Genomic DNA, 72089 nt, shown 5'->3' with positions numbered 1-72089 from the left:
TTCGCAAAATTCGAGTTTTCATCGGATTGCCATCAAGTTATCAGGGATTGAAAAATAACCATTAAACTTCATATTGCCATTTTACTCGTATTTTATTTACAGTCCATACGCAAATGTCCGCACCTTGGCTTTAACCAAGGTCATAAGATTCTGCACAACATGTGAACCAACCGATGTAGGAACCCATACTTTCTTCAGTTCCTCCACTATCTTTACAGGGCTAGAAGCGACCGTGAGGCAAAAAAGTAGGGGAAAATAGTAACTTTGAAATAAAATTAGGGTAGAAATAGTGACCAAATCTTATGTTCACATGTAAATTAACTGTTATTTAAAAATGATAAAAATCGATATAAAGATCAACTTTTGTTTATTGGTCAACAGTTAATGTTTAAATTTCTTAGCAAAGGCAGTCAAAACAGAATTCTCTTGCTTATCAACATTTTGTTGCATATCATCAGCAGTCCTTTTAGTAGCTGCTTGCTGTTTACGAAGTTTCGCAGCACCTTCAAGCATAATCTGCGCCAGGCCTACTTCTTCCATATCCTTTTTCGCGATGCCTTGTTTAAGCCGATCGTTGGCTTCGTTGTACAGTCTGGAAATTAAACGAAATTTAATGAAAGTAATGTATACGTTTTTAATAACTTACTTTTCAGCTGTACGACGTTTTTCATCCTCTTGTCGGCGAAGCTCCTTAAGCTTTTCTTCTTCTTCCTCTAATTGCTTTTTGCTGTCGATGAGTTTTTGTTTCAAATGTTCCTCTTCAACTTTCTTTTGTTTCATTTCGTCATCAAGTTTCTTTTTCTCATCTTCTTCCTGTCTTTTTTCTGCTAGGTAGGTTTTGTAGCTTTGATGTGCTTGCTGGCCCATTCTAATCAACGTAGCATCAATAGGAACTTGATGCGGTTGATTATCATATGATCTCAAAGCATCTTTCACAATCAATGAAGCATTAAGAGTTCGTTCTGTCATTGAGGCTCGACCATCTGTCAAGATATTCCCACTGTCTGAAAAATTTCTTTCGACATCCGCGTTTCCATGGGATATAGTTAGAGCGGCCTTTACCACTTTTGAGATGGTCGGATATTTTACATTTCCTTGGTTTGTTTTTTTTGTTAAGGTGTTGATTCCAAAAAATGTCGATTCTCTGGTCTAGAATCTCCGAATTGTTTTCTTCAAGGTTAAGAAGATTCCACTCATCGAGTAAAACGTCCACCGGGATCTTCATAGGCATGACATTAGCAAGCTTTGTGATGTATTTAGCGCTTTCACTTTTCTTACGCTCATTAGGATGTAAACAACGACAATATTTAAAAATATTATTGTTTATACCTGACTTTTTTAAAACATGCTTGCATGCTGCTATATAGTGCTTCCGGGCTTGATAGCAAAAGGTTGTACGGTCTATTTCACTAATTTCAGAAAGCGCTGATGATGTTTCTTGAGACAAGATTACGTCATTCGAGGAGCGCAGATCGGCAACGTTGTCGAACATGTCTTCAGAGAAAGATAATTTACCTGAAATCTTGTCAGGTTTGCACACCCGTACAACAAGAGTGCGAATGAGCTCCTCAAGCTCCATATGTAACATATGCACCAAGGGTTCTTCTTTCTGAAATAGTCCTAAAAACTAATTTTAGTATTCATTTTTATAATTGATGTTCATCCATTACTTACCAGTAAATTTGGTGAACACGCGTGCACTACAAACAATGAAATGTAGTTCTGCTAACATTGTCGGTTTCTTTAAAAGCTTCATTATCTTGGAATACGAGTAAGTCTTTTCCAGGGTCTTTCGTTTCTTTGGAATGAATTCCTCAAAGTATTTTTTTGACGCAGTCCATTGTTCAACCAATCTCATTGCTGCCGGTTCGAGCGTTAGCCATCTTGATGAGACGTGCTTTATGAAAAAATGGGTTGGTGTATTTGTTTCCTGTTGTATGAGTTGGAAATCTTCTCTTCTTGAAGGCCAATCTTCAAAAAATATGTGGACCAGTGAGACGAGTTCAGACGCATCATGCCCTACTTCATCTAGTCCTTTGAGGAACGCATTATGCAATATATGAATATTGCATGATCCCACATTTAATAATGGTGTCCCACGATGTTTCAACATATCCTCATTCATCAACCGTTCTACCTTTTTGTTGACATTCGGTCCATCACTTCCTGAAAGTTAATCATTATTTAGTAGTCATGTTTTAATTGTTTATCTATATATATAAAAATGAATGTTTGTCTGTCTGTCTGTTCCCTATAGACTCGGAAACAACTGAACCGATCATCGTCAAAATTGGCATCTGAGGATTTTTAAGGCCGGGGATGGTTTCTGTAATAGTCAAAACTCCATCCGACTTAAGGGAGGGGGGGCTTCCATACTAAATATGTAGTTTTTCGGAACAAATTAAAGTCATGACATCCATTTTCTCGAGATTTTTTCTTCCTTTGGGTGGTTTGTTTTTCGTTTCCAAGGTCGAGGCGTCGCGAGCTAACGTCGCAAAAGGATAGTAACCGTGGCATAGCATACTGATCTGTGGGAATATTTTGGCGCGTATTTCTCAACCAAGAATATTTTCAATGCAAAGGGTGGCGATATGAAGCCTTGATGTGATTTTTTTTATACTTGATTCCTAAATAGCTCATTTGTACAGCACATGGTAATGAATGACGCCTAGATGAGACGCAGATTGACATTTTGTCGATCGAATAAAACATACACCTACCTTCTGTCGAGACCGACCCATTTATTTTCCGATCCACTCGTTTCCCTCTCTTCATCTTACCCTACACTTTAAGACAGCTTCCCTTCTTTCAGGAATCAATCCTTTCGGTACGCTCAAAAGTCCGTCCTTCCTTCAAGAAACTAGTCTGTAAACTGGTCGCTTTCCTCCTTTTCGTTAATGTCTGACTTTTTCTTCTCTATTCCCCGTTAAACGATTCATAGTGTCAGTTGCAGGTTTGCTGCATGGGCTTTTTAAACATTATTGTATAAGTGCTGCCATTTTTATAGATTCATTCAAAGTATGTTTCATTTAAAATATTTACAATCCTACTATTCTGCATATTTTCAATTTGCTTTATTGTTTATTTCATTTTGATTATTTCCACTCATATTACTCTCTACATACGCCTCCACCCCTATACTACTTACCAACTTATATTAAATATACATTTTCCTCTGCTAAGCATCTCAAACTATTTAATGTCTCAGACGTACCCAATGAATATATATCAAATTTGAAATTAAACTCCATGGGATTTTTAAGAAAATTTACTTCATTGAAAATTTCTTACTCCTAACTTTTTTGTACATTCATTGTTTTTCACTTTGTTTGAGCCTAACACACGCAAGCATTTTTAACAATTTGATCAGGACCAATTGAACTTTAAATAGACTTTAAAATCATTTAGGGCTGTATAATCCATAATTCTTTATTAACACAAGGTATTGTTATCATTCGTTATGGTTCAAACTGACCCATAAATTCAGCTGATCCTAATCGACCATATTGATTCTCCTGTGTCTTTCCTCTTTTTTTTTTTTTGGCTATATTCATTTTTCATATTTTTATCTGTGCGCTGGATACCGATATATGTACCCAAAACTTTACCTTCAAACCAACAATTTAACTCAAATTTAATTTGCAATTACTCTGCACGATAACAATTGATAAATTGAGTAATTTTAAATAACAGTGCACGATTATTTTTTTCTCTGATGACAGAGTAACGTTGTGTAACATATCTAACGCCTTTCAAAATTCGACGTCTAAACAAACGACACGGGGGGACACATCGGGGTGGCAGAAAAAGCGTTCGTAAAATTCCAACCTTATTTTCTTTGGTTCATTGAAAAAAAAAACTCGTCAATTCTACCGGACTAGACTCCCACCACTAAGATTGTGCAGAGGACCGGCTATCCATACCTTGATGGTTTCGATAGGAGTCTTCACATCCCTGATCCTTTTATTAAACAATGGTATCATATACGGCTATTCCGGTGTTTTCAACTCGTAAGTAGAATACCCTGCATTCACGCTCCTTTTTTCGTTTTAGATCCCGTGAACTTTACTTATAAAACCCCGTCTTTCCCCCTGGGGGACATCCATCAGTTCGCTTCTGGTAATGAAAACATCACAAACCAATCGAAGACCGCTTAAGATCCCCGAGAGGCCGTTTCCGGACAAGGAACCATCGAAAAACGCCCATCTCTTCATTTCTTATATCTTCTGTTTCCAACTCCCATTTATTCCTTTAATCAGTTCGTCCTTCCCGTCTCAATTCACATCCCTTCATCTTTTCCTCCAGTTCTCTTTCCAGCCTCTCATCCTTCAACTACCAAACCTTTCTTTCACCTATGTCCTATTCACTCTTTTCATTTTGAAATACGGCTATTTTACTTCGTCTAAATACCTAGCTTCCCATTGTTGTGCTCCTTTCATTTATTTTCCCATTACTATTATCTTTTTTTTAATACACTCTTATTACACTATTTCCTTTAATTTTCTGACTTTTGAACCTTTGTCTTCTCTTTGTCGCCTCAGCTCTCCCTCTTTTTTACAATTCTCTAATTTTCATCGTTCCATATCTCCCGTCTCAATTTACATCTTTTCTGCTTATTATCATTTTTACCTTTCTCTCTCCAGCCTCTCATCCTCCAATTGTCAAAAATTCTAATTTCACTAATTTTGTGTTCTTATGATCCTCTTTCAATTTTTTCATTTTCTCCTTTTGAAATACCGTTTTTTTGTCGTGGACCCTCTATTTATTTCTTTTTATTCCTCTCATGTTACCTTTTTTTTCCATTCATTCGTTCATATGCTTGGCAAAGTTAATGAATAGTACTATTTATACTGTCTCAACATCTCATCTTATCCTCCTTTTGATACTCTCCAGCTTCATAGCAATTTTTTTTTCAATTTCTCGTCGTTCTATTTTTTTTTCATCACATTTCTAATCCTGACTTCTCTTTTTATCATATTTTCTTCCACTTTTCTCTCCAGCTTCCCTTCTTAAAATTTTTTATCTTTAGAAGTTCGGACTTAATTTTTTTTCTTTCGTCACCTCAGTACCCAGATTTGTTCTTTATTAGCTAAACTTTTTCTTTTCTTTTTATTTCTTCTACAACCTCTACTTTTTTTAATTTTTATTTTTTCATCATTTTGTCTTTCCAGTCTCAATCATCATCTTTTCATCTTATCTTATTTCTTCCAGTTTTCTTTCCAGCTTCTCATTTTCCAGTTACCCATTTTTCTTTCACTTATTTTTAGTTTTTATATTGACTTTTTTCTTCCCTCCCTTTTTTCTACTTTGAAATCCGGTGGTTTTTCATCGTTTCAATACCCAGATTCTTATTCTTTTGAAATTCCCATTTTTTTTTTTCGTTTCAATACCCAGCTTCTTACTGTCGTGGTCTTTTTTTTGTATTCCTATCATGTTATTTTTTTCCTAAATCAATTTATTTACTCATGCACTTAGCAAACTTAACAAATAGTACCATTTTTAGTGTTTCCCTTGTTATATTATTTCTAATCTTCTATTCCTCTCGAATTCCTATCATCTTCTCTTTCACTCCTCTCTCTAACCTCTCATCCTATAACTTTTATCTTTCAATGCTCTGATTTTCAAATCATGTCATCCTAGTTGCCACCCTTGATGTTTATTGGCTAATCTTTTTTTTTCTCTTTCTTCTGTTCCAACCTCTCATTTTTTTTCGTTTCGGTGTTCTAGTCTCAATTCACATTCTCTGATCTTATCAATTTTCTTCCAGTTTTCTTTCCAGCCTCTCATTTTCCAGTTACCAAATTTTTGTTTCACTTATTTTTAGTTCTCGCATTGTCCTTTTTTAAATCCCTCCCATTTTTAATTTTTAAATCCGGTTATTTTTCGTCTTTTTTTTTCACCCAGATTTTAATTCATTTGAAATCCCGTTATTTTTCGTCGTCTCAATATCCAGCTTCTTATAGTTGTGGGCGATTTTTTTTTTTACTGTTCCTATAATGTTATTTTTCTAAATCAATTTATTTGCTCATGCGCCATGCGAAGTTAATGAATAGTACTTTTTATACTGTCACAATATCTCATCTTATCCTCTTTACATTACTCTCCAGCTTCTTAGAAGCGTTTTTTTTTTGTATTGTTTCAACTTCTCGTCGTTCCATCTTAGCCATCACATTTCTAATCCTCTATCCCTGACTTCTCATCTTTTCGTCTTTTCTTCCACTTTTCTCTCCAGCCTCTCATCTCACAATTTTTAACCACTCCATGTTCTGACTTACAAATCCTGGCATCTTTTCGTCATCTCAATACCCAGCTTTGATTTACATTGGCTAATGTTTCTTATCTTATTTTTTATTTCCTCTGCCTCAACCCTCTATTTATCATTACTTTTCTTTCCTCATTTCGCCTTTCCGGTCTTAATTCAAATCCTTTCGTCTTATCAATCCTCTTCCAGTCTTCCATCCAGCCTTTCTTTTTTTTTCTACTTTGAAATCCGGTGGTCCTTCGTCGTTCCAATACCCAGATTCTCATTCTTTTGAAACCCCTATTTTTCTTCGTTTCAATACCCAGCCTCTCACTGTCGTGGTCTTTTTTTTCTCTGTCATGTTATTTTTTCCTAAATTAATTTACCTCCTCATGCGCTTGGCAACTTAATAGATAGTACTATTTATACTGTCTCAACATCTTGCATCTTATCCTCTTTTCACTACCCTCCAGCTTCTTAGAAACGTTTTTATTTATTTTTTTTTTCGTACTCTTTCAATTTCTCGTCGTTTTATCTTTATCATTTCTAATCTTCTATTCCTCTTTACTTCCTATCATCTTTTCTTCCTCTTTTCTCTCCAGCCTCTCACCTTATAATTTTCATCTTTCCATGTTCTGACTTTCAAATCCTGTCATCTCTTCGTTATCTCAGTTACCACTTTCGATCTTTATTGGCTTATCCTCTTTTTTTTTACATCCTTTTATTTCTTCTGTTCCAACCTCTCATTTTTTTTCATCGTTTCGTCGTTCTAGTCTCAATTCACATCCTTTGATCTTATCAATTTCCTTCCACTTTGCTTTCCAGCCTCTCATTTTCAAGTTACCAAATTTTTCTTTCACTTATTTTAGTTCTCGTATTGTCCTCTTTAAATCCCTCCCATTTTTGATTTTTAAATCCGGTTATTTTTCGTCGTTTCTTCACCCAGATTCTAATTCATTTAAAATCCCGCAATTTTTCGTCGTCTCAATATCAAGCTTCTTACAGTTGTCTGTTTTTTTTAAATTATTATTATTCCTGTCATGTTATTTTTCTAAATCAATTTGTTTTCTCATGCGCCTGGCAAAGTTAATGAATGTACTTTTTATACTGTCACATCATCTAATCTTTTTCTCTTTTCGTCACTCTCCTGTTTCTTAGAAACGTTTTTTTTGTATTGTTTCAACTTCTCGTCGTTTTATCTTTCCCCTCCCATTTCTAATCCTCTACTCCTGACTTCTCATCTTTTCCTCACCTTTTCTCTCCAGCTCCTCATCTCATAATTTTTAATCATTCCATGTTCTGACTTACAAATCCTGGCATCTTTTCGTCATCTCAATACCCAGCTTTGATTTTTATTGCACAATGGGTTTTTTTATCTCTTAATATCTCTTCTGCTTCAACGCTTTTTTTATTATTTGTTTCATCATCTCGTCTTTCCAGTCCCAATCTACATCCTCTCATCTTATCAATTTTCTCCCAGTTTTCCTCCCAGCCTCTCATTTTCCAGTTACCAATTTTTCTTTCACTTATTATCAGTCCTCATATTGTCTTTTTTAAACATCTCTCTTTTTAAATAAAAAAAACGGTTATTTTTCGTCGTTTCAATACCCAGATTCTTATTGATGTGGTCTTTTCATTATTTATTTTTTTTATTTTTATTACCATTATCTTTTTTTTTTCTTTTGCAATCCATTTTTTTTTTGCTTAAATTTGCAAGACCTTAACAAAGTCAATGAATTATGCTATGTATACTGTCTCAATGTATCTTCTTATTATTTTCTTTTTGTCTCAACCCTCCAGTCTCTCAACTCCCCTCTTAAGTCGTTTCAGCCTCTCATCGTTTTATTCCTCCCATCACAATTCTCATGTTCTATTCTTCCACTACTCTCTCCAGCCTCTCATCTTATTATCCTCTTTTCTTCATCTCTTTAGCTTCTTAGCTATGTTGTTTTTTTCTTTTAGGATTGTTTCAATTTCTCGTCGTATTATCTTTTCCATTACATTTCTAATCTTCTACTCTTTCACTTGTTGAAAAAAAATCACATTGTTTATTTTATCTTATAATCTTTTCTTCCATTTTTCTCTCCAGCCTCTCATTTTCTAATTGCTTATTTTTTCTTTCTCTAATTGACTGTAATTTTATTGTTATATTCTTATATGCCTTTCAAGTCATTTCTATTTCACATAGTTTCATCTTTCTGATCTCATTCCTCATTTTCTACTCTTATTATTCTCTCATCTAATCATCCTTTCATCCATTTAACTCTTCAGCCTCTCACTTTTATCTTTCCATTTTACCATTTTTGAATTCTGTCATCCGTTTGTTACTTCATCACCGAGCTCTTTATTATCGTGGCTGACTGATAATTCTCGAAACGTCCTAAAATTCATCTTTTAAGCAACTCATTGGTCTACTTACTTATGCTTCTTTTTTAAAAGCATCAATTTAACACTAAATTTAAACTGTTTTCAGCTACAAACCACCAACTCCCAGTATCAAATTAGGAACTTAGTTTGAGAATTTAGTTTTGACTCCAGAATCAGATCCCAGACACAAACAACCGACGTAGATGTCTTGATCAAATTCGGACCTCAAGCTCACATTATAGACTTGGAGCTCATCTGCCTTTCAGAATTTCGTCTCCAATTGAGCATCAAAATCGAAAACCAATATCATATAACAATCAATTTCTGGTTCAGACAGATACAAACTTCCGGTTCAAATCTTCAACTGAGACCTCTGTTATAATGATCTATGTTGTAATGCCACAACTCTGACATCAGACTCCTATCAAAGCCCTGTGCTAGACAGGTTTGCACCATGTGTAAAGCTGCACACTATCCATGTATCCAAGATTGAAAGTCTGTCATCAGGCTCACAGCCGAAGTGCTTCACACGTATGCTGCCGCTATTCGCAAGACTGTCCCATATGCATTTTCGTCATTTTTCAGTTTATCTCAAAAATTGTTCAAATATAGTTAGTTCTTCAATTTAGACTAAAAACTTTCAGAACTTTGTTCTCCACATATATGATAAAAATACCAAGTCATGTCTGTACCTCCATTTAAGGCACTGCCCCACTCGGGGGTTTGTACTTCCACTCAATATACCGCCCTGTACCAGTCTGTACTTCCCTTCACGTTCGCCCCTCTCAGGGGTTTGTACTTACAATCGAGTATCGCCCCTCTTAGGGGTTTTTACCTCCATTCAAGTAGTGCCCCTCTCAAAGGTTTGAACTTTTCTTCAAGTTTTGCCCCTCTCAGGGGTTTGTACTTACAAACATGTACTGCCCCTCTCAGGGGTCTGTACCTCCATTCAAAAACTGCCCCTTTCAGGGGTTTGTACTTCTCTTCAAGTACTGCTCCTCTCAGGGGTCTGTGTCTCCATTCAAGGACTGCCCCTCTCAGGGGTTTGTATTACTCATCCAGTACTGCCCCTCTCAGGGGTGCGTACCACCATCCAAGTACTGCCCCTCTCAGGAGTCTGTACTTCCATTCAAGTACTGCCCCTCTCAGGGGCCTGTACCTACAAACAAGTACTGCCCCTCTCAGGGGTTTGTACTTCAAGTACTGCCCCTCTCAGGGGTTTGTACTTTACTTCCAGTACTGCCCCTCTCAGGGGTTTGTACTTTACTTCCAATACTGCCCCTCTCAGGGGTTTGTACTTTACTTCAAGTACTGCCCCTCTCAGGGGTTTGTACTTTACTTCCAGTACTGCCCCTCTCAGGGGTTTGTACTTTACTTCAAGTACTGCCCCTCTCAGGGGTTTGTACTTTACTTCAAGTACTGCCCCTCTCAGGGGTTTGTACTTACAATCAAGTACTGCCCCTCTCAGGGGTCTGTACCTCCATTCAAGTACTGCCCCTCTCAGGGGTTTGTACTTCTCTTCAAGTACTGCCCCTCTCAGGGGCCTGTACCTACAAACAAGTACTGCCCCTCTCAGGGGTTTGTACTTTACTTCAAGTACTGCCCCTCTCAGGGGTTTGTATTTTACTTCCAATACTGCCCCTCTCAGGGGTTTGTACTTTACTTCAAATACTGCCCCTCTCAGGGGTTTGTACTTTACTTCAAGTACTGCCCCTCTCAGGGGTTTGTACTTTACTTCAAGTACTGCCCCTCTCAGGGGTTTGTACTTTACTTCAAGTACTGCCCCTCTCAGGGGTTTGTACTTACAATCAAGTACTGCCCCTCTCAGGGGTCTGTACCTCCATTCAAGTACTGCCCCTCTCAGGGGTTTGTACTTACAAACAAGTACCGCCCCTCTCAGGGGTCCGTATTAACATCCAAAAACTGCCCCTCTCAGGGGCCTGCACTCTACTTCAAGTATTGCCCCTCTCAGGGGCTTGTACTTACAATCAAGTACTGCCCCTCTCAGAGGTCTGTACCTCCATTCAAGTACTGACCCTCTCAGGGGTTTGTACTTACCATCGAGTACTGGCCCTCTCAGGGGTCTGTACTGGCATTCAAAGGCATTTCCTTTTCTCATTATTCCATCCTCCTCATCTCACATCTCATCTTGCACTCTTCCTGCCTTCTCATCTCCCCTCTCCAGCCTCCCACTTTAAAATTTTTATCTTTCAATTCTCTCATTTACAAACTCCGTCTATTCGTCGTCTTATTACCCACCTTCCTTATTATCGTGGCTCAACCGTGTGTCCGTAATTCATATTTTTAGCAGCTCATCGATTTACTGAACTTTGAACAAAAACATTTTTTTTTTCCTCAATCCATCAATCCAACACTGAATTTGAACTGTTACCAGCTCCAGTCCACTCAACTTTCAGTATGAGACTTTGAATCCAGAACAAGAACCCAGCCTGGACTACAGAACTAGATCACAGACACAAGCAACCGACGTAGATATCATGTTCAGGAGTTCGTTCTTCAAACATTAATACTTTTCCAGATCCCGCTTTTTTTTTACTTCAATCCCATCACACACCACTATCTTAAAAAAAAAGTGAATTTAAAAAAAAATCACAAATGTAGGAATAAACAATCCATCACACAATCAACAAAAAAATTAACCAAGCCATCCTATGTCCACAAAAAAATCTTTACTCACCGGTTAGTCGAACCGACCGCGCCATTGTCGAGACCGACCCATTTATTTTCCGATCCACTCGTTTCCCTCTCTTCATCTTACCCTACACTTTAAGACAGCTTCCCTTCTTTCAGGAATCAATCCTTTCGGTACGCTCAAAAGTCCGTCCTTCCTTCAAGAAACTAGTCTGTAAACTGGTCGCTTTCCTCCTTTTCGTTAATGTCTGACTTTTTCTTCTCTATTCCCCGTTAAACGATTCATAGTGTCAGTTGCAGGTTTGCTGCATGGGCTTTTTAAACATTATTGTATAAGTGCTGCCATTTTTATAGATTCATTCAAAGTATGTTTCATTTAAAATATTTACAATCCTACTATTCTGCATATTTTCAATTTGCTTTATTGTTTATTTCATTTTGATTATTTCCACTCATATTACTCTCTACACCTTCCTTTTGTTTTTTTGCCAAAATCTGAAATTGAAAAGTCATGGCATCTATTTTTAGAGATTTTCTTTTATTTGAGGGGTTTGTTTTTCGTCTCTATGGTCAAGCAAACGTCGTCGCAAGTGGATAGTAACTAAAGCATACTGTTCATTGATTGCTGGAAAAAATTAACAATCAGGCGCCTGTTTCTCAACCAAGTACCTATGTTTCTTATGCACGTGGGAGCGATATGCAACCTAGATGTGTTGCGGATTGGTATTTTATCAATCGAATCAAAACCAATTGAAAGATTTGCAAAAATACTTCCATATTTAGTTCGTGTTAATGTAGGTAGCATTCGCCTTTTGATTCAAGGAACATTAGAACATGTTCAAACGGTCAACTTTTTATGTTAAAAAAAATTAAAAATTATGTTTTATTCTAAAAATTGTTACTTCGGCCCAAAAACACAACTGAAACGAATTTAGAAATGAAACTGGGAGCTTTTTATTTTAAAAAATTCTGAAAAAACTATCGTACTTTTTGATTACATACCAATTCAAGTACGTACTCAACATGAAAAATGTTTTTGTGTTACATGGCTGCATAAAAGAGACATTTGGTCCGCTTCGTTTTTGAAAAGCGAGACTTTAGAACTGATATTCAACTGGACGCAAAACTATTATGAGAAATTTTTAGTATACCCTTATAGTGTTAAAAACAACATTCCCTCCTGTCAACTTACACGGTGGGGCAAGGGCAAACGTCGAACTTTTAAGAAATTCATCTTCAAAATGATTCAATATGTTGGAAAGACCAGAAGGGGTATTCGGAATGTTGAAACTGAAGCAGATATTGAAAGTCTTAAATGTCTTTGTAAATGAAGGTCATTCCCTTTGAACGGCATTCGTTAAAAGTGGAATAAAAACATAAATTTATACTGCAGGAATACTGCAGATATATCACTGAAACTTCATAGAATAAAAAACAGGAATACGTATTATATTCATTTTAAAGCCATTACTCTGACGCATCTGTAAATAAGCTTTGCATTGACACTTGCCCTAATACACCGGACAAATGTAAACTTAAAAGTTTGTTTTTGCCAACATTTTTAAATGTTTGACTTTCTGCAACTGATATTTTTTTGAATATTTATATTTTTTGCCGTAGTAAATTTATTTAAAAAAAAAAGAAATTTGCACTGTATTTAATACATAACTAATTTAATATATTTTTCATTACTTTTTTTTTTTTTTGTTTCGATTATAGTCGTTTTACCATCTTTATGGCATTCGGGACTTTATTAACGTTACAGTTGGCGGATCGTTATTGAAAAACTATCCGGTACAACCGTGTTCGATGTTTACTCTTGGGCTCGAACTCACGGACATCGGCTCAGGAGACAACAGACTTGCCGACTGAGCTATATCACAAGCCCGTATATTTTTCATTACCATGATAAGTGCTGTTTGGGAAAACTTCAAGCTATAATGTCTCATGTCCACGAGTTTGGAATATGGCAAAACATTTTTTTAACATAATTTTGGTGCAAAAAGGATAGATATTCAAACTGCTTCGTAGGCGAGAATGGTGAAAAAAGCTGTTTGAAAATGGTTATTAAAAATCCTTTTCATCGTTTTTTTTCAAATTTCTTTAGCTTATTTTTTCAACTCCAAAAAATACCCCATCTAAAGCTTATCAGGAGCTGGAAGTGCTAATAATACAGACTATTGGGAATATACTCAAAAACTGTCTCGATTCACGCTATTCATCGATTTAAAAAATTCTCTCTCCATAAAGTACAATTTGCAATAAATCCCAATATGCAAATATTTTTCTTTCAATTGGTATTATGTAAACTCGAGCCTGTTAAATTTGCTTACCTTCTTCAGGCAGTGTGGGACAAAATTTGAAAAGATGGGAGAGCTCCCATGTAAATTTGAGATAAAGAGCTTTTCAAAGAAGGGACCATATTTAAAAAGGGTTTTTTGGGTACAAAGAACAAATTTCATATCTTGGAAAACGAGTTTAGAGATCAAGTTTCAGTAAATAATATATACCATCTTTGAATTGCAATTCAGAACTGCAGCTGCAGCTCTCATTTCAAAGTTGTTTGTTCTGAAGTATGATTGGTTGGAATGTTTGATTAAAAGAAATGCTCTTTAAAATCAAAATTTGAATAAATTTTTACAAAATACATTTATTTTCGGAAGGTGTAGCAAAGCTCAACGGGTCAGCTAGTTTGTTTATATTTACCAAGCATCAAAAGATTATCCTTCGATAGAGCAGCACTATCCAAAGCCAAATCTAATCTACTCTTTATATCTTCTGATTTAGCAGATCCGATAAAATAGGTAACAAGATGACGTACGACAACTTTATCGTCATTCCAGAATCTTACAGCGATTTGGAGCTCTTTCCTACCAGCGGAATTTGTTGTTTCATCGTAACAAATGGTGTAATATGATTGTTGAGCTTCTCTAGATGTTTTCTGCCGGAAATATGGAGCTAAGGCGTCCGTCAACAAATAACGAGCTTTGGTACTCGAAAGTGAAAACTCAGGAGGAACATTTAAAAACATTTTCCGGAATGTCGCAGCTCTCCCATCACAAGACACAAATGAAAATCCCGATGCAAGCATTTTTAACACCCAAAGAAGTTCCGCTTTGGTAGCATTATCGCTTGCACTGTAAAGTTTCAGGTTTCCTGATCCCTCACTGGTACTTGGGGATGGTTGCAGAATTCCAAACCTCATTTGGTTGGGATTTTTTGCAGCCATGATCCCCGCGCGATGTTTTGCGCCGCTCGAGTGCTGTTCTACTGCTTGATATCCTTTCACAATACTAAAGTTTTTTTACATACCGAGCAATGCGCATCTGACTCGCCACGCTTCTTCAGCCAGTCACCAACAACGGAACCAGTTCCGTCTGGTTTTCTCAGCCAATCATCTTTAAAAGAGCACTTTCCCATATTGAACTTTTTCCAAAAACTTTTGTCCGACAGTACGCGCTGTGAATTTAAGAACACACAAACAAACGTCAGCTCAAATCACACTTTGAAAAGAAATTCATCAAATTTAGAAATAATAAAACCCAATAAATACACACTACGTCTCTCATAATCAAAAGAGTATAAAATGAAAGCTTAAATACACGGACAAAAAAAAAAATAAATTGTAAAATGTGAAAACTTATTGATCAATTATCAAAATTAGTGACTTTAGTGACCAAATTTCAAAAATAGTAACTTTTGAGTGACCAGCTTGAAAAAAGTGACTAAGTTACTAAAAAGTGACCAACTTCTAGCCCTGTCTTTACTACCTTAGGTCGTTTAAGAAGGTGCTGCTTCAAAATCGCCCAGTACTTCTCGATGGAGCGGTGCTACGGAGTGTTGAACATTTTCGGCACGAAATTGATCTTATTGTCCGCATACCACTTCAGCACGTCTTTAGAGTAGTGGCATGAGGCCAAATCCGGCCAGAAGATTGTTGGGACGTTGTGGGCCTTCAGAAGAGGAAGCAGCCGCTTCTGGAGACACTCTTTCATGTACAACACCTGTCCGTTCATCGTGCCCTGGGTCACGAAAGGTGCACTCAGCTTTCCGCACATGCAGATGGTTTGCCGTGAAAAACAGATTGTAGGGGATCTGTTTGAAGTCGGCCTTCACTTATGTTTCGTCGTCCATGATGCAGCATTCAACTTTCTTCAGCATGTTGAGATACAACATCCTGGCACGGGTTTTGACGGACTTGTTCTGCTTCTTGTCGCGATTTGTACCTTGAACGTTCGAAGTCCAGTCTTAGTTTTGGTCTTCTGGAAAAAACTTCGACTTAGGTGCAGCTTCTTAGCCACATCCCGAATGGAGGCGTTCGGGTTTCGGTTAAAGGGCCCAACTACGCGGTTGTGATTTCCCAAGCAACCAAAAGTTCGGATAACATTCCTCTATCAGGTTTGATCAGCTTAATCGAGTATGCTAATATAACTTCTTTTCAGCTCAATTTTTAAGTAGTTTAACGAACTTTGAAGTTGACAAAAAGTTCGCATAAATCGTCAAACAACTTCTAGCCAGCTTCAAAATCCACTTTAAAGCAGCATAAAAAATCGAAAAAATTACTCTTCCGCTCCTTCAATTGCCTTCTCAAGTCTGCTATTTTGATTCATATTAATCACTATATTTGCTACTAACTCACATTACATTTAAAAAACATGTTCTTACCAAGCCTCGAACCCGAGCTCACCGCTTGAAAGTTGAGATCCATACTTGTTTCCCTATATGAACATCATGAGTAGGCAACGATTTTACTCGATGTGATGATTTTCTTTAAAACGACTTTCATGTTCTTTATTTCTACTTAATTCCCACTTTCAAGCTGTTAAAAAGTTCTTGCGGAACTTAATGTGTACTTCATATAGTTGTTTCCCAAGTAACGATGTGTTTATTTATGCAAACCCGTGTTGAAGTTCGAAAAAAGTAGATTTTAGCCTTAAAATCTACTTCAAAGTTTCTATAATACGAAGTTGCTTTTGAACGCCCGTTGGAACTAATTAAAAACTTTCAAGTTTACAAAATAGTACAACAGAGATTTTTTACGAACTATTGAGCTGTACAAAAAGACTTGCAACCCTTTGATAGCTACTTGAATTTGAAAAAATGAGAAGTACGTAACAAGTAGATTGTTTTTCTTCATACATACTTTAAAGTTCCCAAAAAGTAGAAACAGAAACCAAAACAGTACTTTAAAGCTTTTTTTTGAGTATTGGCTGAACTTGATAAAGAATGAAGTTCCATGGACCTCGAAAAAGCATTTTGAACAGCAAAAAAGTTCCACAGAACTTTTGTACAGCTATATATGAACTTATTAGTTCGTTCCTTAAGTGATATTCGAACTTTTGGTTGCTTGGGTTCTGCTGTTATACGGAATACTTTTTCCGTCACTTGGCTAGTGAACGGTAGACAATGTGCAACTCGAGACCCCATACACCCAACCTTCGGGTAGTGGTCATATCACCTCTTGTCTGCAACTCCGATTCTCTACCTCCCCGTGGTGCTAGCTGGGGTGCGAGCAACCTTAGCGGAGATCGGGTACCCAACCCCGGTGGATGCTTTGGTCGCATGCAGACTGAGTCAGGGGGCTTCGTACGCGTCTGTTCTCCATGTCAGGGGCGGCGTGCGGAGTGCAACAACGTCCTGGTGGTGTTCGGGACCTGAAACAGCAACATCACGACGGTCCTCCTGCGAGATAGTGGGGTTAGCTGCGGGCCTTGCGGGCCCGTGACTGCAAAAAAACATAAGCAACGAACAACGAACAACAAATTTCGGATGGAAATCGGCAAAGATCCACGCGGCGAAAAGGGACTAGCGATTGGAAACTTGGAACACGGAACTGCCGATCTCTAAATTTTGTGGGCAGTACCACGTGCTCTCCAACGAATTGAAGAGCCGTAAATTCGACATCGTAGCGCTGCAGGAGGTATGCTGGAAGGGCACCACGGTACGAACGTACCCGAATGGTCGTGCCATCTACCAGAGCTGCGGCAACACACACGAGCTTGGAACAGCTTTTATAGTGATGGGAAAGATGCAAAAGCGCGTGATCGGGTGGTGGCCGATCAACTCACGAATGTGCCGAGTGAGAATCAAGAGCCGGTTCTTCAACATCAGCATCATCAACGTGCACAGCCCTCAGCTCGGAAGTACCGGTGATGACAAAGACGAATTTTACGCGCAGCTGGAGCGTGAATACGACCGTTGCCCAAAACATGATATCAAGATCGTCATCGGGGATTTTAATGCTCAGGTCGGCCAGGAGGAGGAATTCAAACCGACAATTGGAAGATTCAGTGCGCACCAGCTGACCGACGAAAACGGCCTCAGACTTATTGATTTCGCCGCCTCCAAACGAATGGACGTACGTAGATCACCGTACCAAACGCAATCACAGATCCACCACGTTTTGATTGACAGCCGGCACTTCTCGGACATCATCGATGTCGGATCCCGTCGAGGCGCCAACATCGAGTCGGATCACTATCTGGTGATGGTGAAGATGCGCCCAAAACTCTCCGTAGTGAACAACACACGAAACCGGCGTCCGCCTCGGTTAAATATTGCACGACTGAAGCAACCTGAGGTCGCTGCAGACTACGCGTTGCCGGCAGAGGGCGAGCTTGATGAAGCCCCTCTCGAGGACTGAGTGTTGGGATACCATCAAGACAGCCATCAACAGTGCTGCGGAGAACGTCATCGGTTATGTGGAGCGAACTCGACGGAACGACTGGTTCGACGAGGAGTGTAGGAGGGTGATGGACGAAGGGAAGGCCGCGCGGGCGGCAGTAGTGCAAAGAGGCACCCGTCGAAATGTGGAAAATCACCGACAGCGGAAGAGGCAACGAGTCCAAATTTTCCAGGAGAAAAAGCGCGGTCTGGAGGAGGAGGAGCTCAAGGAGCTGGAGCAGCTGCATCGTTCCCAAGAAACACGAAAGTTCTATCAGAAACTCAACGCATCCCGCAAAGGCTTCGTGCCGCAAGCCGAAATGTGCCGGGATAAGGATGGACAATCGTGAGGTGATCAAAAGGTGGAAGCAGCACTTCGATGAACACCTGAACGGCGCAAATGCAGGAGATCAAGACTGTGGGGGAAGGTACATCGCCGGCATAGCCAACGACGTAGAAGAGCCACTCCCAACGATGAGTGAAGTTAAGGAAGCCATTCGCCAACTGAATAGAAACAAGTCGGTTGGGAAGGATGGCATCGCAGCTGAACTCATCAAAATGGGCCCGGACAAGTTGGCCGATTGCCTACACCGGATGATATTCCGGATTTGAGACATAGAACAGCTACCGGAGGAGTGGAATGAGGGGGTAATATGCACCATTTACAAGAAGGGCGACAAATTGGACTGTGAGAACTACCGAGCGATCACTGTCCTCAATGCCGCCTACAAAGTGTTGTCCCGAATCTTACTCCGCCGCCTAACGCCACAAGCAAACAGATTCGTGGGAAGTCATCAGGCCGGCTTCATGGAGGGACGGTCAACGACGGACCAGATATTCACATTACGGCAAATCCTCCAAAAATGCCGGGAACACCAAGTCCCTACGCGCCATCTATTCATCGACTTCAAAGCCGCATACGACACGATCGACTGCTTCAAGATCTCGGAATCTATCACTGACGATAACAGGTATTTTCGATGCTCCATTATAAGGCGATCCGCTCACCCTAAGGTTCTCGATTACGCTAATGGAAATTTTTGGCCATTCCATTATGTTGTTTTTCACCCACGATGAAGGCACACTCAGAACTTGGAATTTTGAGTTCTCAATGAATTGGACCACGCAGAACATTTTCAAATTTCTTTCGAAATGTTTTGATTTCACAATTAAAAAATGATCTATCAATGAAAAATATAAATTGATACTTATAGTTATCACTCGAAGCAATGGTCAAAGGAAAATGTGGACAATTTTGTGGATTTGAGGCCAAACTTTTAACACTTTGAAGTAGTTTATTTCAATCATTTTTTAATCAAGTCTAATTCAAAGTTAGAATTTTTTGGTTTTGATTTCATTCATTACAAAATAAATTACAAATAAAATAATATACAGTAAGGGTTTTTTTACGCGGTAATACGAACCATTTTCATTTTCATGTCATTGTCATGTCATTATTGTCATGCCATTATCATAAAATGGCATTTCCCGGGAAAAGATCAAAAATGGTTATTTTTGAAACATTAATGGTTATTTTTGAAACATTAATGGTTTATTAATTTCTAGCGTATATGTATTATTGAATTTTATTCTTGGGCATATAGTCTTTGTCACTGATTCAACACTGGAGCAAGATTGCAGCGCCTTACACGCTCATATTTTTTTAACCATTAATGACTTTTCTTGAACCATTTTATGAGATTTCCGATAGAACTGCGATTATTGTTGTTTTTTAAACATAGTGTACGGTTGAATATCAAGCATTCTCGAAGTTCTGACGAAAGATGTTGAAAATGGTTGAATTTCAAACACAAATATGTGATAAAAACAGTTGCCATCTTTGGACGCGCAGAAAACTTGTTTGTTTTTAACTGCTGTGCGTCACATCGACTGATTGTTTTAGATATTTTTTTCACTCCGGGGGAATTACTTGATCATAGAGCTGGTAAGTATCTGCTCGATTGAACAAAATCATCTTTGTGTCATCCTCCAAATTTAACTATTTTTTTCTCACAGAACAATGAAAAAACTGTCCACCTTTGTACAAATGGAAACCGACTGCTACATATGGATCCGGATGAGGAGCTTCCAGTTGAAACCTGCAGACACAGGCAACAGCAAAACCAACGACAGCGATGCGGAAGGAGACAAATCTTCCGACAAGGGCGTTTCTAATTCCAATAGGGAGGTGGTCCTGAACTTCCATCCGGGATCATCTAAACACCGAAGGGGATATGAAAACGACGGTTGTTTTGCTTGAGACCAGTCTGCATAGGTTGGGGCATTTTCCACAAGGTAAGTTTTCATGTTATAATGGATTTCTCAAAATTTCGATAGAACTAACAGTTGTCAGTATTTTTTTTCATTACAGCAATGATGAGATAAACACTTCCCTTCGCTCAGTGGGCCTATCTGATTCGAAAAGCTGCAAGTTAAGTATCCAGCACGATGGGAGTAGCAGCCCCCGAATCGGGTGCTCCTTAGTCACCGGAAAGCAGCAAGGCTTCATCCGTTCATGGCGGCAACAGAGGTAGACGAGGCAACCAGACCAAATTCTACAATGATTTTTGGATGGACGGTCATAATTGTATCACATTGGTAAACATGTAAATACTTAAATAAAGCTTCCATTTATTAAATTCATATTTGGCTCGTCGTTCTATATTCATTTAGATCAATTTTCCCTGAATTTCTGCTCATTTTCACTTTTTTTTATTATGCCTGAAAAATAACCATAATCCAAGTTCTTCTCGAAATCTCATTTTATGAGTTTTCCCTGAAAACTCATAAAACGACTTAACCCACAAAACTTCGATTATGGTTATTTTTCAAGCATTAATGGTTCAATATGGCCGAGCGTGTAAAAAAAAGAAAACATTTAGTGGAAATCAACGTGCTCCTTGGAGGAAAAATCGCGAATAAATGGAGTTTTAGTGTCGCATTAGTGTAGGAAGTTTCAAAGGACAAAACCCAGCACATCAAGGGCTTCTTGGATCAAATCGCCTCAAGTTTTAAATGGGTTCAAATGATTCTATCACAAATTGTAAACTTATTAGCATTTACTATGGAACATCGGGAGCTCCTTTTCTGCATTTCGTTCAGCATCACCAGCACCAACCATAACACGGTCAGATAAACAATTAGAAGCTGCACCGATTAAAACTATCTCGCGAGGAGCGCGATTTTCCACCGGAGGCTTCCGACTACGGAGAACGTCATCGGGAATTTCGTATGTTGTCTAGAGGGGACCGAAAAGCGGCTTGTAGAACATTTTATCATCTGGCAGAACAATTTCTGATCGAAGCGAGGTCAGCGTGATTGTGTTCCTGTTCATGAAATGACCACCTGATGGCAGCTATGGCCGGATTCTGGCGAAACCTTAACGAGCCAGAAATTTAGACTAATTGTACATGTACATGTACGGGATCACGACGTCCTAGCTCGAACGCCAACGGATTACTGTTCCCACGAACCGTGCATGCAACACGGAACTTGTATCTCGAGAACCGATGGCTAAGAATGCCACTGTACGGCTAGGTTAAAGGGCAAGAACTGTGTGGTTGACATGGCACCTCCTTGTCAAGCTCATCCATGCCAACACGGAGGAACATGTTTGGAGGACACCAAAGCAGATTACAAATGTAGCTGTACACTGGATCTCATTGTGAAACGGCGCTGAGCTTCCATCCACTTTACGTGAAGAATCCTTGTTTCTAGAACGGAGATTCCCGTTATGTTCTTACGGCACCATCACCAGGATCACCCCAGAGCGATGGGAGTCAAAAAGAAAAGTGACGGCCCGTATAAAACTCATTGGATGGATATTGTCATGTCATTGTCAGAGCTAAGATTCTTCTAGCTTAAAAAAAAATGTAAGTGTTTTCCTTTACAAGGACTATTGAATATTCCTGTCTCAAAAAAAAATCTAAGTGTTTACCTTTAAAAGGAATAGTTTCTCTCAAATACCGCGTTTATTTAAAAAACCACGTAAAAATACGACTTAAACCACATAAAAAAGTCCGGTTTTAAAAAATTCGCGTAAAAAACCTTACTGTATCTCTATCCATCGATTCTGTTTTTTCTAACTACTAAGGTTTTCGTTAAAAAGTGAAAAAAAAATTTATATCAGTCATTACTTACAACGTATAGTCGAGCTCAACAGTCTTGGAGAAAACAATTCAAATAATAGAAACCAACGATTTTCACTAGATTCTTTCGGTCTTTGAAACAAAATCAAAATGGTGAGAAAAAAATCACAGTCTTGGAGAAAACAATACAAATAATAGAAACCAACGTTTTTCACTAGATTCTTTCGGTCTTCAAAACAAAATCAAAATGATAAAAAAAAATCACTACGCTTGTGTAAACTGCCTTTGTGTTACTCGCCGAATATTTGTTAGAAATATCAGGCCTTCATGTCTTAAGACCTTTGGGGAATTCCACAAAGGGTACCATTTGTCCCCACTCGTTATCATTCCCATCATCATCATTATTCTGACCATCATTGGCAGTGGGCCAGACTGGGTGCAACAGTTATAAAATTGTGTTATATTTGTATCATGATATCTTGAAATCAAAGAAACTTGATCAGGATTCAAAATAAGTTTGATTTTTGTCACTACTCTATTTGCTCTTTTTAGCTACTGTTCCAAATTTGGACAATACCTATACCACAATACAAATACCTATGACCAGATTTATTTTGTCACAAGTCGTTCGACTGCACTGGGCCAGACAGAAGTGGCATATGTTGGCGCTGCAGCGAAACCGGCCACAAGTCGTCTAACTGCAAAAAGCCTGCTAAATGCCCTGTCTGCGCTGGAGACCACGCTGTTGGCAACCCTAGGTGCCCCGCCTACACAAAGGCGCAGGCGGTACCACCCCGGGCGCCAAGAGCATAGAGGTCGTCCAACTTAACCTCAACCACTGCTACACAGCACACCAGCTGTTGCGGCAGATGACAGTTGAGGAAAAGTTGGACATCGCGCTAGTGGCAGACCCATATCGCAGAGCTGCGAATGGCATTAATTGGGCGACTGATGATGCCAAACTGGCCGCGATATGGGTTACAGGTAGTTTTCCCATACAAGAAGTTGTGGCGACGGAAAACGAAGGCATGGTGGTGGCCAAAGTTAACGGGATCTACTTCTGTAGCTGCTATGCTCCCCCAAGGTGGTCCTTGGAGAGGTTTGGCACTATGGTTGACAAGATGGTGGATGTGCTAATGGGGAAAAGCCCCATCGTTATTGCTGGCGACTTTAACGCGTGGGCCGTTGAATGGGGTAGCCGCCTCACAAACCCCAGAGGTCAAACTCTTTTAGAAGCCCTGGCGAGGCTTAATGTGGATCTGGCCAACGTAGGGAATACCAGTACCTACCAAAGTTGGAACGGGAGCGAGTCAACCATAGATGTCACCTTCGGTAGCCCGGGGTTGGTAAGCGATTGGATGGTGAGCGGGGCCTACACGAATAGCGATCACTTCGCAATTCGCTATCGGCTAGGCGCAAGTACGCGGACAGGTAGACGCGAGTCTCGTACAGGAGAACGCCTCTGGAAGACAACGCAGTTCGACCAGAACGTCTTTGTCGAAGCGTTGCACTGGGAGAGGAATCTGGACAACCTGTCCGCGGAAGAACTGACGAGGGTTCTAGCTCGCGCTTGCGATGCTGCGATGCCGAGAAGGGCCAAGCATAAAAGCACTAGGCCACCCGTCTACTGGTGGACGGAGGAAATTGCGGGTCTGCGTGCCGACTGCTATAGGGCAAGGCGCAGGATGCAGAACGCAAGGACCCAAGAAGAGCGAACGGAGCGTAGGCCACTCTTCACAAGCGCGAGATCGGCCCTCCGCAGGGCCATCAACGCAAGCAAGAGGGCACGTTTCAAACAGTTATGCCGTGACGCCAACGACTGTCCATGGGGTGATGCCTATCGGATAGTCATGGGCAGAACTAAAAGTGGGGGCGCACCACCTGAAACGTGCCCCGATAAACTGAGAGTCATCATCAATGAGCTGTTCCCACAGCACGATGTTACCCGCTGGCCAACAGTCCCGTATGACTGGGACACCAGCGCGAGATCGCCAAGTCTCTCCAACCGAAGAAGGCCCGCGGACCGGACGGCATTCCGAACGTCGCGGTGAAGGCCGCGATCAGGGAATTCCCCGATATGCTCCGAACATCGTTGCAACGATACGTGACGGAACGGTTGTTTCCTGACACGTGGAAACGGCAGAAACTTGTTCTTCTGCCAAAGCCGGGTAAGCGTCCAGGAGACCCATCGGCATATCGGCCGATCTGTCTACTGGATACAGCGGGTAAGGTCCTGGAGAAGGTGATTCAGAACCGACTTCAGAGATACACGGAAAGTGAGTGCGGACTCTCGGGGAAACAGTTTGGTTTCCGTCGAGGTCGCAGCACCGTAGATGCCATCCGCTCGGTCATCGAGGTAGCGGACAGAGCCAGGCTGACCAAGAGGAGAGGGCTCCGCTTTTGCGCGGTTGTCACTCTGGATGTGAAGAACGCCTTCAACAGTGTCAGTTGGACAGCGATTGCGATTGCTCATCCAAATGAGGATCCCGGCATATCTGTATAGGCTTGTGGAAAGTTACTTCCACAATCGCCAACTGCAGTATATGACCGGCGAGGGTTTGCGAACACAAGAGGTTTCGGCGGGTGTTCCACAGGGGTCAATTCTCGGCCTGGTTCTGTGGAACATCACTCACGACGAACTCCTACGAACGAGCCGAACTTGTAGGATTTGCAGATGATGTAGTCCTCTTGGCGAGGGGCTCCTCAACAGCGGAGGTTGAGCTACTGGCCACGGTAGCTATCCAGGAAGTGGAACGCTGGATGCACTCCAAGTGCCTGCGTCTAGCCCACCACAAAACCGAGATGGTGCTTATCACCAACCTGAAATCACCCCAAACAGGTACCATTGCCGTTGGACCGTGCAACATCGTGTCTAAACGCGCAATTAAGTACCTAGGGGTGATGATTGACGACAGGCTCAGCTTCACGAGCCATGTCGAACACGTGTGCAAGAGAGCGGCAATGGCCACGGCCGCACTCACACGAATGATGCCGAACTCCTCGGCTATCCAAAGCAGCAAAAGGCGGATCATTGCAAGTGTGACCACTTCGATCTTGCGGTACGGAGCAGCGGCCTGGAGGCAGGCCCTGGGAGGAAGCTGTAACCTGCAGCGACTTAGCAGCGTTCAGCGGCTGATGAACCTGCGGGTTATCAGCGGATACCGGACCATGTCGTCCGAAGCCGCCTGTGTAGTAGCGGGTGTTATGCCCATCTCGGTTTTGCTAGAGGAGGATGTCTATTGCTACGACAACAGAGACACGCCCAACGTTCGAGATCTCGCCAACGAGGACTCGATGTCCAACTGGCAGCAGCTGTGGGACAGCTCAACGAGAGGAAGGTGGACCCATCGTCTGATCCCGCACATCGGGAGCTGGATCGGAAGAAGGCACGGTGAAGTGGACTTCTATATGACGCAATTCCTGACTGGTCATGGATGCTTCATGAAGTACCACTACCGGTTTGGACATGTGGCTTCGCCATATTGCCCAGATTGTGGTGACGTAGAGGAAACACCCGAACATGTGGTGTTTGTCTGTCCGAGGTTTGCAGCGGTACGTACTTCCATATTTGCCGCCTGTGGGCCTGACACGACAGCAGATAACGTTGTACAGAGGATGTGTGCGGATTCCAACACTTGGCACGCGGTCAGCGATGGGTTCACCCGGATCATGACTGCCCTGCAGAGGAGCTGGAACCAACGGCAGTCCGCGAACGGTGTAGGATGACTCCATCGGCGGGGAGCATCTGAGTAGTGTGCGTCCGATCCCTTGATCGAAGCTACAAAGATAAGGCAACATCTTCTGCGTAGCGGAGGTCAGGGGTGCGCCGCGAACGTGTGTAGGATACCCCAATGTCGGGGGGTATCCGAGTAGTTCCGCTTCCTAAGAGGGAAACTGCGGGGATAAGACTTTACCTTCCTCGTAGCGGATCTCGAGGGAAGAGGGTTAACCACTGTCGGGGGATACCCACGGGTAGAGAGGCTCTCGACGCCGGGCGAGCCTCTCGAGTCGGTGTAGGATGTCGTCACCGTCGGGAAACATCCGAGTCGTAGCGTTTCAAGTCCCGAATGTGTGCCGTGACAGACGCGAGTCTAGGATAAGCTGCTCTCGATTTGGCACACAACGGGCAGGAAAATCCGCGGGCCAAAAATCCTAGGGTTGCCAACCAAGGGGGATAAAGAAGACCGGACAACGGTCGGAGTAGACTGACCCCATCGACGGGGGGCTGTCGAGTAGAGTGCGTCCGACCCCACGGTTTGAAGTTACAAAGATAAGACAATACCTTCTGCGTAGCGGATGCCGTGGGTGCGCCGCGTTCGTGTGTAGGATGCTCCACCTTCGGGGAGTATCCGAGTAGAGCGGTTCTCAACGACAGAAGCTGCGGGGATAAGACTTGACCTTCTTCGCAGTGGAAATCGTTGGGAAAGGGTTATTCCACGTTCGGGGAATACCCACGGGTAGAGTGGCTCTCGACGCCGGGCGAGCCATTCGAGTCGGTGTAGGATGACGTCTTCGTCGGGAATCATCCGAGTCGTTGCGTTAAGTCCCGCGCGTGTGCCGTGACAGGCGCGAGTCCAGGATAAGCTGCTCTCGATCTGGCACACGACGGGCAAGGTGGCAAACTTCGAACCCTGAAGATAAGAGGTCGGGCTTCGAGTCGTTAGAGGAGAGGTCAGGCCTCAAACCTTCAGGCGGAGAGGTTTGTGTGGTCAACCCCGAGTCTTTATGATAGGAGGTCGGGTCCCGAGTCGTAAGAGGAGGGATCAGGCCCCTTACCAACAAGAGGAGGGGTACAAGTGGTCACCTCGAGTCATTACGAGGAGAGGTCAGATTTCAAGTCGTTAGAGGAGAGATCGGGCCTTGAATCGTGCAGAGGAGAGGTAAACCTCGAGTCGATGCGAGGAGGGGTCGGATCTCAAGTCGTTAGAGGAGAGATCAGGCCTCAAGTCGCGAAGAGGAGAGGTTTGTGTGGGAATCTCGAGTCATTGCGAGGAGATGTCGGTTCTCAAGTCGTTAGAGGAGAGTTCAGGCGTCGAGTCGTAAGGATGAGAGGTTTTGCTGAAAGTGGTCTCGTTAATGAGTATTGCCTTTGAGCGCATTAGCGCGAATAGACCTCCCACTATTGAAGCATAGTGTACTAAACAGTTCGAGGTGGGAACCAGGTCTGCGGCCCCAGGTGGAGTTTAGGGAGTAGGGGGTATACACGGAGTATATCATGAGTCTGCCCATTGTACCCATGGACCCAGAGTAGCAAACTGGGGGGACGCGGTGGCTCGCCGTGCCTTGGAATACAATCCGTAAACCGGGATTTACCACCTGTGGTTACCAACTAAAAAAAAAAAAAGATTTATTTTATCAATTTATTTAATCGTCCGGGAAAACAAAGGGCATAAAGTCCATGTCACTGTATCGGCAATGGTATGTTTAAATAAATAAGTACGATTTGAATTTTAGCGTGCAAACACAAAAAGGACGTGCAAATAAAGAGGAACAAAAAGGAACACCAATCAAACACAACAACAACCGGCACGGAAAAAGGAACAGCTGGCCAAGGAAGACATGGGGAGATACGAGAACATTCCGGACAAATGGCCAGTCAAAAGCCCTGAAGAGCAGTTCCTAAGAAACCATCAACCCACAGGTAAGAAACTTTTGAAATTGAGCTTGCTTGCTTTTTTAAGACTTGAGTCACAAATCATTTTGGAGAGCCTGTACAGTTTGGCATTCAGGACTCAAATGCTTACCACTTCTCGTTACTAGTGAGATACCATAATAATTATTCATTATCATAAACAAAGTAATAATTTTGATCAATAGAATTCCCGGATCGTATCGTTAATTCGAATCGCTTATTTGTAGTGGTAGTGTATTTTATCAGAATATTCAAAATGCAAATTCAATATTTTATTAGGAAGTTGGTACCTCAACCAGCTAGTGATGATTATCATATGTATAAATTCTTAAAAATATTTTGTTAATTTTTCACCTGTTCATTGAAGATAGGACACTCCAATGTTAGTAGTATTGTGAGGTTTGAATCAGAAGTAAATTCGTATGAAGCTCTTGGAGCAACAGAGGTATGAGTGTATCAAATTAGTTTTCGAGATAAGTCGCTTCGAAGTTTTCGTTTTGCTAGTTTTACACATGCCGTGAATATGAACTTAGTAAGCTTTGAGTCAGCCATATTAACACATTCACTATTATCCTAATAAGCTTTTCAAAAATGATGCACAGTTTTATAAATCTCTTCAGTACTTTTATTCAAAATATGAAGGAACTTATGTATGTATATTACAGATTAAATTTCAAGTTAAACCTACCGTTGTACGAATATTACATAAAATTTAAAAAAATTCTTTACTTTAAATTCAGCTTTCAATTTGATATCTACATTGTTTTTTTATTTATTAGATTATTCAACATAAAGCTATCAAATAAATTAATTAATAAATTGAAATTTTACCTATTTCTTTCTTTATTTTCAGCTCGAGAAGACTCCTAATCGGTTATGGACATTAATGGATAACTTGTTCAAACTAGCCGAGCGTTTAGCGCCCATTCGCATTTCTTCATCGCGTGTGTTGTGAATTTGTGAAGCATCAAAAAGTACAGGGGTTTTTTTTTCGGAAATCAACTAAGGTAAGTGATTGTTAATAATTAGCGATATAGTAACAATAATTATTATTTAAAACCAAGCAACGCTGTCCTCCAACAGTTCGCTGGCTGGCATTTTAAGCAAAATCTTGTGGTTTTGTTCAACAACTAAACTAACCTCAAACGGGCAAATTTATCATCTCTATTCTTTATATTATTTATCATCTCTAATCTTTATATTATTTATCATCTAAGTTAATGATATATCCGTTCGGATTGATGTCGAAAAGCTAGTTCTGGATATTTAACTGTGGAGGAATTGCATCACGTCTGTCCGATGATGAGAGACCTCCACTGTTGTTCCCAGCCAACGTCCGCCTTCAGTTCAACCGGCATTTTTTTTTGTTCGCTTAAAACTAGCACGCGCATTGTATTATCGACATTTTAGCGTACATTTACATAAATAAAATACTATGTGCATGGTACTTTGATTACCAAAAAACGTTCTTGACTTTGAAATGTGGGGGGGGGGGGGGACCGACATAAGTCACCAATTGGAAATTGTACGGTGCCCAGGGTTCAACAAAACGCACTCTTTTAGACGCGCGCGGCACACGCAAACCATTCCTCTCGAGCGAAACACTTCTTCGTTTGCGTTCTGGCCGTTGACGCGCTCTCGCTCGAAACAAAAACGCGCTAGCTCAATCTTTTCCCCTCGTTCTCGTCGACGAGATGCACTATCCGAAATCTGCGCGAGCGGCCGAGTCGAACAGGCACGGCTAGCTCTCGCGCGTCCTAATCGAGCGGCGGGCGGCTCTCCGAATGGTCCGAGGCGGCCCTCTTTTCGTCACCGGGCGGCGCGCACGGGCTCGACTGAGGGCCTTGTGTTTCGTTCGTGTTTCTGTTTGCAGTGCCGATTGAGAAATCTGTGTGTATGATTTAATCAACAGGATAGTTAAAATATATGTAAGCGCGCAATGGGATTTGGCGGAGGGTTATAAGAATGAATGTAGGACCCATTAGTTACCCATTAGTAACAGTTACCAGCACTAGTAACTATGGAAAATTTACCATGCAATAGTAAAATTTCGCGAAAAACGCCAAATCAAAGAGCTTCACACAAGGATTGTTAAAATGAATGTTAAAAATGTTCTAGCCACTAGTAATAGTTACCAGCACTAGTAGGGGAGAGTGGGGATACTTGATCCCCTTTTCTTATTTTCACCATATCTTTTTGGAAAAATTTAGCAACTCGCCGTCTTTGACATTTTCTGACAGCTTGTAACTTCAAGTTTCTATGCTCCAAAAATTAGAAAGGTACTTGAACCCGTTGAAGAACTAGAAGCATTTTCGTGGGAGTAAAAAAAATGCGATTTTTCTAAAGTTAGGGGAGACTTGATCCCCTATTGAAGGAGACTTGATCTTTTATTCAGGAAGCCCTAACCCTTGTATAAAAATCAAACAAAACCCCAAGGTAGAATGTTGATTGACTATTTCGGTCATGTTTGTTCTCATTTCACAATTTATAGCAGCCATAAGAAGAAAATTCTATAACTTTGTCTCAACGCTAACAACATTGCATATTTAAAGGCGCTATTTTTTTTAATTTAGAAAAAAATAATTATTTTTGCTCTTTACTTCAGCCAATTGTTTGATAAATATTAGTTTTTGGATAAATATTAGTAATTTCGTAATCAGCAATCATAACGATCAATTCCGAAGAAGAATATGCCGTTTGGAAGGGGGATCAATTGTACCCAATTCTAGGGGATCAATTGTACCCATAATCAACATTTTAGAAAACTTTTTCTGAAAAAAGTTGAGAGTTTTCCATTGCTTTGAAAATATGGCATTATGAAGTTCATTTTACGCTCGAACGATTGATACATAGGAACAAATATTTTTTTCATAATTTTCCCATGTAAGGAACATTTTAAAGTGATGAAAAAAGATCTTCAAGTTACATTTTGCGAAATTTTTCAAACAAAGTTCAATTACTCAAACAATTATTTTGTTAAAAATTTTTAAACTGCAAGCATTGTTGTTTTGCTCATTTTGGCACATTTTTCTAGAACATTTGATCTTTGTAAGACATTCCAGTTTCGAGATATAGCTAAGGAATCAAGTATCCCCAGGGATCAAGTATCCTCATTCTCCCCTAAATATGAAAAATTTACCATGGAAAAGTAAAATTGCGCAAAAAACGCCAAATCAAAGAGCTTTACACAAGGATTGTTAAAGTGAATGTTAAAAATATTCTCGCCACTAGTTATAGTAACCACCACTAGTAACTATGAAAAATTTACCATGAACGAGTAAAATTTCGCAAAAATGTCAAATCAAAGAGCCTTACGTGTAGAATGTCGAAATGAATGTAAGAATATCCTAGCAACTAGTTATAATTATCAGCACTAGTAACTATGAAAAATTGCTTATTAAAATTTCGCAAAAAACGCGAAATTTTAATATTGCATGGTGAATTTTTCATTGTTACTAGTGCTGGTAACTATTACTAGTGGCTAGCATATATTCAACATTCGTTTTAAAAATCCTTGTCTAAGGCTCTTTCATTTGGCGTTTTTTGCGAAATTTTACTTTTGCATGGTATTTTTTCATAGTTACTAGTGCTGGTAACTATTACCTGTGGCTAGAATATTTTTAACATGCATTTAAACAATCCTTATGTTCAGCTTATTGATTTTGCGAATTTTGCGATATTTTTCTACTGTATGGTAAATTTTTCATAGTTACTAGTGCTGGTAACTATTACTAGTGGCTAGAACATTTTTAACATGCATTTTAACAATTCTTATTTTAGGTTGTTTAATTTGGCGAATTTCGCAAAATTTTACTATTGCATGGTAAATTTTTCATAGTTACTAGTGCTGGTAACTATTTTTTGCGGCAAGAATATTTTTAACATTCATTTTAACAATCCTTGTGTAAAGCTCTTTGATTTGGCGTTTTTCGCGAAATTTTACTATTACATGGTAAATTTTTCATAGTTACTAGTGCTGGTAACTATAACTAGTGGCAAGAATATTTTTAACATTCATTTTAACAATCCTTGTGTAAAGCTCTTTGATTTGGCGTTTTTCTCGAAATTTTACTATTTCATGGTAAATTTTTCATAGTTACTAGTGCTGGTAACTATTACTAGTGGCGAGAATGTTTCTAACATGCATTTTAACAATCCTTATGTTATGCTGTTTGATTTGGCGAATTTTGCGAAATTTTACTATTGCATGGTAAATTTTTCATAGTTACTAGTGCTAGTTACTATTACTAGTATGTATTTTAAAACTTCTAACATGGATTGTTATAACCCTCTACCCAAGGCTATTGCTTGCTTCTATCTGTTTTACCATATCTATTGATTTAATTATTCGCACAGATTATTCCGTCGGCCCTTTATTACGAAAACACGGCGAACACTCCGTGTGCTAAAGAGAGCCGCGCGCGCCGTCCGGTGAGCCGCCGTGTCCTCTCGGTAGATGCTCGGTGTTCCTACACGCACGCGGCAGAAAAACGCAAACGCAGTTTCCGAACCGCTCGCGCTCTCGAATAGGCGCGCGCGAATTCGCTCTGCTCAAAAATTTTCAATCTGCGTTTTGGTCGCAAATTTCTCGAGAGAATTTCGAGCAATCAAATGTGCCCGTGAACCGAGAACGAAAGAGCTGCGTTTCATTTGCTCTTTCTCATTGGACGCACTCCTGCGTGTTGAACCCTGACGGTGCCGAACAAATTGTAAGCCGGTCAACAAACTATTTGTGCTGTTTATGTTCGGGACAATGCCCACGATACTGATGGTTTCGGTAGCTATCTTAAAAAGATGTTATGCAATTTAAATAATTAACATGGCTAGTTCCTTCCAGTTTGTAATTCCTTCTGTATTATTTTCAGATTCCCACAGACGGACACATAGAAAGGCGGTTGACTTACTTACTTACTCACTTAATGTTCCCGCGCCGATTCTCCGGTGCATAGGGCCGTGGTAAACGAGCTCCACTGTTGACGATCCGAGGCCAGCGTCTTCACTTGATCCCAGTCAAGACTCTCGTCAACAGTTCGTATTTCGATATAGACGGTTGAGATAAGTAAAAAAATCATAATTTAAGTTTCGAGTGATCTTTGTGTTTGGCGAATTCTCCTTGCAATCCGGATACTTCAGGAAACCTTTTCCGGACACTTCGAGCTCCCCGAATTCACTTGAAATTTAAGTGACTGCCAAGTGAAATGTATATGTTAGGGTTACCATACGTACTCTTTTAAGAGTACATGAAAAATGGGCGTACTCTTCTTTTTGTGAAATTATACCAAATGTACTCTTTTTTTTGTTGAAAGACATTTGATCAGTAAAACCCACGTTTTTCTTCCATTTTATGAAGGTGTTTTACATCTTATTCAAAAACTACGAAAGGAATACAGCTTACAGAAAATTACTTTAACATTTCGTTCTAAAATAATGTATTTTTAGCCGTTATAAACAGTGAGCGCAATAAGCCCCTTTGAGTATGCAAGCAGTAATCAATGTGTACAAAATTTAAGTATGGTACAAGAATATTTTAAAGACAATTTATAATTGTCATGTAAGTCACATTACTTCCGAAACATTAACAGTTTTTGATTGAATTGAAATGTCACGGTTCCTCAGATAGCTCGAAATATATAGAGTAGAACCCTGCTTATCCGAGCTCCTATTTTCATTTGAAATCCATGTAAAAAATGTGTTCAATTATCGCGATATATTGTTAAAGTATTACATCTTGAGGAAAAATGTCCTTAATGGGTTAAATTCCTAAAAAAAACGGTATTCAATTGACATTTTTGGCAAGTTCGAAATCTAAACTTGCCAGAACGCCAGGTAAATAGAAAAATTAAAATCCATGTATTTAAGAACCGAGCTATGCGCCTGAATGATATGCAAAACCAGAGCATAAGGATTGGGTTTATCAATGTATTTCGTTTAATCCGAGGTTTTACTTATACGAGATGGTCCTTCCCCCCATTACCTCGGGTAAGCGGGGTTCTACTGTATACCTTTTGCATACCATCCGGGCGCAAAGCTCGGTAAATATCAGGATCTTGGGTCAACCTGATGGCTGGGATAAAGCGGGAGCTCAGAAAACTGGAGTGAACGGGGTTCTACTGTTCAACGTTTCTCCTGACTTTTGGATAAATGATCTCAATGTACTCTTTTTGGAGTCGCGGGATATGTCGCACTTGAATGGAAGAAAATCACTGGATCCTTGTTTTTAAGTGAAAAATCATGTATATTTTAAGAGTGAATTCGGGTTCAGTGTAGGAATATTTAAGAAAAATACTTAGCTGAGTTGAACGGATGAATGTGGTCCTCCATTTGTGTCGCCCGGTCCATAAGTCCATCCGAAACCATAAATGTCATGAATTCGACCATATGACATTTTATCACTGAAATGCAACATTTCAAATTTTGTAGCATTGTTGTTACGACGTTGTTACGACGTTGTTACCGTCCAAGTAAGGTAGATCAATAGGTAAAACAATGCGCTTAACCTCAATCGACAGAGCCGTGTAAACGCAGGATCAAAAATAGTTATGGAATTTCGAACGATATGTGTGAGATTTGAAACAAAATTACAATTTATGGAAAATTGAGGGGTCTTATTGTTCAAATAAGTATGCAGTCACATTCTTTGAAATCACATGTGTGGTAATTAGTAAAATTTATGTTCAAATGCTTTAAATATTCTGACTACGAGACAGTTTTTCTTTGGAAATTTAGCAGTATTTCTACAAAATATTCGAATTTTGGAAAGCATTTTTTCAAATATAGTTGTAAAAATATGCTAAAAAAATGACATGTGTGAACTTGTAATGAATGCTACTTCATTTTAGATCCTACAAAATTAAAAAAAAAATCAGTTATAAGGAATTGAGCAAAAGGCAATTTTTTTGACTCAATAATAAATCCACGTAAAAAATATGTTTTTCAACCGCATAAGCGCTATTAATGGATTGTAAATACTTTGGTTAATATTTTTTATATTTTTTGCAGAATTTCAAAATCAGTAGTTTTCTCTAGAAAACTAATATTTTAGGGTTATTCATTCTTTTTTCATCCCGTTTCGCTGCAACTAGAAACTACTTTGAGCGCGCCATTTTGGACGAAAAAACTGACAAAATTCATCGACATCGGGTTCGATGTTTTTATACAGGTTTCGCACGCTCATTTTAATTCAGTCAGCTCAATAAATTTGTTCCACATAAACATTATGTGTCAAAATGTTGGTTTTTATTAGACCCAATTAAATTCAATATGTGAAGCAATTTCAAAAACGTATGTGTGGAAAAACATACCGTCTAAATGTACATTTTTTGCAGTGTAGTTGTCAGATCTGGAATGTTTTGACAATACTTTGTTCGGAAATGTTTCCTCTATCAGTACCGAAAATTTCATTACGATTCGTTTTGGTCCCAAAAAAGTTACACATGATTGAAGCCGCGAGACGAAAATTATTTTTGGACACCCACGTCAAAAACCCGACGTGGTCGGGTTCAAAAATCGCGAAATCTGTAAAGATGGTCAAATCGACCGTGTGCAGCGTTCTTAAACGTTTCCGTGAGATGCATACTATCGATCGGCAGGTTCATACCAAGCGTTAAAGTGGATCTAAGGATCGGAAACTGCATTTGAAGGTGTTGAGAACGATCAAGGTAAACCCAGGGCAGTCGGACTATGACATCGCCAAGAAATTCAATGCCAACCGGTGCAGAAGTCAGAAGGATTTGTCTGCGCGAAGAAATACGATCTTATCGGGCCAGTATATAAATTTTTTTGTATCAGCAAATCCACTGCGACCAATTTATTTGATCTATTGTGGAGGAATCGGGCCAGTAAGCAACCAAACCGGACATTGAAGAAGAATTTTGAAGCCAAAGGACGGGCCCGGAAGTTATACAACAAGGTTCTAACGAAGTACGATGGATGCATCCTCATGGATGATGGATTTTTGAAAAACAAGACCATGAATTCCGAAATGTACAAGGAGGAGTGCCTGAAAAACGTTTTTTTCGTACATTAGATCTCACAAAGGACCAGTAAAGTTTTTGCCTAATTTGGCAAAGTTGCCACTATAGCTAAGAGGTACTACAGTGGTATCGGGCCAACAACGGGTGGATTTTGTCGAAAAGGACATTAACCCACCCAACTGCCCTCAATTCCGCACTATCGAATAATTTTTGGGCAATTGTCAAGCAGAAGATGAAGAAGAATGGTAATATGACTCGGAATGCAACAAAGATGAAGAAATTGTGGATCAAAATTGCCGCTGAGGTCAGTGAATAGGATACCGTACCGTAATCCGGGGTAAGATTGATCACTTTTTTCAATATATTTCGATAATTTTTTCTGTTAAGGGGAATGTGGCATGTTTCATGTTTTCTCCTATGGATGGATGCAGAGATTTATTAGTCTCCTTTAAATTTGATTTAAAAATCATTTTCGTCTCTGTTTAGAATTCGATGCTTTGGGATGACATTGATCAGGCTTTATTCTGACGGTTTTAACGAGTTTTCTTGATCATGAAGGATACAAAACATCTTCATAATATTCACATGTGCTAGTTTATCCTTTTAACCTTGATTTTTAACATTTTATTTTAAAATAATTATTATCGAAAAAATAACTATGATGCTGCCTACATTTAGGGGCAACAATTATAATAATTGCTAAATAGTTTGAGGTTCAAAATATAAATGAAACTTCACCTTCATACATGCCCCTAGGCCCTCCCACTATTTCCATTTTCATTTTTTCTTCAAAGTTAACGATTTGATAGGGTTCCTACACCCATAGAAGAGGTAACAGAAATCCAATGCCTTTTTAGCAAATCTCTGTGCCGATAATGCTCTGAAATGTGCACTGTGCCGAAGACGGTATGTTTGAAAAACCGTAACTGGCATAAGGACTCGGCTTCCAACCAAAATTATGCGTGACCACTACATTCAAGCGAAACAAGAAAAACATTTTATGGGATTTCGTTCCTATTGGATAATCCATCCCAGAAACAAGAAAATAAAAATAATAACCACAGCGCCGTGGGGAGATTCAAACTCAAATCACCATACAAATCGTCTTACCAGTCCGACATCTTAACCAGTATACTATTTGAGCTTCATGCAGGAAAAGGGCTGTTTGTCATAGGCTTTCTGCCACCGATCAATCACAAAAAAACGCACGACGGAGGCTTCCCGGCGTTTGGCCTTCTTTCAAGGTATTCCTTTGTTTTGTGATGGAAACGGGAAAGGGAACGGGAGTGAAGGAAACGGGAAACCCATTGAATGAGAACTGCTAAAGCCGGGCAGCTTGGCCGGTGGTTGTTTGCCGGTGAATTGAAGGAATGGTTTTGTTGTTGCTTTTGCCACATACACACGCACAGCTTAGCCGTGGTTGTTTGCCGGTGGATTGAATTGAAGCAATGTTTTTTTTGTTGCTTTTACTGCATACACACGCACAGCTTGGCCGTGGTTTGCCGGTGCCGGTGGATTGAATTAGAAGGATGTTTTTGTTGTTGCTTTTGCTACATTCACACGCACAGTGCTCGGTTCGCTGGCTGCCTGGTGTTGGCCGGTATTTATTTCCATCCTTCTTCGTCTTGTGATGCGATAGGGAGGGACGTGCAAACGTTTTTATTTTGTTTCTTTCAGACATACGCAATTCGGTTAACCTGGGAGATTAATGCCAGTGGGAGCAAATCGAATCAGCACCGGTCGCGTTATCTTCTTGTACCAATGATGCCTCCATTGGCACAGAGGCTGAATTTTGGGTGTATCCATTTGTCCAATACGGGCTTACTCTAGTTAAATTTCCTTATTTTTTAAATTTCAAAAATTCATCATTAAATGAGTATGAAAGTAGCACTAATACTGTTCATATACAAAGGAAAAAAGTTGTTATTTCACGTTAAACAACCCGTTTGCTTCTAAATGCTTTTTGGTATCATCAGGAAAGCTGTTTGTTTGCGAGCCTTGGAAGAATGGATATTTTAAGATTTTGAAATTAGATTTCTACCAACAGAAAAAAATTCCAATTCAAACCAATTTTTGCCTATTTGATACTCAATTTAGAGTTCAAAGGTTAGAGAGATTCCATGAAAAGGAGGTAGTCTAATGTGAACTATTGAAAATTGATATTTTCGGATGATGACTTAACCTTAAAAGTGTTGATAGAAGTTGCCCAAAGTTGGTTCCAAACTTTATTTCCCAGTAAAATACTTTCAACAATATGTGCTTCAAATATAAATCAACGAGTATAATTATTCCGATCAACCCCAGATGGCTTTTGGAAAGGAAGTTCCGAACCCGCCGAATCCGCCACCGAAACCTTGCATATTCGCATTGCTGCTGGACAACCAGGGCAGCTGCATATTCCAATCCGCCCAAGGATTTCCGATGCTCGTTGCTGATCGGAGCAGATGCGAAGTTGGAATCTGATTGCCACCGTAGATCAGAGGAGCGAAGGCCTCGTCCTTACTGGCCACCAGATGGTGATTCAGTGAGGCTGCATCCGAACGATGATGGGCGGCAAGTTTGGTAGATTCAGCTTCTGTGAAAAATAAGAGTGGTATTTGTTAATCGAGATTTAAAAAGGAATCGTGAAAATGAAGCTTACCAGCCCGATGGATCTCGGCAGCGGCTGCTTTAGCGGAACTCTGAATCGCCTGGGCAGCAACGGATTCCTTGGCGGCTGCGATCCGTTGATGTTGGGCTACATTAGCCTTGGCGGCAGCTAATCGGTGTTGTGCTAGGATGACGGCTTGTGCCGCTGCAGCCGCTTCCGATCGCTGGACAGCCGCAGTGGCTTCACTTTTTTGTGAAGCATAAGCGGCATTGGCTTCCTTTTCGTTGGCAATTTTCTGCTGGTTGAGCACATTTTCCTTAGCTGCCTGAACCTGGTGCTGTGCTATCAAAACCTGGGCTGAAGCCTGCTTAGCCGCCGCAATGGCGGCTGCAATTTCAGCCGGAGTGGGTCCATGTTTCCAACCACTGGCACTGCTTCTAAAAAGTCATTAGAAAATTAATTCACAAAATCTTCTTAACAAGCTTAAAACACTCACTGTATCCACGGTCCAGCGATAATTTTCGATGATCCTTGCCAGAAATCCAATCCAACACCACCGTTCGGCGATCCGAAGCCAAAATTAGCGCCGCCATCCAACCCTCTTTTGACGGTACTTTTTTGATCAACTTTTACCTCACCATTGACCAAGGCAATGGCCAAAAACGTGTAGATCTGTAACAATATTCAAACCTCAACAATTTTTTACCAATATTTTATGTAGTTCAGTCTTACCAAAAACTGGAACATTTTCGTCGTCCCTTTAAGATATTATCACTGAAGCCTGACTGGAACTGTCTCATTCTGTTGAACAGGTTGATCGTTTTATATCAATCTATCATCAAAATTTTCATCCCCCAATTCAGAATTAGGTGAGTACTTTGAGGTCCATAGCGTAAATTGCTTCACCCACTCCACAGCACTCTCTAAAACGCCGCGTGACGATAGCAATCAAGTGCTGCTGATCAACGGCCAACGTCTGCATCTTATCGGCGAACGTTCATCGGCATTGCTTAAGTAAACTATATCTCATCAGGCCAAATTTGAAGTCTGAAAATGATTGCCTTCCTGCTATCACGTTCCAGACTAAACAGCAACGGAGGAACACCTATAGCCTTAGCCTCAACCCAACGAGAAAGAGGCTAAAGGGAGCTCAAAAGAAATAAATTAAAACACTGGCACAGTAACGAGGGCTTATTACATTTTTTCTCCAGATTGAGATTTGCGTAATAGTTATTGAAACAAATTCTACGTCAACTTTCAAGATTTTTGACCTAAACATGATGAAGTAATATGTTAAGTTAAAAAAACTGATTGTTATTTTTTTTTTTAATTCGCAAACTAGCTCGCCCAGCAGTAGTAAATAAGGTTAAATTTATGTTGATTTCAGAAGATTATGACTCACAATTTGACCGATATTGTGTTGTAGTCAGAAATATCGGACCATCTCCTGTATTTGTGCAGCCCCATTAACATTTGTTCGAAAGAAAACTGTAGCCGAGAAGGCAAAAGACGTTCTCGTTGCAAAGAAATTTTAGGTGTTAGGTGTTTTCGGATAAGATTTTCGGTATATTGAGCTCTTCAAGGCAATACAACTATTTAATCGACAAACGCTTACGCAACTTTGTAAAGTTTGTGAACCTTATTATTCATTTTCCAATCTATAGCCTTAATAAGGTTTTTAAAATAACAAAAAAAGATAAATGAGATGCTTTATAAGCAATCCTGGAGTCATCAAATCAATTTATTTAACAGTGTATTAGGTTTTTTTTATTGAAATTATTATTAATAATAAACAAAAACAAGATACATATGTAAAAAAAAAAGATTAATCCATTTGCTCGCTTAGCATCTTTGAAACTATTGGAAGCAGTTCAAGGTCAAACTTTAACAGCAGGACGTTTTTCACGGAACCTGATCCTAAATTCATTCTTCGATCATTTAACACTAAATTGAGCGCACTAAAGCCTCTTTCCACCAAAGTTTGCGTTGCTGAGCTTGACAACACAACCATTGCAACTTTATAAAGTTTTGGGTTTGAGAACCCAATACTTTAAATATAACAGGTTGCTCGATGCTTTCTGATGGGCATAACGTTTCTAAAATCGTAATTTTTTCCCTGCTTTCCAACTCCTTCGGTTTCTGCGCAAACGTATTTTCAGTGAAAGTCGATATGCTGGACATTGGTTCCTCATCGAAAAATCCTGCCATAATATCTTCCAAATCATCCTGAGAACATTCTGTAGGACCTGTGTCGCTTGATACCTCATTCGTAGCATTTAGACAATCATTGAGCTTCAAAAGGATTTCCTGTAAAAGTTTAAGCGGGATGAGTTTAGAATATTTGAGATCTCGTTTCTGCTCGATTGTAATTTTTCGACACACTTCAATAAGGTCTTTGTCTGTAGTTGAGATTCTTTTCGATCCTAGGAAATTGAACCTAGGCTAGGGTCCAAATAAAGACACGCCGCTAGGAAATGCATACTTGCAGTTAGCTTCTGGAGTCTTACTTGGAATGTTCGCAGAAGTTTTTTTGCTAAGGAGTTATTGTGCAATTTTATAGGTTTCGCTTGACTAACAAGCCAATACGCGTAGAAATCGCTAAGAGCGACGTGGTGCTTTTGGAGCTGAACCGTCAATATGAATGGGGTGTCGAAAGCTTCGCAATATTTCTCAATAAACTTCCAGTGACGTGTGAAATCTGTAATTAGAATTTTAAATAAGAATATACCTATAGAAACACACTAATACACTAATTTCTCTTTGCATTTAAAAAAAACTCGTAACCTACCAGTTTCAGAATATTGTTTTTAAAGGAATGGCTTTTGAGTGAAGAGCGAATTAATCATGGCAAAGGTACCATTCCAGCGAGTTTTATTGCTGAGAAGCGGTAATTGAGCTTCGTGAACTTTCAAAAATTTGGTATATTTCTGTTGACGTAACTTAACGAAGTTTTTTTTTTTATTTTGCAAAGGCGTTGCTCGTACACCTTCAGTACATCCCACACAGCCAATTGTGCAATATGTGCTGCTCATCGCACACTTCCTAGAATCTCAGCCAATGACAAATCGAACTCATCTACTCGCTAACTTTCAGCTACTCAGTTCAGAGTGACGGTTACTCAGTTGTCGCCAAAACCGCACTTACTCAGTTCTGACTAAACGGCCTTTACTCAGAACTGACTAACTGCCCTTTTCGCGACTTCTGAGTAGGGGTTACTCAGAATGCGTGAAAGATTTCGGAACGGTTTTTGACCGGAATTTTTATGCTATAAAAGTAAAAACCTGTATAAATGTTGACAAAATGATGGATTTGTTTATTCAATGTTATTCAGTCGAAAAATTGCACATAAATCTTTATTTAAAAAAATATCCTTGATGTTGAACTATTTCATTTTAGTTCCCGCCGGGACGCCTCCTACGGGACTTTATTCTGCGTTACCGGATTGGAAATTTATCCTTTTTAACCAACGCAACCACACAGAAAAAAATATGGACAATTACGTGTCATTGAAAATGGTTACCTTCAAAATAATTCAACCTGTAATTTCGAAATCACGTAATTTTCAATTGATTGGTTGAAAAATAAATGATAAATCATTCGATATTACAGCAAATGTCCTGTAACAAAAAGGAGCAGGACATGTACTGTAGCTTTACAGGTGGAAGCATTATTTTTAAGTGAGAACATTATTTACAGGCTGGTTTGAATTTTAGGACTGTAAAATTCGAGTGATTGTGGAGTGTTTGTGAATGCAGTTTACATTACTTTCCGTTAGCATCTTTTCGCAGACACCAGATCGCGTGAATTCCAGTAATAAGCGGCCAACTTTTTAGACTGCAGGTTTATTTTGTTTTTCTTCGAAGAAGAAAAGAAGGTTATACTTGGTAAGTTCTTTTAAATTAAATCGCTCAATAAAAATCAATTTCATGACGTTACGTAAACATCGAGAGCATTTTGCGTACAATATTTCTCAGATTTCTGATGCTTTAAGCAATCTGATTTGATTTTGAACCTGTAAGAATTTTTATTTCATAATTTCAGATTTCAGGCCAATTTAAGACCCACTATACAAAGAGGAACTGATGGTAGAGACGAGGATTGGCAAAATTGCTCTCTTTTTGAATGCATGTGGATGGATTCCGATGGCCTAATTGATAAAGCTCGGTGAGTATAATTTTATTATGGTTTTTTTTTGTTGATTAAGGGTACATTTTGAGTAAGTGACCTAGTTTCTACCTGCACACAAAATTTTCGAGGTCGAAATTTAGCAAAATTTTGCTCAAATTTGACCAGCTAGTTAACAATGAAATTAGCAAATTTTTTAAACTAAAATTTTAGTAAAATAGCAAAAAGTGTCCTGACTGAATGTTAACTAATGTTTTAGTAAATTAAAATCATTGTTTGCTAAAAATGTAGCAACAAAAAATTCTCTCAATAATTAATAGAAATTTCGTAAATTTTATATCTGTTTTTTCTTTGGGTTGTGATAATAATTTTAATTAATAAGATTTTTTTAGATGTTGTTTTAAATTTATTCTTTGCCGTTTTACGTCGCACCATTCTTCATCGTGTCCGAATTGGAGATTCAGGTTTAAGGCGCCGACCGAATAATAAAATAAGATATGGTCAGCATATTCATTGCGATTCATTGACCCGCTTTAAATGTTTGGGTTCGATGATGATTCTGAAAAAAAATTTAACATTTGTTTATATGTGTAATTACAAATATTATATATATTTTTTTATTTTTTGTAATTTCTAATCAGTTGCATCAATACTTAAAAGTGCTTAAAATTAAAACCTAAAGCAGATTATAATCACATTTTTTATTTAAAATTAAGTTAGGATTTTTCATATAAAATTTTGCGTCAGATTTTGAGATTCTAGAAACAGATCTCATTTAGCTTGAGACATCAATTTCATTAATCAGATTACAGATGAAGATTTAAGTTTCAGATGTGAAATTAGAGATCCGGATTACAATGCTGATTTTTTTTATGTTTTATTTCAAAATGAAGAAATCGTGTTCAAGATTAATTTTTTGAATTTAGGATTCCCGTGAAAACTCCAGAATTATGTTCATTACACACGATAATTTATATCCACTGTTTATATACACTGTTTTGATAAAAAAAGCAATAGCAAAAGTATGTAACCTTAGCAGAAAAACGCAATTTTGCGAATATCAAATTACTTGATATGAGTTCCACTAAAATGGTGACATACATGGTTTCATAACAAGTTCCACAAAAATGTTGTCATAAATTTAAACTTTAAATCTTTTTTTTATGTTAGAAATTATTTTACCTGAAATCGCTGTTTAGTATTAGAACCTTGATGCGATTCTTCATCTTCACTTTCTTCCTCCTCCTGTTCAAAAGGTTTTTTTTTTAATTTGGAGACCAGTTCTCTTTACTGGGTGCTGTTTATTACAGGTTCACTAATGGCGTTCTGAAAAACGAAATGATTATAGAGAAATCTGAATAAGTTGGTACTGAACTAAAAACTTACGCCATTCTTGATTGCAAGTTGAGGTTTGCCCCAACTGTCATCATCACCAAAGGAGCAGCACTCTAGTATGGGCACCAGCTCCGGTTGTAATCAGCGCTTTTTCGGCACTGAGTTTCCTGGCGAGTCGTAAAGTCTTCTTCAATTATTCATCAATATTGCTCGTCACTCTCGAATTATACTACTTCCTACTATGTTTGCTTTCGTTTTGAATTTTTAGAGCACGCTCACCTGTGGTGTGCCATCGGACAATTTTCTTCCCGTTAGCTGAAATAAAAAAATATTTTAAGTTAAATATAATTGTTGTTAAGTTGAAATTACACTTACCGAGCGAATTCTGCAGAATATTCTTCTCTATGAATTGATTTGACTTCCGTGAGCAGCAGCAACGATGCCGGATCAATCGAACACCCCAAATCTCCGAGCGGGGAATTCCGAAACGGTTCAACTATTTTGTATAAAGAGTTGATGAGTCGCACCATTACAGCGATGTTATGAGCTCTTCCTCGGGCGTACATCCCAACATTATCTTTGGCCGGAACACCCAATGTCATCCACACCGGAAGAATTCTTAGTGGTACCCGTACCTGTTTAGGTGGATTTCGGAGCAGCCTGGGATGAACGCCCCGGGAACATAAAACAGAAACACAATACATTGATCGGGTTGCACCCATCAGCAAAGCTGACATTGTTGGTTGGCGGTTCTGCGCGGAACAGGTTGATCAATGACTTATTTACACTTTTCACGTAAACACGAAATAAAAACACTAAGTGTCTTTTTTCCTGCTTAATTCGAAATTGCGCACGCTCATTTTTTTCAACCATTAATGACTTTTGTTGAACCATGAAAGTAACCTCGAAAGTTTTGTGTGTGGTCAAATTTAAGCAAAATTTTGCTAAACTCCTCAGAAAATTTTTGTGAGTCTTAGAATAAAGCTTCTACTACAGATTGCATTTCTTTTCCAGATTTTGCTGATAAAATATAACAACCAACTCAAGGAAAACAAACCGGATCAGTTACAGCTAGGCCTGAGCCGGATGGGTCCGTGGGATATTTGGCTTGAATCGAGCAATCGGATAAGGACGCAGAAGATCGACGACAGTAGCGGCACCGATAGGGATGATCCGATTGGCGACGATGACGATGAGGTCGTTTCAGCTGATTCTCCGGGGGTTTTCCCCGGATTTTCGCAACTTTGTGTCGCAGAAAACGCACCGAAAAATCTATGTCCATTGTGCCCTTTACGGCTAAGGTTAAAAAAAAGCCATTAAAACATGGTTCGAAAATTATTCTTTCATGTATTGTTATTGTAATTAATAAATAATGTGTATACGAATACAATTTGTTTTATTCAAATATGGTATTTCACTCTATTATAATGAATCAAAACAATAATATTAAGTGCAGATTATTTTACTGGTCGCTGAAATTACAGGTCGCTTGTAATTACAGTTTGCTTGCAATTACAGGTCGCCTGCAATTACAGGCCTGTAATTTTTAACTTGCCTGTGAATTGCATGTCCTCGACCTGTAAAATTACGGTAAATGTCTTGCTCCTTTTTGTTACAGGACATTTACTGTAATTTTACAGAAAATAATTTTTTCTGTGCACTGCATGCCTGTTTTTTTTTGTGAGATGATGTTTTAGTTCGTTCCTGGACTTTTCCTCCGGTAAATATGCTACGCATTCGATGAATGTTTTATTACGCACCTCGGATTCGACAGAAAAAACATCGCGATTCCCTGTAAAATGATCAAAATGACGTTATGATAATTAGATTACCGGTAAAAATTTACATTTACCATATAAATTTATCAATTATTTGTTGTCGAAAACAAACAAAGTCGACTGCCTCGCAAAAACTGATCCAAATTTACTCAGTTGTCGCCTTCAAGTTCTCAAATTTGCTGAGTGTCAATTTTCGAGTCATCTGAGTAGTCGTCACTCGGAAAAACTGAGTCGTTTTAGATCAAGCGACGGACGCGCCATACAAACGGCGATGTCTGAGTAAAATGGAGTCGGGCTCTGAGTATTTCAAAATTAGCGAGTAGTTCAGGTGTGTCCTCCGTAGTTATGTTTTCGCCTTCCTTCCCGCAGAAGAAATCATCATTCTGGTCTTCGTTAGCACTATATTCAACATCGTACATAAAGTCTGTAAAGCCTAGTCCACACTAGGAGACGGTTCGTCTCGAGACGGTCTCAGCGTCTCCTATTTTCTTCGGGAGACACTGAGACTTGAGACCGTCCCAGGTTTCCAACAACAACAACAGACAACAAAGTTCGTCTCATAACAAAAATCGCAGTTCGTGTTGCCTAGTGTGGACTACGCTTAACGATATTTTCCATTTCGTGGCTTTGATCCTCAGAACCACAGACTTCTTCCTCAATTCCAATGGTTTCGTCAAAACAAGAATCATATATCGTTATTTTGGCTTCTTTCAAAGTTTTTTTTTCTCAATTCTTCTATGATTGCCCCATTATCATGAGTTACCGAGTACACTTGGCTGATTTTAAGCAGTGATTGAAATCCTCACCAATTTTCTCATCAGAGGCATTCAAAATACACACTTTGAGGCCTCGCATAGCTATACAGGAGACGATACATATACATTCATTCAAACCTCCCCCCATGAGGAGGATCTGCTCTGAGAGACACTATCCGTTTGCTGCCCCGAACGAACTCTCTCAACGTTCGGTTGCTACATGATGCATGAAGAAGACGAGGCACACATACTCATTTACGTTGTTGAATTTGAATAACTCGAGCCGACGCAAAGGTTGAGGCAACAACAAAAACAACCGAACTTATTGCGTTGCACGGCCCGCAACGTATGGTGAAAGAGGGGGGAAGAAAAAGAAATGAAAAAACTAGCTGCCTGCGTGCGGTTGCTGTGCAATAATAGCAATAGCAGAAAAACCTCACGCTTTCGATCCAGGCACAAACGAGGAGACTCGGGTTTGCTCTGCCTTTTGAATTCGGTTCCCTCAAGGTTGTGACAGGAGATGAGTGAGAGCCATTCGTTTGGTTTTTTGGGTTCGCTGCCTCGAATGTATATTGCTTCATGAAGGCGGCCATGTTGAGAGCGTATACATCATCGGTTTTGTCGTTTTCGCTGCCTCAAAGCAACCTTTGCTTCCGAGTAAAGGCAGAAACACAATACAGCGTCGGTCGTCGCGTCACGTCAGCGGTCAACGCTGTCGATAAGTACTAAAACGCGGACGCGACGCACCCGACGATTTTTGCATCACAATTCAGCGTCAAGAGACATCTTAGATGTCTCTTGACGCTGAATTGTGATGCAAGAATCGTCGGGTGCGTCGCGTCCGCGTTTTAGTACTTATCGACAGCGTTGACCGCTGACGTGACGCGACGACCGACGCTGTATTGTGTTTCTGCCTTAAAGCGTTGAGCGAGAGATGGTTGATCAACTCATGCTCAGCAAAATTCAATCACTGATTTTAAGGTCGTAGTCTGTCAAAACGCCTTCCAAAGTTTAAAGGTTCTCCTTCGTTTGCATTTGCGTCTCTATCGTTTGCTTGATAGCTAAAATAAATAGGGTAAAACTGTACAAAACGCACCAGCTAAGCATAATTGCTATTTATAGCGATACCAATCATTTAAGAACCAAATTGAGAGTTGATAACGATTCAAGGATGAAATCTACGTATAATCGAAAAGAAAAAATATGATAAAAACTCGATTTTGACTATATTTTTGTAAAAAAACTAAAACAGCCAGAAAACATACCGCGGGGTAGAACGCCAAACTAGTGGACAGAACGCACCAAACAGGAAGGGTGGTAAGAAATAGAACAATGATTATACGGAATGTAATTATTGAAACACCAAATGTTTAATTACATGGTCATCGTAGTTTTGTAAACTACCATTTTTTGGCTAAAAATCATTTAGTATTGCTAAACGGATCGAGAATTTCGCTTTTCAAAATACACTTTTTAATATCCTTATATATAAAACGCCTTCAAGTAGGCAACGAAATTCAATTTTTTAGTGATATCGCGGAAAACATGGCGGCCGATAATTTTTTCGAATCGAATAGGGTAAGAACACTATATATTGAACACCATCTTAGGGATTCAACACATTTGTAGCCAATAAATAAAAACGAAAGGTTTTTCTGATAAAATTTTGATAGCGTACTTACTTACTTACTTAATGATCCCGCGCCGATCCTCCGGTGCATAGGGCCGTGGTAAAAGACCTCCACTGTTGACGATCCGGAGCCAGCGTCTTCACCTGGTCCCAGTCAAGATTCTCATCGACAGTTCGGATTTCAGCGGCTAGGCTTCGCCGCCACGAATTTCTGGGTCTGCCTCTTCTTCGATGACCTTCTGGATTCCAATCTAGCGCCTCTCTGCAAATCTCGTTTTCATCTCTTCGCAGCGTGTGCCCAATCCATCTCCACTTACGTTCCCGAATCTCGATTTCTAGCGCCTTTTGATGACACCGGCGATGTAGTTCCTCATTCGAGATCCAGTTGCCAGGCCACCAAGCGCGGATGATATTCCGCAGGCAGCGGTTTACAAATACTTGCAGTTTTCGCGTCGTTACCGCATATGTGCACCAAGTTTCGCACCCGTACAGCAATACGGATTTGACGTTTGAGTTGAAGATTCGGATTTTTGTTCGTAGAGAGATCTGGCGTGACCGCCAGATGTTTCGGTGACTCGCAAACGCAAATCGGGCCTTTCTGATCCGTGTTTCGATGTCTTTTCTGGTACCACCATCAGGCGTAATCTGGCTACCAAGATACTGGAAGCACTCCACTTTCTCAACTTGTTGCCCAGCTACCATGAAACTGGAGGGATTTCCTGTGTTGATCTCCATCGACTTGGTCTTTCCGACATTGACTTTGAGACCTGCTGCCTTGGAACTTTCGGTGAGGTCGTCGAGTTTGCTCTGCATATCTGGTTGTGTTTGGGCGAGCAAAACAATATCGTCAGCCAGGTCAAGGTCGTTCAGTTGCTCCATTGTTGAAGGATTCCACGGCAATCCTCGGTTCGGTGCACAGTCAATCGATCCAAACAGAATCTCATCCATTACGATTAGAAAAAGTAGCGGTGATAGAATACATCCTTGTCTCACTCCAGCAGTTACCGGGATTGGTTCGGACAAGACACCGTCGTGCAAGACCTTGCACGAAAATGCCTCGTACTGTGCTTCGATGAGATGGACTAGTTTCTCTGGGACCCCTCGTCGCCTTAGAGCCGCCCAGATGTTTTCATGGTTAAGTCGGTCGAATGCTTTTTCGAAATCAACGAACACCAGCAGAAGAGAGTCCTGGAATTCGTTGATTTGTTCCAGTATGATTCGTAGCGTTGTGATGTGGTCCACACATGATCGTCGAGATCGGAATCCAGCTTGTTGCCGTCGGAGTGTTGCGTCTATTTTCTCCTGGATCCTGTTCAGAATCACTTTGCAGAGTACTTTGAGGGTTGTACAGATCAACGTTATGCCTCGCCAGTTACCGCACTCTGTCAGGTCTCCTTTCTTCGGGACCTTTACGAGGATACCCTGCATCCAGTCGGCCGGGAATGTTGCAGTATCCCAGATGTCGGCGAAGAGACGGTGCAACATTTGTGCTGACAGGGCAGGGTCGGCTTTCAGCATTTCAGCAGGGATGCAATCGATCCCAGGTGCTTTGTTGGATTTCATGTTTTTGATTGCCGCTTCTATTTCAGCCAGCGAAGGCGCTTCCGAGTTGACGCCATTTATGCGACTTACTGTTGGCGCTTCGAGCTGCAGATTCTGTTGGCCATCGCTATTCGTGACTCGGAAGAGTTGTTCGAAGTGCTCAGTCCATCGTTTGAGCTGATCTGTTCGATCGGTCAATAACTGACCTGCTCGGTCTTTTAGCGGCATTCTTGCATTAGTCCTTGCACCACTGAGGCGGCGAGAGATGTCATAAAGTAATCGGATATCTCCATTGGCGGCGGCTCTTTCTCCCTCTTCGGCTAGGGAGTTTGTCCAGGCTCTCTTGTCTCGTCTACAAGCTCGTTTAACTGCCTTTTCCAGCTCCGCATATCGTAAGCGGGCGGCTGCTTTGGCTGACCCGGTACATGCCTGCTCAATTCCGACTTTCGCCTTTCTCCGATCATCGACCATCCTCCAAGTTTCATCCGACATCCATTCACTTCTTCTTCCACAAACTTTACCGAGAGTACCATGGCTCGTCGTGATAAAGGCATTCTTGATTCCACACCACTGTTCTTCGACTGTTCCGTCTGTCGGCAGCTCCGAGGCTCGGGATTCTAGCTGTTCAACGTATGCCCTTTTCACCTCTGGATTCTCCAACCGGCGGACGTCGTATCGACACCCGACTTTCTCCTCGCGCCGTTGGACACGTGCAACTCTCAGTCGTATCTCGCCAAGGACGAGGTGATGGTCAGATGCAATGTCTGCGCTTCGCTTGTTGCGGACATCAAGAAGGCTCCTTCTCCATTTTCGGCTGATGCAGATGTGGTCAATTTGATTTTCTGTTCGGCCATCTCGGGATACCCAAGTGACCTTATGTGCTGGTCGATGGGGGAAGAGCGATCCACCGATCACCATGTTGTTGTTGCCACAAAATTCTACAAATGATAGCGTAGCTTAAGCTTATTTCTCTGCTTCGAATCGATATATTTTTTTCGTGGAAATATGTTTTTAAATTATTATTTAAGCCTATTTATTCAAAATTACTTTTGTCCCAATGATTAAACACAATGATTCAAATATTGAACAGGCAATGTTCTAATTATTGAACACTAATTTAATATGTTCATTGACACGTGCGGCGAGATGAAACGCTAGGTAGAAGAATTTGTAAAGGCATGGAGAATAGGCGGATAGGCAAGCATCAGATGAGCTTCGTAGGACAAAGTTTGGATAGGTGTTGAAACTGTAAGTCTAGGGCATTTTTATTGGAAAGCATGAAAGTGTGGTGGTACGCCTTTGCCGTACAACAGACTACTCTGTATAGGAAGCGTGATCGACTTTTGATCAACACATTCCTAAACACAGCAGGCCAGTTGGACTGTGTACTGTCAATACACAGTCAGGCCTGACTGTGTATTGACAGTACACAGTCCAACTGGCCTGCTGTGTTTAGGAATGTGTTGATCAAAAGTCGATCACGCTTCCTATACAGAGTAGTCTGTTGTACGGCAAAGGCGTACCACCACACTTTCATGCTTTCCAATAAAAATGCCCTAGACTTACAGTTTCAACACCTATCCAAACTTTGTCCTACGAAGCTCATCTGATGCTTGCCTATCCGCCTATTCTCCATGCCTTTACAAATTCTTCTACCTAGCGTTTCATCTCGCCGCACGTGTCAATGAACATATTAAATTAATAAATTTATCGGCGATTAAAACTTATCATCAATTATTGAACACGTAAACATTGAATATCATTGCATATATTCAGGGGTATTTCGCTTGATAGTATGCCTTGCAGGGGCGATTTTGGTTGAGCTAGCAACCAAGAAACAGTTTGTTTACATTTCCAAACACCAACCGATGTTTGTTCAATAACTGGCACATGCAATTCTTTACGAAACGAGTACTGCAAGATTGAACGTTCAATAATTGAAACATTGGCGTTTTCTGTGATCCAATGATTGAACACTTAAATTTGTTAAATTTTAAGAAAATAAGAATAATAACGGCTGCCACTCTTCTAGAAATCATTCAAAAGACTTAGTTGAAAACACTTATATCATTATCTTAGACGTTTATATGTCTTTTATCCAATTTTCCCCCCAATCAAAAATAGGCTGTTTTCTTCATCCAGTCGAAAAATCAAGCCAAAATTTGAACACATATTCAAGTCTCGGGGATTGTGGCTTTAAGAGTCCGAGATTCTTGATAAAAATTTGAACATGGGTAGAAAATGCTTCAACAGTGGCACAACGAATTTTGATTCATATTTCTACTGTATATTATTGTTTTAATCGGTAAATGTTTTACTAGTGTTCAATATCTGGTACCTGTTCAATAACTAGTGCTTCTACCCTATTGGTGCACCGTTTTAACTCGAACAAGGACGAAATTTGTTATAGTTATGCAATGTTATCGTCATTTGGGAGTCAGCAAATAAAAAGAGAGGCATTTTGTTTTGATATTCGGGTTTTGTCAAAAGTTAACAGCATTCAAAATTTGAGCGTAAAACACGTGGTCTTGTGGGCATTCTGCCCCAATTTTCGTATGTTTGATTTTGGATAAAATTTGTAGGAAGTTAATAAAATACAACAAAATATTTATAGTCTTCCGAAAAAGCACATGAGTGGTAAAAAGATAAGCTACAATTTGATCAGATTGCGCAAGCTGTTTTACCATAAAACCTTACATGTAACTTATGAAAAATTACAAGTTTCACGCTGATTCCATTAATTCCTCTGTTTCTAAGAACTAAAGTAGATTTTGTGAACTTTTTATCTATTGAATAATGAAAAAGCTTGTTTACTACAATAAAAATGAAGAAAAACATCATTCGAAGCCATAGGTTAGTGTATATTCGAGAAAGAATGGCATGGGCCATTTTACCCCGCTGGTGCGTCTTGTACAGTTTTCCCCTAAATAAAACAGCTATGCGTCAGCAACGGTTTAAATCGATTGCCTACTAGTTGTATGTGATCTTTGACATATTTTCTAAAAACGAAGTTTACTAAAACTTGAATTGAAAATTGAAATAAGGCCGCAACAAATTTCAAATCCTTCTTTTGTCACTCGGAGTTGGAACATTGCGAGGGGGGGATATTAAAAAATAATGCTAAAAACAAATAAATTGAAATAAATAGCACGAAAGCCTGTATGCAAAAAAATGCATTCTGTATCATTGCACAAAACCTTTAAAACAAGTATTTTTTATCAAACAGATCAATAAAATCAAGAACACAAAAGGTGAAATAACTTCCATCTTCCACAATTTGTTTATTTGGTCTTGTAATATTTCGGATATATTATTTTTTCTCGAAATTTACATACATAAAATACTTCAAAATTTATTTATTTCCCCTTCGGTTTTTTTCAATTTCGTGTGATTAGGGGGGGGTTTTACAAAAAAAAAAAAGAAATTGATATTTGTTCCAGCCTAATAGAGCTACAACTTGACTTGTTTTATCTGAAGATTTGGCCTAGAGGCGATGGGCGCGCTCGCTATCCCGGTATACGATTTCTCATGCGTTAAACAGAGAGCCTTCACTCCAATTTCACTCCGATAAGCTGTCATTCTTATGGAAATTTGTGTAAGAGTAAAGAGCAAGCTTTATTCTTTTTAGCAGGCCCAAGCCCAATTGGAAGGCGTCGGTGAGATAAAGGGTGATACGGTCAAAATTCGGTCAAGGAAAACGCGAGTTAATCGGTGAAATCGTCTATTTTAAAAATCAAATTAAATTTCTTCTTAAGTTTAATTAGTATAAAATTCAGGAAAAATATTCAGTTAGGCTTCCGCTTTTCCAAATCCGAATTGCTGGGCCTTACGCTTAACCCCTGCCATCAGATTTTGTACAGCCACCTTGTCCACCTTCATCGCCGCAGAAAGTCAGTTTGCCTTGAACTGCTGCTCGTCTTTAGCAGTTTTTTCGGCTTGACAATAGCCCAGTATTTCTCAATTGGGTGGAGCTCTGGCGTGTTGGGAGGGTTCTTGTCCTTGGGAATCACCTGCACGTTGTTGGCGGCGTACCACTCAATGGCCTTTTTACCGTAATGGCAAGATGCCAAAACAGTACGGAACAACCGTGTTTTTTCAGGAAAGGCAGCAGACGTTTATTCAAACACTCTTTCACGTAAATTTCTTGGTTGATAGTCCCGGAAGTTATGAAAATGCTGCTTTTCAAGCCACAGGTACAGATGGCTTGCCAAATTAGATATTTCTTCGTGAACTTTGACAGTTTCATGTGCTTGAAAATATCTGCTACCTTTCCCCTTCCTTTTGCCGTATAAAACTCCTGTCCCGGAAGCTGCTTGTAGTCGACTTTGACGTAGGTTTCGTCGTCCATTACCACGCAGTCAAACTTCGTCAGCATCATCGTGTACAGCCTCCGGGATCGCGCTTTGGCTGTCGTATTTTGTTTATCATTGCGATTTGGAGTCACCACCTTCATGTAAGTCGATAGTCCGGCTCGTTTTTTGGCTCGATACACGGTTGTAGACGATACACCCAGCTTATTTGCGACATCTCGGAGAGAGAGGTTAGGGTTTCGCTTGAAACTACCGGCAACTCTCTTTGTCGTCTCAGCGGCTTCCGGTTTTCGATTTCCCCCGATCCTGACTTCCTGGCTGTCGACAAACGTTCCCCAAACACTTTAATTTCATTTGTAATTTCATTTGGCAACTTTTAGCGATTTTGCCAGCTTTGCGTGCGAGCAGCTCGGATTTTCGCGATGCGCGAGCAAAATTTTGATACGCTGCTCTTCTTCCTGGGACGGCATTTTGACAACTGAAAAGTGAATTCCAAAATCAAAATAGGAGCAATATTCTACACACACACATCTTCAAAATGAGGGGTTTTTTAAATGCAAAATTGAAAGAAATACGTAAAGTTGATATTGACCAAATTTTGACCGTATCACCCTGTATGTTCTTTCGTTCTTTGATAGCTCATGTTTCTCTAGTTATTTCCATCACCTACGAAAATGTGATTATTTTCAGGTACAAAGATGTACCCCCAAGCGATTTCATTACATCAGTATTGCTTACAATAATGTACATAATTGGAATTAAAACAAAACACGTTGTTCATTTTTTTACCTTTCATTTTATTTTCAGTCAACGGGATTATTTTTTCCTTTTTTACGCAGTAGAGAAGGGCCGACAGAAAAATCAATCAGGTTAAACCCTACTCAAAATATAGCGACTCTCAATTTTGAAAGTGAAAATAAAAAAAGATGTTGTCATTTGCATTAGTATACTTCTCGTCAAATATCAATCATAGCTACCTGTTAAAATGTTCACTCGGGATCCCCATTGATGTTACTTAGTAACAGTTAACAACGTGAAAAAGTAGAATTTCGAAGCGGAGCTGGTGGTCATTTTTTCACAAAGTGACCAGTCGAGTTGTGTTGAACGATTCGATTTGGGATCATCTACTAGCCGATTCCGGAGCCACTAGGTCCACTTATGCGCACTTGATTTATGAATTTCGATGTTTAGTTGCAGCGACATCAGCCTGCATGCAGCCATGTTTAGAACAACAATCAATTTTCGAATATTTAAAAAAAAAATTGGCACTTGATGTTTTGAATTTCAAAACATCTGAGAAAGCTACAGATGAAATTTCAAAAAAGAAAAAAAAACCATTTCGACAGTGATCGTTCAACTTTGTCGGTGCTCGTTCATTGATAATGAAACTGTTGAAGAAAATACGAATTTAAAAAGGATAATGAATCGTCAGTCGAATCACAGTAGGTAAGTTGATAAAAAAAAAACAAGTTTTTTTCATGGGGCTATTCTGAACAGGAGATTTTTTTTTTAATTTCAACGGATCCTGTTAAAAAATTTCAAAACTGACGATAGCAAAATTATGTTTTGTGACCGCTAATTTTGGATTTTAAATTTTTGGTCACCCAACTTTTACCGGACGAAAGGCAGCAACATCTGCCGTTTGCATAATATGAGTTGAATTAAGGTAAAGCCAGGCTTCCACTAAATTTTGGTGATGTAACACTAGCGCCAACTAAGATATTACGGGCTGGGGTTCAACCTCTTGTTTAAACTTTTTTTCACGCTGACTCGTGCAATTTACATTACCGTAAACAATATAATCACCATCATTGTGTGAGTAAAATACTGTTTGATTTCCAATATTTTAGTGCGCTGATGTGCCTGTACTCAAAGCTTTAATGGAAAGCTGCAATGCTCGAGGAGAAAGCTGCAAATCTTAAATCCCTTTTCGCAGAGCGGCAGCACTATAAACATTATTTTGGCGTCCGTTTGTTTTTTTTTTATAACCAGTTTGGAGTTTTTCAACCATATTATGATTTCTCCCTGAGAACTTCAATTATTGTTGTTTTTCAACCAAAACGAATTGTTAAATTATAATCGTTTTTTAGGTTCTAGTGACAAACCATAATAATGGTTAAAAATTCATAATATGCGGGAAGTTTATTTCATTCTTGTTTCAACCCGCTTGTTGAAGCCATGTTATTTAAAGTTGTTAGATTTTTATCAAGAAGTTCCGTGGTTGTTATCTGTGGATATCGGAAATTTGACAGATCGACCAAGAAACATCCAACATCCTCGAAGGTAAGTCTAAAGCAAAACATTTCTAAATATATCCTTTCCAGTTTTTGTGAATCCATATTTGAGGTTATGTTGATTTAACGTTGAATTTAACGAATTGTCGCAAACCGACCCAACCTGGATTAGTTATATGTTCGTTGTGTGTCTGATACTTGCCTATATCAGAGCAGAGCAGAGAATCTGGAGCTCGATCGATGTGCTGCATTTAGACAGTCAGCGAACTTGTATGTGGACGGAATGTGACATACCTGGTCCCAACGCTGGAATCCAACACGATCACTGTTTGATGGCGACATCAGGAATAGATCAGTACTAAATATTCTTGAAAACTCTAACAGTTGTGTATTATTTGACACACAGAAGTTTAAATGGTGTGTACTTTCTCTCTAGTTTCAGATAATCTTAAGGGATTGCTTCGAATATGGCTGCAGTTAAATTTCCAAGGTCTCAATAGAATCAATCAATCCGAAGAACGTGATGTGGAGGAGCAATTTGCCAGGGCTCTCATCAAATGTATTGGATTAAGTCTCGTCTTTACTAGACTTTATTAGATGATTATGAATAATGTCATTTTAATTCCAGGAAGACGAAATGGATCGACAAGATCACCTCGCACAGGTTGAAGTAAAATACATCCGACATAAAACGTACCCTTCTGGGCACATCTTGTGCCAAGGTATGTGATTTTGTTGCGGACAATATTTCGTTTACATGAGCGGAATAACTATTGAAATAAACAGTTTTTTTTAAGGCGTTAGAAGTCCTAGCAAAATCTTTTCACGTTCTAGGGACCAAGCCGTCAAACCAACTATCGAAACTTTTTGAATTTATCGATTTGCATTGTCTAAAAATTTCTAAAGCTAGCAATCAGCGTTGCCTACTGTTTTAAAAAAATCTGGAAGATTTTGTAAAAATGTCTTGAAAATACTGGATAGGGATCTTCATAGTTGATGACCTTTTTTGTTCAAATTTTGAACAATCGGGTCATTTTTCCATCAAGATAAAACAAACAAAATGTTCTCCATAGCAACATAAAGTACTACGCTGAAAACTTTTTTTCCAAGACACGAATCTGAGGTTGATGAAAACGGTTCCCAGTTTTTCTTGTTTTGACTATATTCGTTTTAACATATGTATGTCATTCGCGATTTATATTATGCAGTTGGCGAACAGTCATTGAAAAACTTATCCGGTACAACTCTGATCAATGTTTACTCTTGGGCTCGAACTCACGGACATCGGCTCAGGAAGCAACTGACTTGCCAACTGAGCTTCATCACAAGCCCAACGGTGCCCAGTGTTATTTCAGTTCATTACTGGTTTATTGATTTTCCTCCAATTGTATTTCGGCGCTATTGTTATGTTCCCAAAAAATTGTCCCTGCATCCCTGCCATCAATCATAACTGTATTTTTTGTGCCTTGTTTTTCGAAAAACGAATTGAACATCTGAAGTCATTCATCCATTTTTCGACTTGGCGATTCCCCAAGTAGATGGTACCAACTGTGCCACTTGTTTAGGAATATTTTGATAGAGATGCACTTTCGTCGGGGGTACGATGCTGCCATTCGCAGCAAACGAAAACATGGCAGTCAGATTGACTTTGGTTGGCGCATTTTCAACATCGTTAACGTTTCGACTACAACGCTTTGCAAGCACTGCGTTTGCTTTCGGGTTGATCACACCAACAATTTTTTTCAAACCAAATGTTCAATCTTCTCGAACCAGCCACGCAAGTCATCCGCTGCTGACGGCTCCTGCCTTGGGAATTCCCAGTTTTCAAGCTCTTTCTCCTCTTTCGACGCTTGAACATGAGATATCACGGACTTCGGTGGACCTTCAAAGTTTCTTTTACGCATTCGAAACCTTAAGGTGTTTCTTGGGACCCCGTGAAAATCCGCTGCCGCTTATAGAGTCATGTGCTTCGTGCTCACATCCAAAAGAGCGAGCTGAACGTCTTCCTCCTAGTAGGTTTTTTGATAGTTTTTCGGCCGCTGGAAGACACATTTCTGTTATATGGAACATGTGAAAATGAAGATTTGAGACTCACCATTTTCGATTAAATTTTTAACAATCCAATTGAACGATCTGAACTCCAACGAATAAATTAGATTTTAAAGTGTCAAATACCTACTATGTAAACATTGGTTTTGTACTCTGGATCAAAGTTGGCGAAAACTTGATTCTGAGCTCATTTTCAGCTTCAGTTTTCAACAGCCCAGTATTTTAATTTTAACTTTAATTTCTTGCCTCTATTGAGCTAAAATGTAACCACATTCAAATTTTATATCTTTTATGCATAACCGACTCATACTAAAGACCTTAATCAACTTTTTTAAATAAATCACTTTGTGATCAAAAACATTGTAATGAGCACGTATACAAGTAAGATAATTCAAAACTTAGTATAAATGGCTTAGAACATCATTTTTCTTTTACTCAATATTTTAGAAGTAAATTATTCAGAAAACAGTTACATACATTTTCACACCCAATCAATAAAACTTTTTGTATTGATAAAATTTATTTTTTTCAAAACCTTGGTACTTTAGAAAAATAAGGTTCCTACCCTAGTTTCGGGAGCTACAACAATTTTTTCCCTTTGCAATGCCGCCAAAGTTATGCCAACGTACGAACAGTAATTGTTGGATTACTAGAGATCGATGTCAGCCTAAATCAACGACCCTTCATACGACCCTGGATCATTAAAGAAGACGAACGTTTAAATGATGTCGAGATGCTACTGTCAGCATCTCTAATGAGCAGATTAGAAAGAGATTGTGGACTATGTTTGTCCCTTACTGAAGAAACCATAATTTGTATTGTATCCAGTCTTTAGTCTTAAGAAAAACCGCCATTGGTACAGATGTTAAGTAGAAATTAGTTAAATGTTAAATGTTGCTGTAAAATAATAAATGTTAAAGTAAACCGTTTTGAATTTCCGTAAAAGTCGCGTTAATAAATTGTGCCAAAAACTTACCTGTGACTTGTGAATAAATAGAGCGTAAATTGTAAATTAGTGTTTGATTATTGAGCTCACAAGTATCGCTGAAGGAGCTGATGGAATAGCTCCACCCAACCAAGGAACTTCCCCCCAATACAGTCCACGAAGGTATCCCGCACCCCAACAGTAATGAAACTCACCTTTGTTCCATCAGTGATACATTCAAAGTTTCTGCACATTACAGCATTCAAAATTTTCCGAACAAAATAGAGCTAATTAGGCAACAGAGCAAGTTCATTGAACCGGAAGCTGTGAAAAAGGGACTGCCGATACTGCGGGATAAAAAATAGCTTCCCAAATTAACTTTTCCGTTTGCGCTCTCACTCTGGCGCTGAGAGCGAACTTTCACCTAGCTAGGACCGTTACTATCAAAACATAAAAACACCACCACAAGCAAACATGCAAATAACCGAACAACAACCCGGCACAAGTCCACTTTTTCGGCAGAACGCGTGACTTTCAAAACCAGTACAAAAAACGCTCTTCAACTTTCCATCTGCAGCACAACTTTAATTGGCTTTCGTATTTTGGGGAATATGATGTGAAAAACTCCGTCATCGTTACAATTTTTTGTTCAAGCAAGCGCTCCAATACTCGACAAAAGTTTCAAAACTCTTCTATCCGGAAGCGCATCTGCTCAATTGGCTCGCCATCATAATCATCGAACGAATAACTGCTGCATGAACTACACTTTAGTCGAATTGGAAAAACCAATAGAAATCGCGGTTGTTTTGGGCGTTTTTGTTTATTTCCTTTTATAACATTCCAACACCAATGATTACCGTCAACTGGGGAAACATGCAACACTTGTCAACTTCAATGACTTCTAAAACACTTATATCCACAGATAATCATATGGTTTATCCATCAAAAGGTTGATGGGACATCTAATTGATGTAGTCAGAAAAAATATTGGTTTCTACAGTCATTTTTAATTTTCTTAAAACATTCGATTTTCACCCTTCTCGGGAGAAGGAGTAACTTTCAACAAATTTCGTTTTCAATGTAAAATCTATTCAAAACGTAGAAAAATTAGTATTTTTTTTTATAAATTTTCGATACTTTTAAGCCGAAATGCTTAAAAACACCAATTGCAGTAATTTTTGGTTTTGTTTGAACTAATTTTTTTATTTATTTTTTTCTGTCAATAATGCTGTTTCATTGTAATGCATACATTTAGGGGTAGAAAAACTATAAAAAATTCTACTAGCTGAAATCTCGAATGTAAATGTTTCGATGGATGAAATTATAATGGTAACAAACGCGTAATGCAAATCTATCGTATTTCAGCATATAAAAAGGAGATTTATGAGGTTTCATTTCGGTTTGCATTTTGTTGCATTTTACCCCAGACAGGTAACTGAAATATGAAAATATCTCTTAAAAAAAATTGTCCGAAAAATTTCTTCTCTAAACTGCTCAAGAACAAAAAAGAGTTTAACGCAACTTGAGGAAGCTCGAACAATAGCAGTTATTGGACTTTTGTTCCTGGAAAAAGCTGTTAACCATGGTGGTGAGGATCAAACGCGTAGATGCAGTTCGTACAGATATTTAAAACCCTTGTTCGTCCTTTAGGATCAGTGTTCGGTTTGACAGAAGGAGCCTGTTTAGATGACGAGGGCAGCATGGAGGTTGAGAGTGTCCAACCTATTCTCGAAACTCCACAGGCAGCCTTAACGCCATCCTCATCTAAAAACAGGTTCCTAAGGAAGCAGTGAAGCTTTTGCGCCTTCAGGTAGGGTGCCTGGAGGGTATCAAGGAATCCGCTGAGCAAATATGTAGATACTTCAGAAAAATGTCCAACCTGAAGGAGGAGCAACTGAAACTACAACAAAAACATCTAAAAAAAACAAGAACATCTACTTCGTACCGAACAAAATAAAAAAGAAAATCTGGAGTTCAAGATGGAAATGTTGAGGTACAAGAAAGAAAAACTGTTTTTTTAAACAAAAATCTATGCAAGAGTAGGTCAAATGATGACGTTTATCTCTGGACAATTGATTCTTAATAATAAATTTGTTTTTAACTAAAGGTTTCGGTATTCATTTCATTTATTGCAATTCATTCAATAGTTTTAAAGTCGCAAATGAACTAAACAAATGGTGGAACCATTCACTTATCTATCAATTACTAAGTGAGAACATTGAATTCATGATCTTTTCTCTTACACCTTCAGCAGTCGAATCGTTACTTTTTTTTTGTTTCGATTATATTCGTTTCTATCTTTGTGGCATTCGCGACTTTATCAATGGTGCAGTTGGCGGATCGTTATTGAAAAACTTATCCGGTACAACTGTGTTCGATGTTTGCTCTTGGGCTCGAACTCGCGGACATCGGCTCAGAAGACAACAGACTTGCCAACTGAGCTATATCACAAGCTCAAAATCATTACTGGAATCAATGAATTCTTCTTCGTTTTCTGGTTCTTGTGATGTTTGGTCAATGTCTTGAATCACATTGTACTTTATCCGTAGATTGTGTAGCGCACAGCAAACGTTGACTATTTGTGTCGCTTTTGACGGTTTGTAATGGAGTTGCCTTACTCCCAAGAGACAGCGAACAACATTTTTAAGCTGCCCAATGGATCGCTCTACTATCAACCTAGTTTTTGAGTGGACTTCATTGAACCTGGAAACGTTGAAACTGCTAGGTACGCGGAACGGAGTTATGAGGTACGGCTTTAATGGGTAACCAGCATCACCTGGAAAGTTATAAAATGATTTATTAGATTAATTAGAATTTATTATAAAAAAGTCATTGTCCTACCCAAAAGCCAAGTGTTACGACAACCTCGTTGAAGAGCGCTTTTCAATTGGTCATCCAACGGATTGGCATCCCATATGAAGGAGTCATGGTTTGTTCCAGGATTATTTGTATCTACGTACCGGATGATCAGCTCATGATCACATACCTGAATATGAAAAAGGTTATTACAGAAAAAATATATATACGTATACCTACAATCATCACATTAAGACTATGATAGCCTTTTCTATTGTAATAAAGATGCTGTATATCCGATGATGGCTTTATGATTTTGACGTGCGTCCCATCCACGCAGCCGATACCCCCTGGAAATCCGTTTTTTTAAATCCCAATTTTATCGCATTTTTCTCCCTGTCCTCCCTAGGGAATTGTATAGCATTCCGGCAGATTCCTGATTCGAGCACATCCAGTACTCGGGAGAACATTTTCGAGAAGGTTGACTGTGCCTTACCTACGAAAACGTCATTGCCAGCACCTTTCTGATAACTCCCTTCGGCCAGGAATCTAAGGGTAGCTGACAATTTAATGACAGGAGTTACGGATGCCGAGCCCACAGCATATCCAAGGCTCGCCTCGACAAACTTGAGCAAATGGTGGAATAGAGCCTTTGAAACTCTAAAATACCGAGTAAACCTATCAAAAACAGTATCATTTGCAACGTGTTTCTCATCCTCAGAAAACTATTTACGTACATGTGGTCAGGCATTTGTAGAGGATTAGCACGATCTCTTATTAATCGGCATTCCAGACGAACCGTAGGTAGGTCTTCTTCAATGTCATCGTATTGCCAAACTACGAAGCTCATGGTCGAATCACCGCAGTACAACCTATAAATGTACCTGGAATTATTTAGATAAAAAAGTGAATATGAGGTTACTGTCGTACATATGACTCAACTACACTCAGAAAAATACTATTATGTATGCCATAAGATTCTCTTATGAAGTGGCGCCATAAGAAAAATTAATGAAATTCATAAGATTGTCTTATGACGCGAATGAATTCTGAAGATGAACGCCTTCTTCAATGAGAGGTTGTTGCTTTTCATAAGAGATTCTTATGGAAACAGTAAATCACTTTCTAATAAGGAAAATTCTCGATATTTCATGTTGAAAACGTTCACTTTATTGTTTGCCAAATTTGTTTAAAATTAAATCCTTCATGGTCACCATCAGCAGCGCATCAACAGACGGCTCCATCAAAGTTTTTTTTGCCGCATCTTAATCTTCGACCTTTCGTTTTTTGCCGATCAGCTTGCTGAAAAGTAAACAAATAATGTATTTTAGTTTACTAATATATTCAACGTTCACACCAAAAACATCAAATCGAACTTACCATTCCGGAGATAACGAAAACAATTAACATTGAAGGAAAACTATAATAACTATGAACTGGCGATTGCTTCGTACTGTTAGATGATGAAAAAAACTGATGCTATGAATGAATGTGTTCATCATTTTTTCACAATGCCGTTTCTTCTATTTTTCATAAGAACATCGTATGAAAATTGAAAGAATTTCATAAGACTCTTATGAAAAATGAGCTTGGACGCAAAAAAGTGGTTCATAAGATGTATCTTATGAAATTTATAATAAGATTTCCTCTGAGTGTAGGTCTACCGCAGCCAGCACATCCCTCACAGGAACGTAAGGTAGTTTACCTCGGGCCCGAAGGGAAGCTATCAAATTCGCTCTGGCGGTAAGATGGTCCTCACAAGACCAAACAATATGCTCGATGTCATGGTAACCTTGGCCACAACCACATAAATTGCTTCCAGCGAGATTCACACGAAAGAGTAACGCGTCTAAGGAACAATGGACATGAGGCGAAAAAATGTTTTAATAAAATCCCGACTCAGGTCCAATCTTTTGAACCAAGGTTTAAGGCTTACCTTTGGGATAATCGAGTGGAGCCACCGACCCAACTCATCCTCGTCCCATTTGCGCTGCCAGTTGACAAGAGAGTTCTCTCGAACCAAAAAGTAAAATTCGTTGAAGACGATTTCACGTGGATACGTGTCGCCTTCCATCGCCCCCACCTTTGCTAGAGCGTCTGCCTTCTCATTGCCCAATATCGAGCAATGAGAGGGAACCCAAACAAAGGTGATGGAAAAGCGGCGTTTAGCTAAAGCACTCAAATTATTCCGTATCTTCTCGAGGAAGTACGGTGAGTGCTTTCCTGGTTTTATTGAATGGATTGCTTCAACAAAGCTCAGACTATCCGTTACAATGTAGTAGTGTCCAACTGTCCGTGAGGCGACACTGTCCAAAGCGCAGTGAATAGCTGCTAACTCCGCTACATATACAGAGCATGGTGACTGGAGACTGTGACTTCGTTGAACACTCCAAATCCTGTTGTTTCCTCTATAAGTGATCCATCGGTAAAGTACATTTTATCAGCATCAGCATCAGCGACGTGTCTATATTTAGCTTCGAAAATTCTTGGAATCAGAAGAGGACGATGCGAGACCGGGATTCCACGAATTTCCTGCTGCATAGACAAATCAATCTGGACAGAAGAATGATCGTAGTCTAGGCTACAAACACGAGTTGGAGAATACGAAGAAGGGTTTATCTGCATTGACATGAGGACATGGTATGTAGACATAAATCTAGTTTGATGATTTTGCTCAAGTAACCTTTCGAAATTCACAATCACCAATGGGTTCATGACCTCACACCTGATGAGGAGCCGGAGTGATAGTAAATTGAATCGATCTTTAAGAGGGAGTATTCCTGCCAAAACTTCGAGACTCATGTTATGCGTTGAGGGCATACAGCCCAGAGCGATGCGGAGACAACGGTATTGGATACGCTCGAGTTTTATGAGGTGAGATTTGGCAGCTGACTGGAAACAGAAGCTACCATATTCCATCACTGAGAGAATGGTTGCTCGATACAATTTTAAAAGATCTTCTGGATGGGCTCCCCACCAGGTGCCAGTGATTGATCGGAGAAAATTGAATCTTTGTTGGCATTTTCCTTTCAGATACTCAATATGGGCCCTCCAGGTACACTTGGAATCAAACCAAACCCCAAGATACTTAAAACACCTCGATTGAGTGACCGTTCTGCCTAGAAGTTGAAGCTTAGGTTGAGCAGGTCTACGTTTCTTAGAGAAAATAACCATTTCCGTTTTCTGAGGGGAAAACTCAATCCCCAGCCCCAAAGCCCAGGTAGACAATCTGTCTAAAGTATCTTGTAAAGGTCTGTACAGATGAGACTCAGAAGATCCTGTGAAAGACACCATGCCGTCATCTGCAAGTTGTCTTAGAGTGCAGCCTTCAGAGAGACAACTGTCAATGTCATTTACGTAAAAATTGTACAAAAGTGGACTCAAACATGAACCTTGTGGAAGGCCCATGTAAGAGATTCTTCTAACTGTAATATCTCCGTGAGCAAAGTTCAGATGTTTCTCACAAAGCAAGCTGTATAAGATGTTGTTCAATAGAGGAGGCAGACCCCGGGAGTGCAACTTGTCTGACAACACCTCTATTGAGACTGCATCAAAAGCTCCCTTTATGTCTAGAAACACTTCTTTTTTTTCATAAGAACTTCGTATGAATATTGAAAGAATTTCATAAGACTCTTATGAAATATAAGTTTGGACACAAAAAAGCGGTTCATAAGATGTATCTTATGAAATTTATAATAAGATTTCCTCTGAGTGCAGTGATAAAAAAAATGAGTACCGTAAAACGAGGTAACATTGATCACCGGGGTAAATTTGACCATCAATTAATTTTTCCACATAATCATCAATAACTCAGTCTATTATTTGAATTTTTGAAAACTGTTTTCTACGTTTGAAAGCCTATAAATTGGATATCAAATATGATAAATTTGATTTGTATTTGAAATTTTTTTCTGTTTTAAAAAATGTAATTACAAAATCTTAAAATATATATTACTAGCTGACCCGGTGTGCTTTGCTACACCCCCAAAAATTATTGAAATTTGTGTTAACTTGTTATTTAAATTTTCTTTTATTGCAAAACAATTTTAATACAATTTCAGAATCATTCAAATGTTTTTCAAAATAAAATTGCAATCTTTTTTTTTTTAAATCCGTGTTCGAATCTTTTTTATGACTCTGGGTTTCTTTGCTTCAAAAGTTTATAACTTATGCCAACATATTTTTCATATATGGAATCTTCATTGTCCAGTCACGGGACACCTTTTTGACCTCTTCGTTCTCGAATCAAAATACAAATTATGAGAGTGACCCCCTCCCCCATTCCTTTATCTTTAATGGAAGGAAAGGGGGGTCTTGTAACATCAGAACGTACCCTCTCATGACACTACCTTCATGAGTTGTTCGTTCGCTTCATTAGTTGTCGAGTTATACTATAAAATTTGTATCGGAGTCCCACTTCCTATCTATCTTCTACCTGGAAGGAGGGGATCAAGGTCGAACATTTCGTGTATTTAAACACACTCCCTTGCCAAATTCTGTTCCATTCAATCGATTGTATGATTGTTTCCATGTCATATTTGGTGTGTGTTTGTGTAAGTTCTTGGTTTGTGAAAAACAATCGAATGTGAGCTCCCGTCTTCCCGAACTGTATCTCCAATACCATTTTACGTATCCAAATGCTTTCCCATTCCAAAATTGTTTCCATAAGCTCTATTAGTTCTCAAGTTAGCCTCCATCTCCTTCCTACCACCCCTATGGAAGAAGGCAGTAGTACCAAATATTCACAGAAATATACCTTGAGCCTAAATACTCTCCCAAGCCAAATTTCGTTCCATCTGCTGGGTAAGTTCCCAAGATGTAAGAAATTGTATGGGAGCACTCTCCTCCCTTAAGATTTTCCTACTCTCCTCCCTTAAGATTTTCCTACTTAAAGAACGGAGGGTTCTCAAAATATCATAGAAAAATTTTTCGTAATCAAATACCTTCCCACGCCAAATATGATTCCATTTGCTTGATTATTTGCCCAATAATGCTGAAAATAGGAAAGCACCCCCCTCCCCACTTTCTATCTTCTCACTGGAAGGAGGGAGGGGCACCAAATATTCATAGAATTATTTATCGTACCCAAATACCTTTCCAAGCCAAATTTGGTGCCATTTGCTCGAAAAGTTTTTAAGTTATACAGTGACAAAGAGGTAACCCCCCCCCCCCCCTTTCCTGTATCTCCACTGGATGGAAGAAGGGGTCTGAAATAATCATAGAACCATTTCTCGTATTACGCTACCCTCCCATGCCAAATTTGGTTCCATTAGCTTGATTAGTTTTCCAGTTATGTTGAAAATTATAAGGTTGGGCCCCTCCCTCCTTCGTATCTTACCAGTGGAAAGAGGGAGGGGTACCAAACCATCATTGAAACATTCCTCGTATCAAAATACACTCCCATGCCAAATTTGGTTCCATTTGCATGATCAGTTCTCGAGTTATGAAGACTTATCACTTTTATTTATATGACCCCCTCCCCCCTTCCACGAAGAGGGAGGGGTCCCAAACTATTATAGGAACCTTCCCCGGCCTTCAATACACCCATCTGCCAAGTTTCACGCAAATCGGTTCAGTAGTTTCCGAGTCTATAGGGAACAGACAGACAGACAGACAGACAGACAGAAATTCATTTTTATATATATAGATTTCCAGGGTTCGCAAACAAACAGTTCTTCTGATGACACCAAAAAGCATTTAGAAGCAAACGGATTGTTGAATGTGATAGAACAACTTTTTTTCTTTGTATACGTGCAGTTAGAGTGCTACTTTTATAGTCATTTAACGATAAATTTGTGATACTTAAAAAATAAGGACATTTTCATAGAGTATTGCACAAATGCATAGGAACCCTATCAAATGGTTAACTTTGAAGAAAAAATGAAAATGGAAATAATGGGAGGGCCAAGAGGAATGTGTGAAGGTAAAATTTCATTTATATTTTGAAGCTGAAACTATTTAGCAATTGTTATAATTTTTGCCCCTTAATGTATGCAGCATCATTGTTCTTTTTTCGATTATAAATGTTTTTAGAAGAAAACGTTAAAAAGCAAAGTAAAATTTATAAATTAGAGTTTGTAAACAATTATGAAGGTGTTTTGTATCCTTTATGATCAAGAAATTTCGTTAAAACCATCAAAATGGAGACTGATCAATATTACCCCAAAGCACCAAATTCTGAACAAAGACGAAATCGATTTTTAAATCAAATTTAAAATAGTCGTACAAGTTTCTGCAACCATGTTTTACGTTCATAGGAGTCCAGTACTGGTTTTAAAAATATGAAACATGCCACATTTCCCTTAACAGAAAAAATAATCGAAAAATATTGAAAAAAGTGATCAATATTACCCCGGATTACGGTAGCTATGAGAGAAAAAGACGGAAATTTCTGATAGCGAAAAGAGAGTATGATGAAAAATACGAGAGAAAAAGAGAAGGAGTGACAAATAGGTGCAAGTCTTGACAAATGAGGTTATGAAAATCAGTTTGAACGATATTGAAGTGAAGAACGGATGTAGTGTGTCTCTTGAAGGCAAAAACATCAAGAGAAATTGAAAAGAATGTGGAGGCTCCGGCGAGATAACCGAGAAAGAATGTGGAGTAGCGGGATAACCGGAACCACCAGTTACGACAGATACTGCGTCTATTGAGGGGTAAAAAATACTACAAAAAATTCTACTAGCTGAAAACATAAAAGTTTATGTTTGGAAGCAAGAAATTTTAAAATTAAAAACACGTGATGCAAAACAATCATATTCCAGCATATGAAAACGAGATTTAAAAGGTGAATCTTTGATTTTCATTTTGATACATTTTAGCCCAGACTGGTAACTGAATTATAAAAATATTTATTTATAAAAATTTGATTATTGCATTTTTACACCAACAGTGTTGATATAGAATAATTAAAGCAATATAAAGATTGTAAGTGACACATTAAGACTATCTCACGATGTGATAAACTTTGTCATCATCATTTTTTTATCATCAAATGAAAACTGAGTTTCAAAATATATCAAAATAAAAATTGAGTAAGGGGCTGTTCACTAATAACGTAAGCACGATTTTGGAAATTTTCAACCCTCCCTCCCCCCCTGGTAAGACAAAGTAAGATTTTTTAAAAACCCCCCTCCCCCCCTAGTAAGATCTTACGTTTTTTATTATTTGAGAAATTGATACGTTTTTTCAAGAGTAGTTTGAAAATATTAAAAATGTGACATACATGCTTCACAGCAAAGCACTTTTTAACTGAAATCAAAAAACTGTATTTGAAAAGCACAATCTATACTAAACAACAGATGAAATGTCATAAACAATCGAAGAAAACATTATTCAAGACGTAGCATGTTTGAGGTAACAATAATTTTCAATAAATTTCCACAATCGAATAAACAATATAAAATCTAAATTTCGAGAGATCAGGTTAGCACGAGGTACCATAAAAAATTGTTATGTACTTTGCCTGAAAATCATAAACATCTTAAAAAAAATATCATTCTATATTACTAGAATTGGGGCAAAAATATTTAACGACAATCACGATGTCAAATAACCTAAAAGCTCAGACTCATTCGGCGGTAAGCGATCAAGTTTTAAGATTTTTTTGATAAATCGTTTTTTAATAGTGTCATTTAGTATTTTTGATGGCATGTTGGTTTGAATTGGTTCTCTATAAGTTTCATGGAATCAGCACTTTTTTAATAAATTCAAAGGTAAATAACATAAAGCAAAATTAATCAACAAATAGGTAGTGAGTAAAAAAACATGAGTAATATAGTTTCCTATGGCTGTGGCTGTGATAAATTTTTAATGTAACATTTCTTACGTAAGATTTTTGGAAACCCCCCCTACCCCCTAGTAAGAGATCGTAAGGAAATGTGAAACCCCCCCACCCACCCTTTGTGCTTACGTAATTAGTGAACAGCCCCTAAGTGTTGTGGTATATGAACAAATGTTGAATCTAACCATGTTGTTGCATGATGCCCCGTTTAAAGGTTCTGCAAGACTGAAGTTCAATAATTGAAACATTGCCGTTTTTGGTGATCCATTTTGAATCGAACAATTGCAGTGATTAAATTTCAAAATATAGATTATACAAGCTGTCACTCCTAAGGAAAACTTAAAAACACTTCATGTGTCTGTTCATTTGCAACGGATTTTGTGGTTGTTCTATAAAATTAAAGGCGCTTGATACAACTTCTGTGAAGCACATTTGTACATGTTCGAAAAATATTTCTAGCATATTGGATTATAAACCAAATCTTTCCATTTTTCTTTTTTCAAATGTCCGCAAAGAGTCATACCATATTACATACGCATCAGTACTAAATTCATATTATTCAGACAACAATTCCTTCTTTAAATAACACGAATTAAAGTTTTAATTTTTTCATATCGTTTAAATGGTTTTGATTTGATCGGCAAAATATCAATCTGGATCAAATGTAAGCGTCATTCTTTACTGTGTGCTGTACAAATGATCTAGGAATCAAGAAGAAAAAACACATCTAGGCTTCATATGGCCACCACATGCATTGAAATTATACTTGGTTGAGAAATGCGCGCCCAAATATTCTCTCTAAACAGTATGCTATGCCATAGTTACTAACCTCCTACGACGCTTGCTCGCGACGCCTCGACCATGGAGACGAAAAACAAACCGCCCGGCGCCGAAAAGAAAGAAAATCTCGATAAAATTGAAGGCCATGACTTTAATTTGATTCAATTTATTACAAATTTAATGATTACGGACAATTGATGCAACTTTTTGTTGTTTTTGTTCGATATAAACCGATTCGCATGCCCACAGAATATTCTAAAAATAATTTCATTTGAATCGGTTGGATCATTTCGGAGGAGTAGTACTACAAACACCGTTACAAGAGAATCTATTATATAAAATTCTCTTGTAACGGTGTTTGTAGTACTACTCCTCCGAAAGGACCGAAACGATTCGAATGAAATTATTTTTAGAATATTCTGTAGCCATGCGAATCGGTTTATATCGAATAAAAACAACAAAAAGTCGCATCAATTGTCCGTAATCATTAAATTTGTAATAAAATGAATCAAATTAAAGTCATGGCCTTCAATTTTTTCGAGATTTTCTTTACTTTGGGCGCCGGGCGGGCGGTTTGTTTTTCGTCTCTATGGTCAAGGCGTCGCAAGCAAACGTCGTAGGAGGTTAGTAACTATGGCATAGCATACTGTTTAGTGAGAAATTTTGGGCGCGCTTTCTCAACCAAGCATAATTTCGATGCATGTGGTGACCACATGAAGCCTAGATGTGTTTTTTCTTCTTGATTCCTAGATCATTTGTACAGCACATATGTAGTAATGAATGACGCCCATATGTGACCCAGATTAATATTTTGCCGATCAAATCAAAACCATTCAAACTATTTGAAAAAATTAAAACTTCAATTCGTGTTATTTCAAGAAAGAATTGTTGTCTAAATAATATGAATTTAGTACTGATACGTATGAAATAATGGTATGACTCTTTGTGGACATTTGGAAAAAGAAAAGTGGAAAGACTTGGTTTATAATCCAAAACGCTAGAAATATTTTTCAAACATGTACAAATGTGCTTCACAGAAGTTGTATCATGCGCCATTAAATTTATAAAACAACCACAAAATCCGTTGCAAATGAACAGACACATGAATTGAACAAGAGCCTGTCCTTTAAAATGGATTATATAAGATTGATGTTCATTTGAAGGCCGAATGCAATGAAGTGAGAACGTTCAACATTTACAAAAAATGTATACATGATTTCTAAGTTTATAAATGGTTGGGCCCAAATAAACAATCTGACTAAATAAACTTAACTTTTTTTTTAAATCGTTCACCAAAAAACTGTTTACAGGTTCCCTATTTGTTTACACAGAATTCAAGTACGTACTTTACATAAATGTGTGTTTAACATATTTTGATTACGTAGGTGAGACTTTAGATCCGATTTTTTGTTGACATTTTTTTTGTGATTGATATTCCAGAAGCATAATTATTTTGATAGCAGAAGCTGAATTTGTTTTTTTATAAGTTTTTGTTATGATCTAAAAGTGTTGAAAATAAAATTAACTCCTGTCATTTCGCACGGTGAAACAAGTGGCAATGCGCCTTTAAGTCATGAAACATATTCCAATTTTTCTCTAAAATAGTCAGATAGGGTATCCCGAGTGTTAAATCTGAACGGATATTTAAAATTTTTAAATGTCGAGGTAAATTTACATGAAAATTTCCAGAAAAAAAGAATGAACTCATGAAATCATCGTGGCCTTGAAAGATTAGTTTTTTTTATGTATTAAATTTTTTAAAACCTGCGTTCCAATTTAATCTTATTGAATCTTGAAAATATCACATAATCTTAAACAGAATAGCAAATCACCTTTAACAC

The 72089-nt window shown here is 39.1% G+C and overlaps 1 protein-coding gene, 1 long non-coding RNA gene and 2 pseudogenes across 2 annotated transcripts; 1 reads left to right on the top strand and 3 right to left on the bottom strand.

Moving 5' to 3' along the window:
- Nucleotides 1-37837: 37837 nt before the first annotated feature.
- On the bottom strand, nucleotides 37838-39020 carry LOC129756454 (uncharacterized). Its single transcript, XM_055753344.1, has 4 exons — nucleotides 38939-39020; nucleotides 38703-38878; nucleotides 38258-38643; nucleotides 37838-38191 (listed from the first exon to the last, which is right to left on the bottom strand). Exons 1-4 carry the CDS (start codon nucleotides 38951-38953, stop codon nucleotides 37911-37913), a joined length of 858 nt encoding a protein of 285 aa, XP_055609319.1. The 5' UTR covers nucleotides 38954-39020; the 3' UTR covers nucleotides 37838-37910.
- Nucleotides 39021-40031: 1011 nt separating this feature from the next.
- LOC129737558 (uncharacterized) lies at nucleotides 40032-41285 on the bottom strand (annotated as a pseudogene).
- A 474-nt stretch (nucleotides 41286-41759) lies between these two features.
- On the top strand, nucleotides 41760-45037 carry LOC129756474 (uncharacterized). The gene is made up of 3 exons (XR_008739462.1): nucleotides 41760-42090; nucleotides 42248-42370; nucleotides 44681-45037. It is a non-coding gene; the product is annotated as an uncharacterized LOC129756474 (long non-coding RNA).
- A 16293-nt stretch (nucleotides 45038-61330) lies between these two features.
- The window catches only part of LOC129737557 (putative nuclease HARBI1), a 12726-nt pseudogene continuing 1967 nt past the window's right edge, over nucleotides 61331-72089 (bottom strand).

This window comes from Uranotaenia lowii, chromosome 1 (genome assembly GCF_029784155.1).
Source record: "Uranotaenia lowii strain MFRU-FL chromosome 1, ASM2978415v1, whole genome shotgun sequence".
NCBI classification, from domain to species: Eukaryota; Metazoa; Arthropoda; class Insecta; order Diptera; family Culicidae; genus Uranotaenia; species Uranotaenia lowii.
The sequence above is the reverse complement of the archived record's forward strand: the minus strand, read 5'-3'. Positions and strand labels throughout refer to the sequence as shown.

Coding starts and splice junctions, on each gene's coding strand:
- LOC129756454 (XM_055753344.1), bottom strand. Junction 38,644..38,702: donor ATCGCTGGACCGTGGATACA/GTGAGTGTTTTA, acceptor ATGACTTTTTAG/AAGCAGTGCCAGTGGTTGGA. Junction 38,192..38,257: donor TGCCGAGATCCATCGGGCTG/GTAAGCTTCATT, acceptor TATTTTTCACAG/AAGCTGAATCTACCAAACTT.